Raw genomic sequence first — 72,089 nt, 5'->3', positions numbered from 1 at the left:
AAAAGTTCCGTGTCTAAGTTATGCTGGAGGTCAGAGTAAATGATGATATTCCCTCCATCTGGTTTTGTAGTCTTCAAATAGGAGCCTCAGAATAAGCTTCCAAAGGGAAGAAGCTGGCTCCTAACATATCTAGCTAGAATTCATTTTAAGTGTTTGGTTCTGATTGACAAAATGCATTCCTCAATGGTAGTCTACAGCAAAGTTATGATTCTCTAATCTTACTGCTAAATTTTGTCTTTATTAGTTTAGATTGTCTTTAGCAGAAATACTTGTTAGGAAGACGCTGTCCTCTGAACAGCTGGTAAATTAGACAAATTCCCTTATAAAAGAAACTCAGAACTGTGAGAAAGTGACTTTGAGCAAGATTAGATTAGCATAATTATTTATTCCAAAAAGGAAAGAGCTAAGGGACAATGCCATAACTTGTGTATCAAGTCGCTTGTCTCAGTTCCAGAACTAATTGCTATTACAAATATTGACTCTGCGCATCCTGCCAGCAATCCAACAAGATGTCTCTTACTACATTTTCTGTTGAATCAGTCCCAGCCCCAGAACTACATGAGACTTCTACTGGTGTTTATATAGACCCCAGGCCAGAGCAAGTGATTAACTCCGGCTGCTGTGGCCACTTCAGCAGCGCAGGATGGCTGAAATCAGACCTGCATTTACTGAGTTTATTGTTTGTCTCATCCCTGAATTTGCTGTAGGTGAAGACAGACAGAGGCCTTTATTTTTCCAGCTCTCAGAACTTTCATATTTATCTTTTCTTAGCACAAATGAAGGGGGGAAATGGAGCACCATGAAGTGATGTTTTTCATTCTAACAGGGTTTTTTTCAGCAACGTAAGTCCTTGCTAAAAGGTTTAGTAAATCAAAATTAAGTTATATTAGAAGATAGTTCTGTCAGGTAATGTAAGACTTCTTCATGCTTTCTGACCTAGGTACTTCTGAAGAAATCAGAAAATTTATTTCTTTGGGTCAAACACTGGGGAGTTCTCTCCTTTATTCTCATTTGGTACTAGGGCCAGTACACTTTTTTGCCTCTATTGATACATTGCATTTTTCCATCTCTTGATAACACCGGATAAAAACAAAATTATATGGCATAAATACACATAAAAACATAGACTAAACATGTAGGCTAAGAAATACAAAATCTCAATCACCTTTGGCAGTAGCTCAACAAAAAATACCCCCCCAAAAAAACCAAAACCAAAACAAAACAAAAAAAAAAACCAAAAAAATTTCCACAAAAGTTAAAACACTTAATCAGAACATTTCTATAATCACATGCTTTGGCTTTTCCTTTTCTTTTTTTTTTTTTTAACTGAGGTAAATCTTTTAAGTGGAGGAAAAAATGGGGTTAACTAACCTAGAGAGGGCTACTACATCTCAAAACTGTTGGATGCCTTAAAATTTTCTCCATTCCTTTTTCCTCTCATTCTTTTTTAATTTCATTCCTTTTTTTCATAATGCAGCTATGGAATGGAAAAATCCATTATTCACATGCAAGGCTAGAATTCTTCCACTAAACCAGTCATATTATTTTTTTTCTAGAATAATTTTAATACAGATTTGAATTCCACACAATTGGATGGGATTCATCCTATTCATGCCTTCAGTTAATTGCACATTCTTAAAGCTGTCAGTGATAATTTTGGTGAAATGTAGGGTGTGCTGCTTGGTGAAAAAGCATCAGGCACATACTTCAGACACAAGTGTTTACTATTGTTTAAGCCCAGTTTGTGGAAAGTAAATGCAAACTCTAATTTTAGCTTCATTTGCTTTATTTCAGACTTTGTAAGCAATTTTGGGAGAGGAGTATTCTCTTTTCTTTCTAGAGAATATAGGATCATCTTAAACAAAATTTTCAGTAAAAGAATATTTAATCCTCAATCCCCTAGAAAAACTACCAAATTCTTTAGTGATAGAAACTTATTACCTGGGCTCATATTGGCATTTCTATTTTTGGTTGACTTCATACTCTGTGGAAAAAATACTTTTACTTTTTTGAAAATCTAGTCCTAACCAGATTTTTAAGATGTCACTTAAACAAAAATAGCAACGTCTGGTGCAAGATGTTTCTGTAATAGTTTTCATGAAGGATCACACAGGAGAATAAGTTAAGTACTATTTCCCAGTTAGAAAATAAGATGAAAAGGGAATACAAAGTTTTTTCTTAGATACCAAACCTGGAGATAAACATGTTTGGTATCTTACTTTATGCATTAATTAGGCAGAGAAGAAACATCAGGGTCAGCAGCACAGTCAGAGGAAGGCACTGTAGGGAAGGTAGTGTGCGGCACCCCTTTGAGAGGGTTAGAAATTACTCTTTTCCAAGCAGTCATAGTGGGAGCAGACACCATTTTTCATTGTGTCTGAGAGGCAGCAATAAGACTGAATGATGTGCCAGTAAAAGGCAGTTAATTTTCTTTGTATTGGCAATATAGAATTTGAACTTGACTCATCTTTTCATCAAATTAGTAGTGGAACAGACAGTAGACCATTTATCTTGTAGACCATCTTACATCTGACACCTGAAATTCACACCATCCTAATTCAGCACTTTATTTTGGCAAGCAGTTATGTGTTCAGATTTTTTGTATTTGCTTCTTGGATGATTCAGAGTACAGTAATTCAGGAAGCAATATTTTACATCATCCAGTACAAGAAGTGAGGCCATTTTCTCATATGCTAATGCAACCATCCAAAGCTATTCCTTTCATGGTCTAAAAGAAAAAAGAAGGATAAAAAAAAGTTTGAATGGAACTGCCAATAAAAGCCACTTATTTTGTATTTCACTTTTCAGTCTTTTTTTAGTGTTCAACTGTCCCAAGTTCTGAAACAGTTCATTTAATAAGATCTTAATAATTTTGGAAACAACATCAGAACTAACCTTCTTGCCAAGTAGACAGGCCTGTTTTGATATCTTAGTAATGAATAGCACCTTCACCCCTGACTATTACTAACCCTTGCAATGCTAAGTTGGCATCATTATAAAGTTCATAGGTCTTTTTTTTTTCCAGACCAAAAGAATGAATGGTTTTATCAAGATGTGAAGTACATTCCAGCAATATGGACAATTTCTTTATTACCGAAAATGTAGTTTTAAAAATCTATAGATCCTACTTATGAACAAAAAAATTCCTTATACAGCTGTATTGTGTTGTTTCCACATTTGTTTAAACACAGGAGTCTGGCTAAGGAATATACAAACGATTCATAAAAACATGCCTATGTTACACATGTGTGAACCACATGGAAAGTAACATGTGGATTTCAAACTCGGGGCACGGGTTTCCCTTTTTATAACTATTCGAAGAAAAAATATTCTTAGTAGGGACGTTTTTCAATAACATTTTTTGAAACCTTAACTTCAGAGGGTATCAAAAATGCCTCTCATGAGATATGGGACCACACATATTGCAGACAGCTGCTTGGAAAAGTTAAGACCCACCTGAAAAAGCAAAAGGGATGAAGTTTCCACAGCTCATTCCTTTCAGCAAAGCGAGAACCGTACCTGGAAGACCAACCAGAGATACCCTCCATTTACCTCCATATCTATTAACTACACTTTAAATTCCTGATCCAAATGTAAAAGATGGCAACACATTGCATGAAGTCAAACAGGAGACAGAAGTCATAGTTCATACAGTCACAGGCAGCAATGAGAGTCCCCATTTTCGTAGAGTGCAGCTGAGCTTGAAAAGTGCAGCACAAGTTTGAAAACCAGGATGTCATCCAGAGGGACTGGGACAATCCTGACAAGTCACACCATGGGAAGCTCATGGCGCTCCACAAACCTGAGGTGAGGCAACCCCCAGTACCAATCCAGGCTGGGGGATGAACAGATCAGACATAGGGACGTCACATGCAGGCTCTGTCAGAGCTCCCCACTCAACTCTCAGCTTAACATCCTCGGTCCTGCCACAAGCTCCACACAGGGGGCTCCCTATGGAAACATGTATGGACATATTCCAGCACACTCCTGCCAAAGCAATTTCTTTCACAAGGGGTTTCAGGTCCCCTTCACACCACTGCATTTTGATATGGCTTTTGGAGAGGAAAACTTAAGATATTCCCAGAGTATTCCCAATTTTTTAACTTTCACAAGAGGCTACCCAATGAACGCTGGAAGGCTGTTCCTTGTGCTGCATTTTCTTTGGTGTTTTGTTATAAAGCATTACAGCTAAGGATAAAGAATCATTATTTTTTCAGTCCAGGCTCTCTTATAGAATGCTTCTTGGCTTTTCACTCTGCTGTCTTTGCACTTCTGAAACTGCTTTACCACAAGGTAGCATTCAGAAAGCTCCTTCTGGAGCTGGTGCAAACTTAAATTCAGTATATTTGATTCAATTCTTTTGAAGGCAGAAAAAGCAAGCCATCGCAGGTTCAAATATGGTGTTAGTGAGCATAGCAAAGAACTTGCTCTGACAAAAAGTAAAAGAGGTTGGAAAAGAAAGGCAGCAAAGGTAGAAGAAGAGCAAGAATAGGTTTTGATAAACAAGAAAAGATAAAAGCTTTTCTGTTTTAACTGAAGTAAAAATCATTCCCAGTGATCTCAATGTTTTTGTTGTAAACAAAGGAAATGAGGCAGGATTATTTAAGGTATCAGCAATATAGGCTCTAGTCCCGAGTCTGTCTTTACAAACTGGTGATGGAAGGGCAGGCAGAGGGATATTGATGCACATAATATGGGGGCTATGACATAAAAATGAAGATTAAAATAAAGTCTAGTATTTCCTTGCAGGAAATGCACAGCATGGTGTGATTGAAATAAAACAATAATCTAGCAAATGGAATTGTGACAAATGGTGATCCTGGGGGTTTCTGCTATGATTCCTATTTTGGGACTGGGAACTGTGGTGACTCTTAACAAAATATATATATATATATACGCATATATATTTATCTGGAGACAAATAGGTGCAGCTGTGGAAAACAACCATCCTAAGAGAGCACCTTAAATCACCTGTCACTCTGAGGCCAGGATAGCTGAAGTGGTGGCTGATCCCATGTGCCAGAGCTGCCCTGCCCTGCATCAGCAGACAGGAGACCGAGCGTGCTCCAGCAAAGACATCGAAAGTGCAAGCCACATATGTAACTGTTATCACAGAAAATATATATTCCCATTGGCTCCACTGTCAGATACTCTGAAGCCATGGAAAATGCCACAAAAGATAAGCCATGCACTTCTTTGTTCGTTCCACTTGTTTGAATTGTTCTCTGCTCTGCAAGTCCTTTATCAGCGCCATTTGTACAAAGGCATCAGTCTGCTTCTGATAAGTATTGCTGATATCATTACTGCTGAAGGATTGCTAGGGCCATTTATTTATGAACAATGAACAATGGGCCGTGAGTAACATGTAATCAGGGGTTTATCCCCTTATCTATGAAGATACTGAGTTAAATTTTGGGGTCCCGTTCCTGTTTGTATTTGAATCACAACTCCACTTGGACATAAAAGCACAAGGGTTTGGAGAGGTGGAGTACTTTTTCCACTGCCTCGAACACAGGAGGTCAGAGGACTCAGCTTAGCAAGCTGGGAAAACTCTAGTTTACCCTTTCAAGCTTGGCACCACTTGCAATGGAGGGCTAAACAGCAGAAGGAATCCTGGGATCACTATTCATTTTAGCAATATTTAATTTTCCTAGCACAAAATGCTGATTCTGGGAAATGTCAGTGCATACCCAATTGCAGAAATGCTTGGGTTCTTTCACTTGAAATATAGAATAGATTGAATAAAAAGAATTTCCTCGGCCTCAGAGCGGAAAAGAGGAAGTAGATCAGATCTTGTGTTTGTCAAGGCAGAATTAAGGAGAAAGCATCTCTGCCAGGCTTTTTGATATGGATGTGATGTTATCTCAAATACGCCAAATTGAAAGGCACACTGCAAGATTCATAAAAGTCAGATTATCTGCTATCTATCTAATCAAAACCGTAGCTGCAGCACTGTCAAAAAATCCTTATTTTTTTGTGTGTTCTTTAATAGCTGGTATAATTTTGGAGAAAATAAAATTGCAGTGGAAATTGCCACTGAGCCAAACCTAATTTTTAGATGATGTGACACTTGGTTTCCTTGAATTACATTAAAAACATCTGGTGGAAAATGTTACTTCTTGATCTGTACTTAAAAAAATTTCCTCTCCAATACTCTTAATTAATCTTCAGAGACATTAGCATTTGCAATAGTTCATTTAATATATTTCAAAAATAAAAGTTGGAGTATGATCGGTGGGCAATGACTTTGTTGATACTTACACAATAATAGCTCTGTAGCAAAGCTGTTGTAACAAACCTGAGGTTTAGCTCTTCTTAATTATCCAGGGTAACACAGTTCACTAAGCATGTCACTTGGCACCACTCCTTGCAAAGCAGAATTTTCCTGAAAAGCTTGTTTGTAGAGGAGGTGGGGGAAAGCGAGGGGCTGGAAGTGGAGGATGCAGAGCTGGCCGGCACAATTGGCCATTGACAAGGCCCTCCTATGCCAAGCAGGCGCGGAACCTCCGCGTGGAGCCAGCTCAGGGCCAGGAGGCTCTGCCTGGCTTCGTGCTGAGGCACAGCCCCTCTCTGAGCTGGGCAGCCAGAAGTGACAAGTGCAATGTGGCACTGCAGCGTTTGGCTGAGGTCTCAAGAGGATTTCCCTGCAGCCAGACTGAACTTTGGCACCAGCCTATACAAATGCCCAAGCCATCTTGTATGCATCATGGATATTTTTGTTGAGCTCATTGAGTTTTGAGTCCCATCCATTAAATATGATGAAAATTAATCTGCTGCTGCCTGTGACAGCCAAGTTTAAATAAACCTCACCTTTTTCCTTCATGATTTGTGCCCTTGCTGTACCTACTAGCTAAGGTGAAAAGATGAGTCAGCTTCAATGCATGAACAGGTGTAAGAGCCAAGAACACCTTTAAACATTACCTTTATTATCAAGAGACCATCTAGCACAGCCTGAGAGACGTTTAACTAAAAATAAATGTATATTTATTTTTATAAATAAAATAAGAGCTCTCCAATCTTTTTATCCCCACAGCTATCTGCATGGGATATAAGACTCATTTAAATGCACACACTCTCTCTCTGAAAGATTTTAATTTCTTTTTTTTTTTCTTGTTAAATTTTTCTTTGACTGGAACTGTACGGTACAACAGAGGTTTATATATGTCATCAGTTTGTCTAGATAGTAAAAGATATTCATGAACAACAAAAAAATTAATTATGTTGTAAGAACATTTCTGAATTTCACCCTCAAACAACTTCAACTTCTTCATCCAGATTAATTTTGTATGTGAAATGTTAGTGTTGTGAAATTATAAAACTGTAGTGAGTTTATTGAGCTTGCTATTTATTTGTTAGAAACATTAAATGAGTCCTAGTGACAGGGAAAGGAATTGAAATTTAAGCAGTTTCTACCCAGAACCAAAGATGTGAATCTCATTTTTGCTTTTTAAAAATCTAAGCAGTTTGAAGTATTATGGAGTTAGCAATGAAACTACAGCTATTTCTAATTATTACTGTGTCTGACAGGATGCATATGTTTATGGAATAATCTATGCATAGCATGAAAAAGCTCTTTTTACTGTTTTTGAAACAATGTTTACATCAAAGTGAAACATATGTGCGATAAAAGAACAAAGCAGAAATCCCTAGTTGCTAGTCCTAGTTGAGATCTATATATAGGATATTTACAACATTTTTTGGTGTGGCAGGAATCTGTGTCAGAATGATTAATTAACAGACATGAAAAATTAAAGGACCGTGAATGGCTGAGGCAGATACAGCGTCATCTGAACTACAAGGATAGGTAGAAATGATCACGTGGATTTGTCAAGGGCTTGCTGTAAAGTTTTATTATTACTCAAAAGGCACCTGGGCCCAAAGCATCAAGTGGAAACAATTTTACAAATCAAAGGAGATAAACTATGTGAAAAAATTATGAGTAACTAGTTTGCTCAAAGGACTTGTAACAGGATCTGGAGCTTTCATCCTCGCCCAATTAACAGTGACCAAGACTAAGTCTTATCAGGAATAAAAAGGACAGATGTTCCCATCACAAAATCACCACTACAGCTGACACCAATTGACTTTCTTATTGGTCATGTCAGCAAAGGGCTGATGATTACATGACTATGAAATATTGTCCTTCCAGGAAGGCCTTAGGATGGCTGAGGAATGATATCTAGACTGTGTCTAAACTGGGAACAGACATTGCTTAGGCTCCCATTTGAAGAACTGTAATTGCCCTGATTCCTTTATTGGACACAGATATTGTAAATCAGGATTGCTGATTTACAGCAGCTTCAGTGATATCCGCAGAAACAGCTCAACATAAAATCTGTGGGTGAAAGGGCTGGGTTGGGTCACTGGATTAGAAGGATCTCCTCAATTTTTCTCACCCAATAAGCTGCCTCCCTGTCACCTGAGAAAGAAGACACTTCCCTGCAGTGCATCTCTCTTATTAAGAGCTCAGCTGGTAGTGCTGTTGAGCAACAAAAGAGTCTGAACAAAACCATTTTATTGGCAAAGGGGAAGGTTTTGCTATTGTTCTTTCAAATTCCTCAGTGGGGTAAGACAGACAATGGTGAGTACGCCCCCTCTTGCTCTTTGATGACTGTTTTTTAGCCATTCAGTTATAATAAGATGCAATTTGAATTATCCTAATTTTCCATTAATTCTTACTTCATGTTTTCCGTACCTTCCATTAGTTCTATAAGTAGAATAATATTTAGTTAGCTGAAATTACATGGTTTAAGTGTGACTACTGTGTCTGGAGATAATGTGAGCAAGCGTCAGCATAAAATTTATAGGTACAGAAACATAAATAATTCTTTAATAAGTCCTCTCAATCTTAACATAATCAGTGGGAAACTAAAGCAGTTGCTGTCCCCCTGCCAATCATGAAAGAACAAACTCACAGCAGGATTGGTTGATCAATGGAAAACTTCATTTTGGATAAGAGCCATTTTTAAGCCAAAAGCTGTTTATTTAGGCCGGGAAGTTTGGCTGTAGCGAGTAGGCATCAGAATTGTTTATTATTGGAACCCAGAAGCACATTAATTATGTGATTTGAGTGACTGGGTAGTATCAGCCCCGCAGGTTTTGGAAGTCAAATGCCCTCATCTCGCATGGCGTAAACTGACCCCTGAAGTGTGGGTCTGTGCACTAGAGGTTAAAGGAGGGCCCTCCTCCATCCCCACCCAGGCTCTGCTAGGGTGGCTGCGCCGCAAATTTATGTTTTGGGGAGATCAGAGCGCTTTGATATACTGCACAGGGCAGCAGCATAGCTTCAATTTCACTTACGTGTTGTGATTTCCTATGAAAGATCATCTGTCATTGGGGGCTCTTGTAACACATTTGCAAATAAGGTCAAACAATTTGTTCAGAGGTGAACACGGTAAGTATAAACACATTGTAAATATTTGAGTATGAGTTTAATGGTGTTTGAGAGGCTTGCACAAAAAACCTCACAAATAAAATCGCTATATTTAAAAACAAATTAGAAACTTGCACATTATTTTAGCCTTTGGTGGGCATTCATCATCATTATGGATACTTGTGTTTATTTGGGTTAGTGTTGGGGAAAAAGGAACGTTTAGAAAGGCCCAGCAAGGGTGGGCAGGGCGGGACGGGGTGCCCCTGCAATCACCAGCTGCCATCGCAGGACCGCGCACCGCTGCCTGGGGAACCAGCTGTGCCCTCCCCCTCAAAAACCCATTAGGCCTGTCCCAAAAGCATTTCTGAAGAGCAATTATGGGGTACAGGAGCAGCAGCTTTGGTCTATTGGCACTCTTGGAGAGGACTGACCCAGTGTTGTGCAGTGAAAGGATGGGTGGCCTCTGTGGACAGCACGTGGCATGTCTCAGCTCTCTGGGTGGGGAGCAAAGGGGGCTTCCTGTGAAAAATGGCACATGGCTGTCGGTGTTGCATTTTGTAGAGCCACATCACAATCTGAGGAAGATAAATTAAAGATTATTGCCCCCAAATTACCTTAGGACCAGAGAAACACCCATTTTGCCCCAGACATAGCGATAAAAGCACTAATGGGAATTTCTTGTAAATCCATGCTCAGTCCTGCCACAACCTCTATAGAGAAGGCTCCCCACAGAAATATCTATGGCCATATTCCAGCACAGTCCTGCCAAAGTAATTTCTTTCACAAGGGGTTTCAGGTCCCCTTCATACTAGTGCATTTTGATATGGCTTTTGGAGAGGAAAACTTAAAATATTCCTAGAGTGCCCTGACCAGGTTTACATCCCTGACTAATCTCCAAGCAAAGTTAAATTTCAAGTGTATTAAATCTATTGATTTTTGATTCCAAAATGGTAACAAAAATGGTCTTGAAATAAGTCTGAGAGTCATGATTTTCAGGACTGCAATATCCATACTCCAGCTGTTTGCACAGGGCCCAACTCTGCAAACACTCCTGCACATAAAGTGAGGAGAGCCATAGCTGCCTGCAGACATTTCCGAACTTAAGTTTCCAGCTACTAAACTCTTTGAAACAGAGAACTATGTGTAAGTGGAACTGTACCTAAAGCATTTGGGGGAGCACTGTAATAAATTATATTAGTAATTGTGTATAAATATGCAAATTGCATTATACAAAATATGTTAAAATAGTGGAGTAAAATATAAATATATAGGTTGGACTCCTAGCATCAAAAGGGACCTCTCTGTCCAGAGGAATCCTATAAATAGTTTAGGTAAAGAATTCTAGTTCATTAATCTTACTTTTGATCTTTTTGAGTGAAATTCACCCCGGGGTTTCGTTTGGTCTCTCATGAAGCCATCCTATAAATCACACAACATATAGTGCACAAAAACAATTGTTTTGCTAAGGTTTAGGCTAAGTATTCCATTGCTTGCCATCACTTATAAGAGTTTTTTTCCACTTCTGTGGCATTATAAATTGCAATGCCCAGATACACTTCATACCTGCTACAGGTTACTGCTAAAAAAAATGGATTCTAGTTGCCAAAAGAGCAAGGAGCATTGGCAGCTGCTTTGGGAGCTCTGTCTTAGTGAGCCTGTGTGTGAACAGCCTGTTCTTCCATGGTTGTGGCTGGGGGAGTGATCCCTGCACAGCTTTTCACAGCTCCTCGGGGAAGGGTGAGCTATTGCGTAGGGACTGACCTTCTGTCAGCCCCTGAGACACCACAAACCAAACCTGGGGGAGGACTGGACTTAAACTGTTTCTTCTCAGCCAAGATCACACCCTTCTGGAGATTGCTTTGTCCCAGCACAGAAGTGTGAGCTGTTGCAGTAATTCTGCCATGAATGAAAGCCTTTCTTTTGAGTCATATACTTTTGTTTCCAGTCTACAGTGTCTTGGCTTACCACTGTGCTGGGGATTATCCCTCCAGAAAAACAGAGCCTGGAAAAATGAGCCATTTTCAGCAGCTATGAAACTAGGTTTTAAAAAGTGTTTCTTTCTTTATATACATTTATATTTGAATTTGTTGCACTGCAGTTAAACTATGTAAATTACTGTAATAATAAAAAATATAACAACATATTTTAGTACTATAACGTAATAGGAAAATGTACTACCAATAATATTCTCATTACTATTATCATTATTACTAATAGAATAGTACTCTCATAGTTAAAGTTTTCTAGATGCCAGTCAAACATAATGAATTGGACTTCCCAAGCAGCCTCAGTGTTACAGGAAACTCCATGCAGACAAATCCCAAGTGAGCACAGAGGAGTCCTTGGCAGCTCAGGAGAATGGCCCAGCCATGGCTGTATCAGGTCTGTGATCCAAGTAAGGGCCATCAGGGAGAACTGATGAGCAAGAAGAGGTGGGAATCCTTACACATGTACAAGGAGACATTTCTATCAACAGTCTGAATTCAGTTTACTCCTACCCTCAAAATCCTATCAAAATTGCTTCAGGTAGCAGCAGAGTCATATGAGCATAATTTATGGCAGAATTTGGCACGGACAGTATATTTCTCCATTCCATGGGGCTGGGGTCCCTCAAAAGTCTCATCAGCTAATTCATAAATGCCTTGTGTAGCTATATTAGCCTGTATTCATGTAAGTGACATAATACATTTTTATCATTTCATAAGATCAAATACAAAGTTTATGAAAAAAATCTTTGGCACTGCAGAAGCTGTGAAACTCTACATACTTAAAAGAGAATATTGTAGCACAAAGCAGCTCTGAACTTGTTAATATTTTTTTTTAAGTCCTGGAGGGCTTCTGGAATTTCTTCCATGCTAGAACATTCCATAACATTGCATGTCACGTGCCGGAGAATGGACTGAAATCTTGGTTTTTGCTCATCCTTTTACTGCCTTACTTTTGAGTCTCTTGTGGTTGTACTTTTTTCATCAGGTCCTGCAAAAGAGGCTTGTCAATGCCACAAACAGATCTATTCCTTTACTACATCAAATGTTGTATTTCACCATTTCTTCATCAGAACCAGCTGCTTCAGGTTCTACATTTAAACTTGAAGCACTGTGCCCTGGCTTACAATTATTATTCCCCCTCCTCCCTATCTATCTTCTATTAGCATCCTGAAGCACATGTCAGTCTTGGGGCTCTTTTAATACCCATTTCACTTACAATTAGCTACAGAAATACTTAAAAATACCCATTCTGCAGGTGTATAAAATTTATGAAGATGTATTAGACTGAGTGAGGCAATAGGGTTAAATTGAGACAGCAGAGTTCACGTCTGCCATGAATTTAGTTCTTTCCTTTCCCAGTTTTTTTTCAAGGATATGAATACCTGGAGGAGTGGCCCTGAAGAGATGAGTCAGTAGGATATGCAATTTTTAAAAAGGGGAGAAAATGGAAATCTTTATGGAAAAGCCAAATGGAAATAAGAATGAAAGAGGAACAAAGACCACAAGGGAGAGTGAGGCTGCAGGAAAGACATGAGGAAGATCTGAGGCTGAAAAGAGTTTGGAAGCAGAAAGAATGGCCACACTGTGCTAGGTACAGGACCATCAAATCAAACTTCTGAAGCTAGCCCTGCCCAAACTGTTTGCCTTGAAATGAGAGACAACTTAAACAATCTGTCCACAGAAACTGCAGCAGGTTAGCAGCTGAGTCACAAACTGGTCCTCCTTGCTTCAGGATAACCACAGAATCACAGAATAGTCTGTGTTGGAAGCAATCCATAAGAATCCTTGAGTCCGTCTCCTGGCCCTGCACAGGACACCCCAGGAGTGCCCTGAGAGCATTGTCCAAACACTTCCTAGGCTCTGTCAGGATTGGTGCCATGATCACATTCTTGGATAACCTGTGCCAGTGCCCAAACACCCTTTGGGTGAAGGACCTATTCCTAACAATTTATCACACAAAAGCAGAGTGAATGGTATACCCTCATCCATCCAAATCCAATCTGACGCTGCAAATCTGCCCAGAAATCTAAAGGCTGCACTAAGGGATGATATAAAACATTTTGTCTTTTTCAGGAGGAAAATAAAAATAGCAGAATTAGCTATCTCATGTGCAAAGAAGGCCTGCTTGCCAGAGTCACATTATTTAAAGATTTTGATTGACCTGAGAGACTTCCTACTATTTCTTGCCTCTCCACATCCTATTTCCTCCCACTCCACATACTATAAGAGGGGTGTTTTTTTTATTTTTAACTGTATCATGACAATAAATTTAAAACTCTTGGATCTCTCAGCTCACTCTTCCTAGTTGGCGCCTCATTTGAGTAATGGGTCATGAAGTTGACATTCCACCAGTGATGTATTGCTTGCTAGAGTGGCACTGACCACAAAAGGCAGGTCAAATAGTTTTTTAATTTAATCTTTTACAGCTAGAGATTCAAATGCTATAAAAAATGCAAAAGAGGATATCTATGTGATACTCTTGCTGGGGAGAGTATCCATGGGGGAGAGAGAGAGAGAGACAGCATCAGGAGCCATGGTGAGCTATATCTCAGGAAACATGGCTTATTTTGGGGACAAGCCAAAGGCAGAATAACAAGTGAGAGGGAAATGACAGAGAGTCTCTGGGGAATTTTTCACTAGCTGATTACCTTCTGTTTAACAGTTTGGCTCCAAAGGCTTTTTAGGTGGCTTAATCCAGAATACCCTTCACAGCAGCAGAAAACTGTTACTCCTGGAAAGTTAAAGCTGAGTACATTAAACTTGGTTTTCTGTCTGTGATTTTGATTGCATTTCTTAAAATACACATTGTCTCTCTTAGGCCATTACTTCTGATGGCACAGTCCTGAAGGTTCTTAGATTGCTGCAATTTATTACACTGTTTCTTAAAGTGTACTGTGTCCTCTTAATTTCATGAGGAACAGGAGTACACACAAACAAGAGCAGAGAAATAAACCAGTGAAATATTTAGCAAGCCACTACCACTTCACATAGGATTATGAGGGTATGTTAACAATTTAAATAATAATGTTGGCATTATTAATTGTTACTCAGTTTCCTCTGCACTTGATAAAGTTTGTCTGATGCAACTCTATTTGTTGTGCAATTTGATTAGACCTTCTCTGAACCCAAAGAAAAGGAAGAGCTCCTTTCAAAGTTATGAATCTCTTTTCCCATCAGTACTTTGCATTTTATTATTCTTCAGGCTGCCCTCAAGGTATGTCCTTGTTTTATAGATCCTTCTAGCTTTTCAATCTTTTTCTTTCACTGAAATACAAAGTTTTGTAAAACCACCATCAGGAAAACCATACACCGAAGCTTGTCTTGAATGAACAGAGACATGTGCTTGTACTTGCTGAGGATACTGATAGAGTCTCAGAAATCTGATTCCAGGCAGGAGATTAATAGTTCTGTCCTTCATGTCATACATGAAGGGCCATATTTCTGCTCAGTCCATCAAAGTACTTTTTGTTGTTGTTTCAGCCCCACATATTGTTTATGCTGATCCATCTCTTCATGAAGAAAACCAAATGTCTATATTTCATCTTTGCTGAAGCCACTCCATAGCATTTTAAAGCTGGGGAAGAAATTCTGACATTCCTATTCATTCATCACTGACATTGGAAAATTATGAGACATCGTGAGAATGACTCAAGAAAGAAAAATGTTTATATTTGATTTCTCATATCTTGACCCTCTGAGGTTATTTGCTTCATATTTTCAACTTAGATCCACAGCCTGGAAGGCTATCAAGTTTAAGTTGCTATTAAGAATCCCTAGTGTTAATGGGAACTTAGATTCTCACAAACTTCCACTATCCCAGCAGCTAGGGCACAGAAAAAAACAAGTATCTCAAGACTTTGTGATAAAATTGAAAAACTTGGCAGCACTTTTGCCTCCTGCCGATTAGCTCTTTCATCTGTTAGCAATCTGATATAAACCCAATGGAGTAAGTCACCAATAGATAGCATTCACTGTGAGTAAAACTGGCAGAAATATGTGCTGTTTAAAACAAAACATGCTGGAGAAAGTTTCCAACCTGAGAGTCCTGGTTACAGGATATACACCATATAAAATGTGTGCACATACACACACACACACACACATATATCAATAGGCACACAGATACCCACACTGTTAAAAACCCTGCAGCAGGTTCCAAGCTAAACACAACTACTTGGGTGATGGTTCCAGTATGACCTCACCTTGTTAAATAAAACACCAAGTTATCATTTCACTGTTAATTTTAAATCAAGTGAACTGAAACTCTATGAAAAGAGAGAAATTTGTTTATGGTTTGCCTCTTTAGTGCCAAGCTGCCACAGAAGTAGCACAACTCTGTGATCACACGATGATCCATGACAGGAGTTGACACACATATGCCGGGCTGGCTACAGAAAGCATTTCTTGCATCTGACAATTACAAAATCCTGGTGGTTTTGAGCATTTAGATTTCTTGGTTGCATACATCCCTTGATGTATAGTAAATATATGTGACAACCTCTCCTTTAGACAGGACACTTGAAAAACCTCTTTCTCTTTTACTTGATCACTGATTTTGACGCTATTTGTAAGAACTTAATTGCCTTTTAAATATCAGCTGCCTCTGTCAAATTTACTTAAAATCAGCTAGTGTTTTTAGAAAATTATTGTGGGGACACACAGTGCGACTGCAAAATAAGAAAAAAGGCATGTATTCAGCTAATGGAAGTAATTCCGGCCTATTTCTGTATTCTATCACAAATCCCCATGAGGAGCACTGGCTGGCATTTGTAAATGGCAGCTGCTGCCTCTGCGCCAGGGCAATCAATCTTCATGCTACTGCAGTTATCCATGTAAGAATAGTCAGTGGCTGTGAGTCAACAGGCTGAAGCATGTACCATTTATTCCTATCCACTTGGAAGTATCAAAATAACAGCTCACCAAGGCAGAAAAGAAGGCAGTAGCTTCTTATTTTCATACTATATTTAATATGAGTACAGTATTTTAATACAGGGCATTCACAAAGATTTATCTTAGATATTCATCTCATTTTATTGGTTTGATACATTCAGAGAAAAATGAAACCACCCCAACAGACTATTGCATTAATGTCTTAGTTATTCTGGACTTTGATATCAGTGGCATTCTAGAAAAATAGTGATTTATAAATAGATATATTATTCCAAACCTATCGTGTTATTTATCAGTAAAGACAGGAGTATAAATTCTTCAGAGCATTTATATTGCTGACCAAAGGACAAAGTTCTGCCAAATAATATTATGGAATTTCTATCCCTGAAAAAATATTTAAGGACATGATTTTTACATGTATATAGATTTAGAGATTTTATAGATTTTTTACAGATTTAGAGATTTTTATTTGTCACTTTAAAAAAAAAAAAAAAGTTGAATCCTTACCAAACTGAGAAATTGCCCTAAAATTGAAAAGTTCCCATGTCGATTTGAAAACCTGAATTCATGGAGGACATGCGTCAGTGATTTAAAAATTGGCTACTATTAAAACTAAATAAACTAGTATTTCCTTTAACTGAGATGTCCTGAATGTATTGCATCTGAGTTTAATCAGATGCCTTGAAATGTTTATACAGTGGGGCAAATAAGAAAGAAATGGATGGCTACTCTTCTCATTGACATTCATTATTTTGTGTTTGAAATCATATTTTAGCCCCATTAAGCTAGCAGTTTTCAGCTCATGAGCTGTGGATAAAGGGATATGTGGACTACTTTGTTAAAAAGTCTGCAGAAGGTGGCTGCAAAAGACAACGTCAATGGCTCTCAAGAAAATGGGCTCCCATCTCTCATGCTGAAAAAGACTGACCCTGCATCTGGTAACCCACAATTCTGAATGTGGGCACTCCAAAGCCTAATTTACGAAAGTGTATTTTGCCTGCTATTTTGTTAACCTTGTCTTTACAAGTCAAATGCCCATAGCTGGAGTAATGAGTCAAGCAAATCTTCACATAACTTTAACTGAGTTTGTCATTCTTCTCCAGAGGTTTTCTCTGCATAGCATCTTCATTTAAATTGAGGCATCCAAAACTGAACTGTGGTGCAACAAGGAATCTATCATTTGAAGTTTTCAATTAAATCATTATTACAGTGAGGTATTACTTTTGTAAAGTATTTCTCTAATCCGTCTCTTTGTTAGTTTATTTTGGAAAGGCATATTCATTAAGCTGGAATACTCTCGGTGATTCATATCTGGTTCCTCAGGGAACCATGTTAGATCAAAGTCCATTAGGATAATGAGAATTTTACTATATTTTCTAACACATAATAATTTTCAGCTGCCAGATTGTTAATAGATGGATGGAAGAATGAAAGTTTTGGGCAAATATAAGTACTTTTAAGAGTGTCTAATGGTCCCTTTTGCTTGTTACTGATCCAGAATAATTTCTTAACAAATTGCATTGAAACTCCTTTTCCAAAGTAATTAAAATAATAAACAGAAATCCTGTATGTTCTCTCAGTACTCTTTTGGTTTAAGATTGGCTATTTGCTATGAATTTCAAGCATCCTACAGGCTGGCAACATGGCTTGCTATTTATTTTATTTCAAAACCTCTCACAAAGGGTTCTGTCAGAAGTCTCTTGAAATTCCACGTAAATTGTGTTCGAAAGATACATGTCATCTCTTACTTCATGCACTTTTAGCACAGAATTCTTGAAAGATAGAGCAGCACAACTTGCCCTTACAGAAGCTGTGTCAGTTGGTCCTTATCATATTATGCTTATCTTAATGTGTAATCTAGTCTTGAAGTAGATTCCATTTGAGGTCTTATCTTTCCCAACTAGAGCAGATTAAAGAGGAAAGTCTTTGTTCATTGAAGTGCTGTGACTTACTTGCTCTCAAATCCTTGGAATTCAGAGACAGACCTTGCTGTCTAGCAAAAGGTTTTATGCACTTGCTTAACCCCAGCACAAACAATGTCCCTGCAGCCAGCAGCCCTCTCTCTCACTTAAAACTACACATGTGACCAAATACCTTCCAAGCTGTGCTGAGCAAGTAAAATACCTTGTATAAGGCAAAACTGCAGAATGTAACTATCTCAGGCTATTAGCACTTTTTTGCCCCTTTCAATGCAGTTTTCATATATCATATGCAAAGCTTGGATCATTCAGAAGCTTTTTCTGTTAAATACCCAGTTTCATTTGTTCTAACTTCCTCAGACACATTTTCTGTCATACCTAAGGAGCTGCCAAATGTTTCCAAAAGAAGCACATGATGGGAACACTTTTTGATGAGAAAAATGAAAAGAAAATACGTGCCTGACTTTCCCAAAGCCTGTTAGGAGTTCTGTCTAAATTTCTGTTTTCCTGTCATGTATGGCTTTCAAATGAACTTTACACCTAACACCAAATGGACAGAATTAGCCTTTTCCACATTTTTCCAGTGGCTAGGGGAAATATACCCCCTCCACCCCACCTTCTGCTCTGTCTCTTACTGTGAGGTTGTTTAGTTTCGCTGTGTTAGCATCCAATGCAAGTCATTTTTGCTGCATGTAACTGGGTCTTTTAACTCTTGTAAAGCCTTTGAAGTTTCCTCTTTCTGTAAAGAGGTCAACGCGGTCTTTCTTTTGCCCTTTCAAAAGGACCTTTCATTCATTCCTGTGTTTGGTCAAGTTGTTGTGGGTTCTGCTCTGGCCTGGCACCATGAGTCCCCTCTACACAAGCAATTGCTGCTTTCGTGGCTACTGCTGTTTGTACTCCTTATTGCTTCTTTCATTTATCTTCGCTGACACACCAAAGGAAAGAGGGGGCCGAAAGGGGAGAATTTGGCTGTAAGCTAAATTGATTGCATGTTATATTTCATGGAAGTCTGGCAGGAAGAGTTGAGTGATCTCAAGAGTTTCGGGAATATTTTCGTTCCTATTGTGCAAATCAATCAAAGCGCACTCGGCCCCGGCTGCCCGCCCCCCTGGCAGCCCCGAGCAGAGCTTGCTGCATTGTCAACAAAGGTTTGAATAGAACAAAAGTCTCCCAAGTGGACACTGCATTCACTTGATGGGGTCACATATTACCCAACATTTAATAAAACTCACATGAATTTGAAAAGGATTCCCAGATAGATCAATGACCAGAAAAGCAGTAAATTTAGCAGGTTGGAGGGATGTCCTAGGTGATGGTATTGCATGTGACAGTTACTCTTCTGCTTGGATTTTAAGTATCATGGGTGTCTTGGGACTATTAGAATGAATTCTTGCCAAATAAACATATCCACCACTTTCCTGGGATGATTCCACCCACCCTGCATCTGTCATGGAGGAATTTGTTTAAAGTGGATTGCTTTTTCCCAAGCTTTCATCCACAAGCCCAGCTGACCAGGCTGGTTTGGTTGCAGCTTTGCACACTTCCCTGTGGCACCAGCATAAACACGATAGAGCCAGCAGAAATGGGGAGGCTCAGACACCACCTAAGGAATTGCCCCCTTAAGAGCTCAGGCAGAGATGTCTCCAGGAGATCATACTCCCTCCCTTTGTGCCAGAGCAATATCTTAACCTTCTCTAAAAAACAGAACCATAATCCTGATGCTCTTATCCTGCCTTTTCCTTTAAAACCCAGAAGATGTCCAGGCTATATCCACTCTGCTCAGTATTCCACCAGGTCCTGAAAAAAGGTGATCTTGGTAATTGTGATTCCTGCTGCAGTAACAAACTCTTAAATGCTGGCACAACATGGGAGTTTTTAATTTCATGCTTGAAAGCAGAGTGAGAAATAATGACTCTGCATTCTCCCTCAGCAGAGGCGCAGCCTTAGGCTATCTAAGGAATACAAGGCCATATGATGTGTCACTGTTCAAATATTCAAAAGGAATTCAAAGGAGTACTTGGTGCTTGTTCCTCCACCCTTATCTGGTTCCCCACTAGCTTTGGCAATCCCTGTCACAAGTGAGAGCTGAGGGAATGCTGAGTCTGGAGTCATCACTCAGCCAACAAGTTAGTGCTTCTGCAAGATACACAGAACTTGCTGACTGCTGGCACCTTATTTTGGACACAAGTCAGACTAGAAGGAGGGAATGGGTGCAAGAGCTTGCAAAAACCTGTGGTTCTGGGCAGGCCTTCATTCTGCAAAAAGCTTCAATGCACCCAGTTTGGACTATGTAATCCTATTTGCCAGAACCTCTTGCATTTGGGGGCCATATTAATCCCCTCTCTGCAGAAAGACACAAACCAGACCATTCATTTGGAGTGTTTGTTCTTTGGTAACGCAACACAAATTTATGTCCAATTAACATATTTATGAGAGGAGGAATATGCAAGTACAATTTAAAATCATATAAATATGGAATATAAAGAATGTAAAAATCAGAAGAAAATCCCTGAGAAGGGGCATAGAGGGACATACTTTTAATATAAGAATGACTTTCATGCTGTTTCATTCTATGTCTCTAAAGAACAAACATTAGAGTTTTAGGAAAAAAAAAAAACAAGATTAAATTTTCCAGCTGGCTGCCCAAGTTCTTTGCACCAATGTCATGCTTCTGCAGCCAGAAGACCAATAGTGCACAAAATGTACATAGACTTCCCTTTTATACATTGTCATGCACAGTTACTCTGTAAAATAATTTCAGTTGGATGGTTCAGAAACCCAAATTTCAACTTCATTGGAAAGGCTGAGATTTTTAGAAGAGTTTAGGGATTGACTTTTGCTAAATATAGGTGACAGTTATTGTCTGGCTGCAATAAACTCTTCAAAAAATTACAGCCCGAAAATCCCATGTGATAACTATCAGTTCAAGAATCCAGAAGAAAAATTGTATTCTGCTGGGACTTTGCAGAGGCAGTCAGAATACCACATTTAAGGAACATTTAAAAACAGAACAAAACATTGCTGTTGATGAAAGTGAGTACTCTGATGTCCAGCCAGTTTATTTCATAAACTTTTCAAACATAAAGCTCGCACATCACCACAGAGCAACCCAGTTTGAAGCCACCTGATCCACCCCAGCCATGAGCACTAACACTATACAAGAAAAGATTATTATCTGGCACAATTCTGCATTCCAGCAAGGATGCTATCTGTTGAATCCATGGATGTTAAGCTAAACGTTGTTTCTAATCAAAAGTAAATAATCTGCTTAAAGCCCACAGCTGTTTTCAAGCTCTCAGACTTATAGATAGAATAGGTATGTGGGATATACTTCTATTATTAACCTCAGAGTTAATTGTTCTGTATTCTACCTGCACCATTAGTTATCAAACCAACCAACTTTGTTGACTTACTAGTACTGGATGAGCTGTTATGTATCAGAGCTCAAAAGAGAGGTATGCTGATAAGAGAAAATGTGTGTTTAAGATTCATCTGCTGTTGAAAAACCCTCAGAGAATGAGGTGAATCCCCTCCCTCCCTCTTGCTGCTGCCCACACTGCATTTGGTGCAGCCCCAAACACAGCTGACTTTCTAGGCTGCAAGTGCTCATTGTTGGGTCATGTTGAGCTTCTTATCAACCAACACAATCTACAACCTTCTCCTCAGGGCTTGTTCTTAATCCATTCTCTGCCCAGCCTCTGTCTGTGCTTGGAATTGCTGCCCACCCAGGGGCAGGACCTTGCACTGAGCCTTGCTGAACTTCAGGGAGTTCTCATGGGCTCACCTCTCAAGCCTGTCCACATCTTTCTCGATGACATCCCTTTCCTCCAGCATGCTGATGACACCAGTCAGCTTGGTGGTATTGGGAAACTTGCTGAGGGTACACTCAACCCCACTCTCCATGTTCCCAACAAAGATGTTAAATAATATAAGCTAAAATTAAATAATTCCTATTTCCACCAAATGCTATTTTGATTTGCATTGGTTTCTTCCTTGGTTGGCTTGGTAAAGGAGGTTTGTGGACAGTTCTAATCTGTTTGCACCACATGCTGGCACATCCCATCAGGGACAGTAGCAATATGAGGGAGCACAGGAAGTGGGAGACAAAGACAGAAGAAGGCATGGGACACACATGATATTTTGGAGTGCAAAAATTACAGGAAATTTGCAGGAAAAATTACCTGCAGCCTCAGTCAGGATTGCAGCAAGCCTGTAAGACTTGGATGAAATTTGCCTCTTTTCTCAATGCGTGCATTTCAATCACAACTCATTCCACTCTCCAAGATACACTTAATTTTTGACTGGAGTCGCTGACAAGTGTATTTGGGTTGTGCTGTGTAGAGATTGGTGAAAAAGCCTAGAGTTGATTTGGCTCTGCTTCAGCACTGAATCTGTGAACCAATACATCCAGAAGGTATCATTTAAAGTGTAAGTCAAAATGTGTTTCCTCAAGTTTTTCAGTAATCCACTTTCTGTAGATATTTCAGATGGTCAAGTCTGATCATACAAACATTATGGAAAGCAAACACCAAACAGCTGTGAGCCAAATAAATCAATTTCAAATCCAGGGAGGACATCAGCAGAATTCAATAGGAACCATTATCCTTAGTTCCCAAGGAAAAGAGATCTCAGTTCCTCTTGCTGAATGTGTATTTTTTGGTGCAATTAACGAAGAAGTTGATGTATCAAGGATTTGAGGCCCAAATCTGGGATATACTGTAAGGGGTGAATAGTGAGGAATACTTCTATCTACTTAAGCTTGGGCTTAGCCTGCAGTCACATGGAACATTTGCTGCATGGGTGCTGTGCTGGATTCAGAACTGTTACACAATTATAAAACACCATACAATCATTTAAATGTGGGGGACTTAAACTAGACCTCCTGCGTTGGGTACTTCCAATATTTTTCCCTTTCTTTTTTTGTCTTTTTAACTTTATCAATTTATTTATTTTCTCTTTGGCTTCTGGAATGTAATCAGCTGTAAAACCAGGCACAGAGAAAACAGTGTTGTGGGGCCTCCAGCCAGGCCCAGCAGTGCCCCAGGAACCACCAGGGCACCGTGACTTTGCCTGGTATCAGGAGGCACTCAGCACCTGCACGGCTGGCCAGTGTAAATGAATTCTGGCAGCAGACCTGTACTCTGGGAGTAAAGGTGATATATAATTAGTCCATATGACTTCTGATAATAATTGCAGGTAACTGGCTGCATTCTACTAGTCCAAATGACTGTCACCATGCACCGAGGGCACATGTTATCTGCAGAGGTTTCATATTTCATTTCAAGCAAGGAGTTATCCATTAATAAAAACAGAAAGCAATTACACAAATGTGCTCTCTGCCAAGACTGCCTAGCAAGCACATGCAGAGCTTTTTTGGCAGTGCCTCCCCGCTGAGCAGCACTGCCCCTGCGCCTCCCTCTGCAGCACAGCCAGGCACGGGAGGGGCTCCCAGGGAATGGTAGAAACGCCTGAGTAATTCACTGTGGGGAAATGCAACAAGTAAATACTTGAACTGTGTTGTCCAGTGAAAAGGAAACAAGACCATCTTGCAGTGGGAGAAGGGGCATGAAAAGATGTTAATCGCATGAGCAGTAATCTCTTTGGCTGCTCAGTGTGCCACACTTGGGCTTTGTTTGCCTTTACTTATCTGGCTTACTTACCCCAATCCGTGTGATCATGGAGGTGCTGGAGGGCCTCTTTAAGATCAGCTACTGGGGTAGGGCAATGAAACATTAAAGAAGAAAGGTGGTACCATTAAAAAAGCAACCTTCAAGGCCACCTATCTTGACAAAAGGGCTCAGACAGGCAATAAATGCAGAAAATCCTTGAGACAGCAATGAATTATGAAGGCTATTAAAACCCACAACTGAATTTACAGAATCAGCTTCCCCTGATGTATTATAAAAATGCTTTTCCCCAGGAACTGGAGATATCCAATTTGTATCGCAGATTAATTACAGCTTTATTTAGCAGAACTGCAGAGGGGGAGTTCGGCTCAGTCAAAACAGCATGGGTGTAAATACTGTTAAATTTTCTGAATCTCATATACTGCCAGGAAATCATTAACATTACATTTAACAATTTCAGGTACTTCTGGTTTTGAACTCCAATTTTATTATTTATGGAATTTTGATTGCAGAAAAAACATACCCAGCACTTGTATTTAGATTCTGTTTACAAAGGAGCTCTGTCTTCTCCCTGGAACTTACATAAGAACAGAAAAGTAGATTATGTGGTTTCTTAATAGTTCTTCACAAAGAGTCTTCTGTTTCTGACAAATGGTTTATGCAAATGTATTCTCTGAACTGCTTTGAGCTGTACTCATGGAAAAATGACATTTTGCAAGGGGGAACAATGAATATTCAATGCATCATTTCTTAGGTGAACTAATGGACAGCTTGCATTTTGCAGCTCCTGCCATTCTCTAATTTCAAAATTTTGACAGAGGGCAGAGAAGTATCAACAGGCAGTGGGAACTGAAAAGCACTGGCTCTCAGACCTTCCATCAGAATTCCAATAAAAGCAATTCAAGACTTTAAATTACAACTAAATTTTCAGTTTCCCCAAGCTCAAGTAAAGGGCTGTTTTACAAAGGGCAGAGCAGAGAAAAAAAATCTATCTGCATCCTTGAAGTCATAGCTACTGCTGGGCTGTGGAAGGGCAAGAGGGTGAAGGCTTCACAAAAGCCTCCCATAGATATTAATCCCTGGTGTGAATGGCACAAAAAAAGAGGCAATTTGGAATGTACAGGCTGTATCTTACAGGCCTTATTCATAGGAGCAGGCACGCTGAAGTCAAAAGCTTTGTTTGTATTGGGCTGGGACTCGCCTGAGAGCAAAGGCTGCATGAGGAGCCCGCATTTTGCAGTCTTGTTCAGAAAGGGTGGGCTGCAGGAGGAATTTGACCTTCCTATGACAAAATCAATTTAAGTCATCAATTCACATGCAACTCCAATTTAAGTCATCAAATCACATACAACTGCTGTGTAAAAATGATAGTGTTAATCTGATAGAGAGTTAGAAACCAAAAGGAGGAAGAAAGGCAAGTTCAAGAAGCTGGAATGTAAATGTCTTAAGCCTCCTTTGCCTCTCATGCACCTCACATGACAGAGGTAAGATTTTTGAGTAGAATTCCGCTAGGGAACATAACAGTTTAGGGAAAGTAGGCAGGCTTTGCTCTCTCCTCCTCATCTCTTTTCTGCACCCCTGCAGTTTTTCACAAGTATTTTTCTGGTTTGGAGATAGGATGCAGGTTGTTCTCAAGGGTTGCTTTCAAGAGTAAGGGTATCTCATCCAATTCCTTTGTATTTAGCTCATAGTAGTCCTCTACATTTACCAGAAAGCTGGATAACTATATCTGTGAAACTTAGACATTTAGAGATAAAGAACTGTTTAGAAAATCTTCACCCAGAATGAAAAGAGGATCTGATTTCTTATGCTCATTTACAGCAAAGGTATTCAGCATGTGAAGCAGGGTAACTAATACCTTTGATTGCTGAGCTTCTCAAGTTAATCACGGTTAAGTGCAGCAAGAGATTGGAAAACAATTTCAGGTATATAAATGTGTTCTAGTAAGTACATTTAAATAACAGGTGACCTCAAAAGAGAAATTTTTGCACATGCTTTTAAACTCGGCCTTCCAAACAGGGAATTTACCAGCATTACTATAAAAAACATATACACAGTAGACATCTCATTTCCACACAGTCATCTGAAGTTAATAGTCCAAATTCAGAGTTCAGTTACCTCACCATAATTCCTGAATTAGTTCAACCTATAAGCCTATGCATTCAACAAGGTAATTGTGGACAAGAACTCAAAAACTGAGATTGGAAATCCTGCACTACAGTATTGGATCACATTGAATTTGCCTCAGTTGTTTTTACAAACTATGCCCAGAAAAATCAGATACTCACTGCTTAGTCCAGGTCTATATAATAGTAATATATGCCAAAAATATTGCAGTATTGCACCTTTGTTTAGTTCCATTAGCAGAGGTGCTTTCAGAAACTATCTGAAATAACTGTTGGGGGGAGCAATGAGCAATTCCAATCTGCCTGTAGAAACAGCCACTGCTAGACATTAAAATCAATCTTCCAGGATGGTGAAAAACCCTACCTTCTTTGTGGGGGGGATGAGGTTTCTCTAAACAAATGTTTTGAATGGCCTTCTGTGGACTGTACCTGCTAGTTTCAAGATTCTATGCTAAGCATGGTTTCCAACTTCCTTTGGACAGCATTTCTGGCTGACAGATAAACAAATTCTGAAAGCAATTCACAGAGGAAAAAAATTGCTGAAAACACCAAAGATATGCTCCATTTGTAGATTTAATTAAGATATCATGCCAATAGAAAAGCACTTAGTCTTGGTGCATACACAGCAGCAGAAAGTTGTTGTTCTGCGACTAAGCTGAAGAGCTTATTTTCAAAGCAGGAGATACTGGTCCTGCCACAGCTGCCAAGAGAAGTGATATAACACTCTTACACACAATGTCTGGAGATGGTTTAATAATTTAAGCTCGTGGAAATCCTGATCGGCTGCTTGACAGAGAGGAGGAGACTGTGAGAGGAAAGGTCAGGTCTGTACTTACTCTTCCCCTCGAGGTCAATTGCTGGACACTGTCAGACGCTGCAGCCGGGGTTTCTGGCTGATTAGCCAGCCCCAGCAAGGCCATTTTGGAGCAGATGAAAGTTGCCCGCATGACAGACTGTCAGTGTCACCACAGCTTTGCATCTCAAACTTCACGTGACCTTTCAAAATCCAGCTGCTGCTTAGTGCAGGATAAGGAACTGGAGTTTGTGTCATCTGCCCAGATTGCTTCCCTGGCACCATTCAGGACAAGTCCAATGCACGCCTACACGGAATCCATGAGGCAAAGCTGGGCTCTTCTCACAGGGTGAAGCCATGGCCAAGGATCTGCACTGCTCACTGTGGGTCACAGCTGGGAAAGGGACAGAAATTAGAGACAACAGAGTAAGTGAAGCACTGTGACAGCTCCCCAGGGGTCCTCTGAGACCTGTGCAAAGCCTAAACAAGTAAGAAAGGCCTTTTGCAACACGGGTAGGGCCAGAGGGAAAGAGAGATTTGGGATGCCATATCTAGTGCTGATCACTCCCTCATGAATGCTGATGCATTCAGTTCAGGCTTTACACAGCAGAAGCTTTAGGCCAACTTACATATTTTTAGTAAGTAATAGGATAGCTAGGATATTTTCAGCAAATAAAAATGAATCATTAGTTTGACTGGAAATTTTCAGGGACTATTCCGTCTGACAAATAAATAAACAGGTACAAATGCATCTAAAACAGTAAATTAATGGCCTCAGTTTGCCCAAACAATTGCATGTCAAATTGCAGCTAAAATATCTCTCATCTATCCATCAGGCTGCTTTGTTTGTTATAAATAAATGCACACAAAGCCAGAAAGCACCATGTCCCAGTAATTCTCCCCAGACTGGCACAGATAGGTCTTACTATGTTTGCAAATCACATTTCTGACACAGAGCCTATTCTGAAGAGAAAATAGCTTAAAACTTGACCCGAATCAATACAGAGACTGCAGTAGAAATTGGAGTGTAAACTCAGGCTCCTAATATTGTAACCTCAAAGTTTCTCTCTAATTCCTTCTTGGAAGTCATGCTTGCACTACTTAGAAAGATACTAAAATGCTTCTTATATAACTGCTCAGGAAAAGATGTACGTGGGGAATAAACTACTGAGCTGACATTAATTTAATTTTACTCTAGTGTTCTGCAATATGACATATTTCACATCAGCTCCACTGCATAAGGTTCTTCTATCTATCAACTTGAAGAGACAAGTTTGACATTAAATTTATTTCTTTGATAAAATGAAACGGGATGCTTCTGAAGTCTACAATGAAGCATGAAGTGATAGTGTCTGCTGAAGCCATCAGTTCTTATTGACAAGTCTGGTTAAATTATCAGGTTGTATGTAATTTTATTTGAGTGTAGGAAAATGAAGGTTATAGCCAAGAACTTGGTGGGGTTTTCTTTCCTGAGATGATGATTTATTCATTTTGGCTTCAATAGCTACGGTGTCAGGCGTATTTTATATTTTTCCAACTTTGACACTTCAAACATTTGATTTCCCTTTGCAACTTCCAGCCTAAAACATGTTTCCCATTATATATATTCAAGTGACTGCCTTGCACACACTGACTCATGAGGCTGGTTTTTATTTTCACAAAATATATAACCCTATTTGAATAAAATACAGATGGTGTCCAATACATTAAACACAGCAAATTTGCCATTCCCTTCTCCATCCCCTCTGTGTTCCCCTCCCCAGATTTTCTGTAGCTGCATGAAATCTTATCAGCCTCAGCTTGGAAAGGACATGGCAACAGAAATTTGATACCATTCATAAATGGTTTGCTGCAATAAACAATATGCATTTTTTTAATTATTAGCATTTTTCTGTAGGATTCTGCCTTTGGAGCTCTGCTTTAAAGCGAGCTTTGTGCCCCTTGGAAGGTACTGAACAGACAGCTTCACATTGCCCTGTGGTAGAGTTTGAATAAAGGGCAATCAACATGGCATATGGCACCAAGGTCCCAGGTGACAGCTGGAGCAGATTCAGTTGCCTCTTACATCACCAAACAATTTAGAAGGAAAAAAAAAAAAAAAAAAGGGCATATACAAGTGTATAGGAAATTACCTAAGTAAATTAGTAAAAACTGATGAAATTAATTGAAGAAAAACCTGTTCTAGGTTTGCTCTGAAAGCCTAATTATACTTCATAATATAGACACATGTAACATTTACTTGGAATGCACAAGGTTTGGGGTTCTAAATAAGATTCTGTCAGCATCACTAGATGGCATTGGAGGGTGCTTTATCTCATCATAAGAAAACAGTCTGTAGTCATTTTTATTAGGAACATTAAGTTTACACACTGAATTTATCCCAGGCAAGCTGAAGTCATGTCCTATGGTAAGGGAATTGCAACATGAGGCGAGAACCAAGGCTGGCTGAGCAGTGACAGCATTGCTGCAGTTTTCTTCTGTCACACACGAGGAGCCCACTACCTCTGAGCAAGAATGGGACAACTGAAACCTGGAGAGAAATAAATTGCAAAGGGAAGAAACTGTGAACTGGTATTACATGGGCTGGTGACTTGAGAGAGGTAAGAGTTAATCTCCCCTGATATGTAGGGTGGACTTTTTGGACTGCATATTTGTTTTTCCCCCACAGCAAATTATACAATTATTATAAAAATAGTATTTCTGGTTTTCTTACACCTTTTTTACTATATTGTTCTCATGTCGCTTTCCTATTACTTTTAGAATGAGACATGTTTGCCATCCAGTGATATTTTTTGGTTAGCTCCAACATCCACTTTGGAATTACTGCTAACTTTAGCCACCAATTCTCGCCCATTGATTGTTATTGCACAGAAGCCATGCAGAGGCCACTGCACCACAGCTACCCTGGTTTCTGAATTGCAAGAGTATTTTTATACTCATAGAGCTCTCTTTTACTCCTCCTCTTTAGTAGTTGGTAAGAAGAGGAAAAGAGGAGTTTGTTCACCTATGAATACACAATTCCAGGAGCTCAGTCTCTAAGAAATGGACTGTATATCATAATAATTATAGGCCATGGAACATGTGTTGCAATGTAAGGCAACAAAATGGTGATTTCTTTTCACATCTGCCACTTTGACCCACAATCCAAGTCATTAAACTTTTCAGTTCTCCATGTACACAGTGCAGTCTCTTCACAAATTCACTGCATGAATGTGCATTATTTTTTGCTTCTGTAATATTCTTCCTATTTAAGAGCTGTCATTGACCAAAGTTCTATAATGAATCACAAATCAGAGCCATGTACAAATCAAAACCTGACATTTAATTGAAGCGTTTCCATTCTTTAAACAGGCTTTAGGTTTGTATCTCATGTGGGTTAAAGAACAGGATGGTAAAAATGTAGAAATAGTAGCACGCATGATGACCAACAGCTTGTGCCCAAGAATGAGACAGTACCTGCCAGTAAGTCATATGAGGTTTTTCATAGGTCATGAACTTGTACAAACCCCAAACAAGGTCTTGTATAAAACATTATATACAACCACTTCTAAAAGTGCCACTGTGCCCTTGGTCATCTATTTGTCTGACTGGCTGCTCTACATTCCTTCTACTCTATTTATGGACAGCTGTAATTCATAAATAACAATTTGTACCATTGTCTTCATACATGCCAGGTACTTGTAGTATTGAAAACTGGAACTTGTTCTTAGGGCATACTTGAAGCTGGCAGAAGGATGATAAATAGAAATTACATTATACCTATTAAACACGGAGTGTAAATGTGTAGAATTCATACTCCCTTCCTGGCATTATTTATTAAATAATATGTCTTTAATTTTCTGTATCTTGTTAAAGCTTCCATCTAAAAGAAAGATAAGCCTCATGTTGTCACTGTTTAAATTTCACAGGAACCTACATGTGCTCACATGGTCATGTACATATGGGAAAATCAGTGTATTTTTTCTCACTTCTATGGCTCAAACATTTAGATCCAAGAGGTTGGTTTTATTGAGTTCGTTCTTTGCAGATACTTGAAAATCTAACAGTTTGATACTGTTTTATGTAAATCACAGATTAACTGATCTATACTGGTAAAATCAAGCTAAGTAAGATCAGATTCTGACTTTATCATTTCAAGTAGCCTCTGGATAGTTTAGTCTTCCTTCTCAGCCTCCCAGTCATTTGCTGAAAAACTGTGGTTAGCAGGGATTTTTTGTTTAAAAGACACAATTTCCAATAAATGTGTTGTTTGCCCTCTGGCTTGACATCAAAGACAGTTTCATAATGAGGGTGGCTCCTACTGAATTATATTTCCCATCAGTTTGCAGAGAAGTGGGGCACCTATTACACAAAGGCAGCTCTTGACTGTACACAAGCACAAAGGGAAGCAACATAGCTTGTTTCCTTCACATTTTTTAAATGCACCTCTTAAAAGCATCCATTCCAATTAGAAAAAACATCACTTGTACTTACTTGCAAGAAGCCTACTTATTAGAGTTCAAATGCCAAGGCCCATGTCTGTGCTGAAGGAAGGACAGGGACTCTGCATGCCCTGGGAGCTCTAATGGAGGGCAGCCCAACATGTTTTTCTCCTGCTTAAAACATACAGAGAGGAAAAAAATACATTTTCATGACAAAAAAAAAAAAAAAAAAAAGATTCAATGATCACATCTCAAAAAACATTAAGCAGAGTATGACTGTGAAGTCTTTTATACTGCATTCTTTCCACCAATGTTCCTCTTCTTCTTTGAGTCCCATTTTTTGTTTCTGCAGTTGATTGATGAAAAGTTCAGATGAGTCTTTTCAACCCAAATCTGTTTGACTTCTTTCAACACCATTTCACATTTGACCAAAAGGTTAGGGATATGTTTTCCTCAAAAAAACTTGTGAACAGTCTTGCCACTCCATTTTTTCTTTTTTTTTTCCCCTCCCAATAGTAGGTTATAGTTAAGCCTTCAAAAATTTCTTGCTAAAGAATACAACATAAGCTCTCCCTACTAAATCTGAACATCAGTGTTCACATCATCACTGTTCATATTATTATTATTTCCTGACAGGTAACATAATATGATCTCTGCATATTCACTGCCACCTTCCATATGTTTTGAATTACAAATCCTCTTAGTACAAGTTGATAAGGTGAATTTCAGAGGCAGGGACAAGGTCTTCACTGTGTAGCTACCATGGTCAGGTTCTACCCCACAGGCGAGTGTCCCCTGTGGTCGCCACACCACAGACAGTAACTGCAACAGGAAGAGCTGCCTTCATGCCAGGTTGCTGTCCTCCCTGCACCCCACTCCACCATTCCCACCAATCTCACAAATCTTATGGGAAACTTGATCATGACTGGCAGAAGGACTAAGCAAAATGCCTCATTGAAGCAGTGAGAGGCAGTGAAAATCACAAATAATTGTACTACACTGAACTCCTTTATCTCATGTTGAAAGTACCTCTCTGACATTCTTCACCAGCATCTCACTGCCCATCCAACCCCCTTCACTCCTTATACAAACTTACCTGAACCTCTCAGCTGGAAACAGGGCCCACTTGTTTTCAAGCTTTGTCTTCATGGCTATGAATGCTCATGGCAGTATTACCAATTCCACCATAGATTTCTCCCAGATGTTATGTGAGTTGTGACCACCTGTTTGAAGCTGATTACAGGAGACTTCAGCTTTGTACTTAAAAAGACACACTGAAGTTGGGGACAAAGCTCAGAAAAATGAGCTGAGATCAAGCAGTAGGCTCAGAGAAGACAGAGAAAAATAGAAGAACACATTTTTATTTTGGTCTAAGCAAAGATGAAAGCTCTTGGCATGTCTCCCCTGCAACCCTCAGGCTGAAGGTGATGCTGGTCAGTGCTTGTTTCATTGCCTGGAGCCTATTCCCAGTGGTGGGGCTAGAACCACCTCCTCACCAAACAGTGGAGGAGGCACTGGGCAGCTCTTGGAGGTGCTCTGAGCCTCAGACCAGGCAGGACAACATGGTGCTGGACTGGGCCAAACACTCAGCACAGCCCCTTGCAGAGCTGCAGCACCCATAGCCTCACACAGCTCTCACTTCTCCAGATGAACTCAACATCCTGTTTAGCACTTCATTTTGTGCACAGGCAATTGGTTTTTCACTGAGGAAATAAGCTCTCCCTGTTCAGCATGACACGTACATAAATACGTATACACATACACACACGTGCATGTGCACACACAGACAGCAGTCGTTAAAGCCCTGTGGGTGTCTTCTTTCATATTTCTACCTTGTGGCTTGAGGAAGCCAGGAAATGTAAAAAGCAGTCCAAAAGTTAGGGGAAAAAACAGATAGAAATGCCTTTTCCACAGAAAACATGAAGCAGGTCCCAGGCTGACTGGCCCAGACCTGCCAACTCGCTTTGTGCCTTGCTTCCTCCTCTTCCTCCTCCTCTGTGGCTTCTCAAGGGTGTCCATGCCACGTGTGCCAGTCAGGCGCTGCTGAATCAGACCCACTGCTGCAAAAATCACTTTCTCCACATAAATTCAGAATTTTGCCAGTGCTTACTACAGCTGTTAAATTCTCTTATTGTAGTATCGCATCTAAGATTTTAATCAGCATTTCCACTGGAAAGCCTTACTTTCAGAGTTATAAAACCGGCCTGTAAAAAGTTGATTACCGCTGAAATTTAAAATCCAGCTTCTTGGCTCACAGCTATGTTTCTTTCTTGCTTACATGATCTCTGTTTGCAAAAGCTGATATAAATTGGTTTGGCAACTTTGTTTAATTCTAGGGATAAACAATTCCTGAATAAGAGGCATTTTTTTTCCAGTGTGCAGAAAGTGATGGAATGAAATTATTGAGGTTACCTACTACAGCTTTAAAGTATTACGCTGAATGCCTTTTTTTTTTTTCTTTTAAATGTTAGCATTTTTTACATAGGAATGCAACTAAAGGATTTAAATTTAAAGAACGTTTTTAAATGCTGGGTATTTTTGGAACTGTGCAGTGCTTAATGGGAAGGAAATCACAGGAGGTTAAAGACTTTCAAAATACATACCAGCACCTCAGTGCCAACAACCCATCTCACTTCAATGAACTGTGCAGTATGTGTTGGCATGATTTATGCAGCAATTTTAAAAGAATCCATAGTGTTTGTTTATTACCACAGTATGATTGATGGGTTCCTAAGTGCACGGCGACACAATCAGCTGAACTATTAGGGCTGGGAGTTTGATAATTTGTGAGTTACAGCCATTACAGGACTCACTTCAGCCAATTGCCAGAGCCATTAGGGCATCGGTGACCTCAGAGAAACCGCGCCCAGGCGAGACCCCCTGCCCACGGTGTCACTGTCAGACCTTCCCTCCTGCACCCCACACTGCTGCCCGATTTCCCTGGCTCTCCTGCTCTCCTTCCCTGCCCTCCCTGGCAGGAGCTGCTGCCCAGCTTCCCTTTTGGCCCAACAAGCAACTCTATCAAGTCCTGCTCTCACCATTGCCCCTTCCAAGTGCTAAAAGGCTGATACCAACCTAAGGCAGAGCAGAGCAGCAAAGGCTGCTCAACCACTGCCTGCTAACCATGACTCACTTTGTGACAGGCACCACACAGGCAAAGCCACCAAGTACTCCAGCCACTAACAGACCCTTCTCTGGGAGACACTGGAACAACCTCAGTCCTTTATGGAAAAAATATCCCAGGTTTACATTTACATACAATACATTGAATTGAGACATTTATTTGAAACACAAACACACAAAAACAAAGAATAAAAGAAATTTTATTTATCTTTTTTTTTTTTTACAAAAATAAACAATTTGAGAAACAAAAGCACATTTTTTCCTGACTGTACAAACTACAAAACAGTATGACATTGGTCACTTTAGCATTTACTTCATTGCTTTCACTGAAAGCAAATTCTCTAGACACACCCTGCCTTTAAGATGCATTTTATATAGAATTAAGGCTAGCATTCATTTGACATCATTAAGGTAATTTACTTCATTGACTCTATGAATCAGCAAGCAATGCCTTAGAAAACCAAGGACCTGATGATAAAAGGTATGAATAACTGCAAGATAGTAATTAAATGAATACTGTTCAACCAGCTGGACTGTTTTGCCAGTCTGTCAAAGATGTGGCTTCCTGAACAATTCAAACTGATTCAACAAAAGTCTTAAGCACAGGCTTAATTGTAAGCATATGCTCAGGCCTATCCAGCAAAGCACTCAGCACTTGGGTAAGCCCCTGCCCTTTCAGTGGGACTATTCATATGCTTATGTGATTTGCTAGATCCACAAAATGGCTCTTTCAAATTAAAAATGAAACTTTATGATAACATTGGAAGCAAAAATGAAAATTAGTTGCAGTCTTGCAATTCTAAACATAAGCAATTCCTTCCGTTAGACAAATATGCCGGCATTGCGTGTTCCATAGCTTGAACACAAATGCTGATTGTCCTCAGCAACGTTTGCTATTCAGCAGACAAACTGATACGCTTCAGTTCCTCTGTTGTGATTGTACGTGCCCAAATAAATACCAGTGTGGAGGATACAGGCTTCCCAGAGAAATTATCAGCTTTCACCCCTGGACACACATGTATAGGTCAGAAATGTTATGCTAACCTTGCTTAGAAGAGCCAGAGCTGCCAGCTGATTTATAACCAAAATTATATTCTAACAGTGTATCATCTCTTGTACTTTGCTTTGGGTTGTTTTGCTTTTTTTTTAAATCACATTTTCAAAATCTTGTTTTATTGCACATTCATCCTGGTCATGCAGGTTATTTCTTTAAAGTTTCCTTTAGCACTCTATAGATTAGAATGAGTAATAGTGCAATTATTTTCCGGCCACAGCCGCCTTCTACCTAACAGCTGCCTATATTTATACACAAACAGCTCTTATCACTCACGTGTCAGACTGAGCCACTTTAGGTGTCAGTCTGTCACCTTCACATATGTTATCTTGTCAGGATCAGGCACAATATGATTTGAGGCCATCTTGAAGAAGACAAGCTGTCGACCTGCATTAAATAGGAAAGAGGAGGAAGGGGAAAATATTTAGAAGTGATGAGCAAAAGGTTGCCTACCTTAAAATGCTGACACTTCAAATTCTACTTCAACCTATGCATTCTTCAGGCCATGCAAGACTGAACTCTCTCTTAACTTCAGCTGTTATAAACCTGAATTGTTTTTGTCTAAAATGACACCGAAGTTCCCCTGGTTTCAGTATCTTTACTCTTACCTAATTATGGTCAAGATACAGCTGTGCTCAGCTAGCACAGTAAATGAAAGAAAGGTCTGGAGACTTTCATACAAATTCCATGGGGTCTTTAAAAAAGTATTTTGAGACTCCCACTGATAAAAACAGGCTTGGGTTGAGGGCTTAAATGAAGGACATTGGTTTGACTGTGCAGAAGCAGAATCATATTTGCATGCTTGATCTTTACAAAACTGATCAGTGCAATGTGTATGAAACATGACTTTCTCTGAAACAGCTCTTGCTGATCACTTTGTAACTCTGGGCTGGAACAAGGTTTCTAGTCCTCAGATAAAAAGCAGCAGCAAGTGACAACAGCCTGGGTAGCATAAGGCACCTGCTGCATGTATATCCAAGGCCAGTGGGGGCTGAATCTGGCAAGGTTTCTTTGTTTGGTGTTTGTGGGAGCCACAGCACAGCTCTTCTATCTCCCCACACTCACTGACCTGGCACCTTATTCACACTCCTGCCTCCCAACAAGCTCCTGCTGCCCCACAGACCTGCAAAATCCCTTCCTTTCCTTGCAGCACATAGATGCACTCCATATCTGCTGTACTTCTGCCTTCCCTCTCTAAACTTGAGAAAATCAAATGCTATTTGCTCCCAGCCTGCCTCTCTAGGGGGCTCCCATAACACTATTTTCTTTAAAAGTATTACATGGCAAATGGGATGCCTTAACTACTGAGCAAATTTCCAAGCTGCAGGTTTCAGGGACTCAAGTGGTCGTGCCTCAGGAATGGTATGGCAAAGAGAATGACAAATAAGACTACAAATATTGCTGTCAAGTCCCATTTGCTTTTAATATTGTAACCTGAGATAGAAGCTGCTCTAAACTTCCTATGAATTTCCCTGTGCCAGAATAAATATTTTTTTAGTATATCAATTAACTTCAATATTCCAACTACAGATGGTCTGACATGATGACCTAGTAGTCACTGGTTAGCCATAGACAAGGTTAATAGGAATTAGATTTTACTTGGTTCCATGGAAGTGCTTGTTCACAGCTCCCAGAAGCACAAAAATGCAAAAAAAATAACATTTCATATCCTGTGGTTTGGTAACCTGGGATCCTCCTGCTTAGTCCTCTAGTACCAGCTCCTGTGAGCCTGTCTGTAGTTTCTGCTCTCCTGACAGCTGGCAAAGACAAACCTCACCAAAAAAGAAGCTGCCTCAGCTGAACCTTCAGAAACTACCTCACTTCTAGATGCTGCTCCTGGCTCCCACAGCCCAGCACAATACACTCCACTAGCTCTATTAAAACACTTAGAGCAGCCAGAATAGGTGACCCAGTTCTGCTCTCCACAGCATCCAGGACCTACCTGTCCAAGTCGTCTGGTTAGTCAGAACAAAAGCTTTGCACTGGGAGTAGCTGTCACAGATCTCAATGGCTTCGTTGACATCAAACACGGAGAGGAGGCAGCCCTTGTGATGGTAGGATGGCCAGCATCTGTAGTTCTCATCAGGAATAAAGGCTTCAGGCACCCGTCTGTACTCTGCAAATAGGAGCAAAGCAGTGGTTGGAAAGCTCCAGTAAACTGGCTGGTTTTAACAGGCAAGGTTTATTAGAACAGCTTAGGAGCTGGATATATGATGGAAAAGCTGACGGTTTAGACTGTACCAGCTCTGGTTTACTCCCAAACGTGTTTATAGCTCTGCACTTTCCTTTCCTTTTCCTTTCCTCCTTTCTTCTCACCTTTTTCTCCAGAAAGCATCTGTAAATAAACAGTCTGTGCAAAAAACCCCTTCCCCTTCCCCACTGCGGAGGCAAGGCTTTGGTTTTATTAGGAGTTTTACAGGAAGAATGCCCCATTGAATAAACAGCATCCACTTGAATGAACTGACTCACTGTCCTACTTCTCAACAGTGAGCAGGATTGTCGGGGTGAGACCTGACCAGGCGTTCCCAGCCCTCCCTCTCCCTCAGAAGAGCATGCTATTTTTCTCTGGCTCCTTTAGAGAAGGAAGAAAAGACAGGCTTTTAATTAAGCAAACTTTTTTTGCTTGCTCGGATTAGGACAAAAGAGGAGTCGCTTGATGGGCCTCTGAAGAGAAGGCAGGGGGGGAAAGTAGCAGGAGCATGTCAGCGTGGTCCTCGCCCAGCGCCTCCGCTCTGCCCCACCGACTGCTCCTCTCCCTTGGCTGCCGTTCAGTCTCACTTGCCTTTATGAGCTGCCTCTTGTTCTCTGTTCACAGCTCCTCTCACTTTCCCAGCCACTAACAGGGCTTTCTCTAATGAATGCATCAGCAAATTCAACTGATCATTTATAAACATTTCTATTTAGCCTCCAGACGCACAAATTAATGGTTCCCTCCTGTCTCTCCTCCCCACGTCCTATTCAAAAAACTAAATACATTCTATATTTCTTCTAATTGTATCTATTATGGAAACCAGAGCTGCCTGCCCTGACTCACAGTCTATTCTTAAGTCACTTTGGTTCAGGCATTTTCTGACTGCTCTGCTGATTCAGCCTGCTAATATTTCATACAGCACACTGTATGAACACCACTGAGTCAAAGGCAAATGTGTCTGCTACTCCAAACTGTCAATATTTCAACTGGGAAAAGAAGTGCACATTCACGAGTGCTCATTCTCACCACACAGTCTGGAATAGTTGGAAACAAATATAGTAAATACATTCTATTTTAAGCCCTAGCTCATTTAAAATATCATAAGAAACATTCCCAAACAAGAAGTAAAATCAGAGCTGATCATGTCCCAGTTAAATCAAAAGCAAAATGTTTTCTTAATTCAGGAAATGCAGATTCATGCACAAGAAAAAAAAATCAAAATGTAGTTCCACATTATGACTGGTCATTTCTCCATAAAAAATATTTATGCATTTCTTCTGAAGAGAAGTCAGAGCATAAATCAAACTGTTGTCTAGGTAAAAGTCCCTTTTTTCCCAGTTTCTGTATCAACTGTAGCGTAACAATAATTGAATGTAACAGAATATTCTCTTGTCTTCACATGGAACTGCTGAGTATTGATTTGTACCTCACAGCCTAGGACAGTAAAATGATGTGCAGAAATTAAAAGCAAAAAAAATCCCTGTCATTAGCACTGTATGTAACCATTTGTATCAGCACACATGCTATGTTGACTGGATATAAAATGTGATTATCCACAGCTCCTCTTTGCATACCACAGAACGGCCACCTCACACTGCACTGTGCCAAGCCCCATGCCACAGGGGGGCATTCACAGGATGGTCCTTGCTGTAGCAGCAGGAGATGAAGCATCTGCCTGATTCTCCATGTCAGCAGGGAGCATGTCCCAGCCCTTCTCCAGGGCACTTTGGGAGTCTGACAGGCTCCACGCTGGGGCTGGGAGGAAGCTGTGGCATCCCTCAGCACACCATCACAGCACTAAGACCAGCCCTACATCACATCATGTGTTTTTCTTCAGGCAAGGGAGAAAGGCCACCTTGAGGACCCTTATTTAATATTTAAAATATTTAAACTCCTCTGAGCACAGATATGCTTCTTAATAGGCCTAAGGCACTTCCCTTCTCCTTAGCACTGCTCCCAATTCAGCTCTCAGGGGTTTAGGCTCTCAGCTCACATACACAGACTTCAAAAGAGTAGCAGTGATTTGGCAGTAGGAGATAAAGTTCTCCCTTTCCATTGCCTTTTCCAAGGTGGCCAAGCCTGGCAAATCATCTGGGCAGCTCAGACACATTAATCAACGGAGTTGAACCAGCAGTAACTGTGATGGCAAAGTCCTGGTTTGAGTCTGCAAGAGAGGATGGAAAAAGCCATGCAAGGGGAGTGTCACCACACAGCAGAGCCCTGTGGCTGTCCCTTCTCTCCTCACTGTTCCCTGACATGAGGGAAAGCTGTTCTGACATGAGGGAAAGCCACAAGCATCTCCAGTGACTCATGGGAACAGCTAACAGGCACATGGCAGTGTGACACAGATGCAAAGAGCATTTTCCTTTGGCTGTGAGATCACCAAGCACCACGCAGGTGGAAACACTGCCACTGGAATCTGAGGGAAGGCACACCATCACACGGGCTCCACAAGGGCAGCTTCTGGCCGGGCCTCCAACTGGCAGGAGCCACTGGATACCTGCAATCTGGGGACTGCTGCCCACAGGGAGGGGAGGAAGCAGTGAGTGGAAAGGCAGGAAGGCAGCCCCTGTGGCTGGCATGGCAAACAGCAACAATGGCTGCCTGGGAGTGCCTTCCCTTAGGAGCATCCCAATGGGATGGCAGCCACAAGGAGTGGAGAGCAGGATATGTGATGGCCCTGCACCCAGGTTCCTGCTCCCACACCAGCCATGCACTTCTGCTTGCCCTGGGAAGCCAACATGGGACCTCCTGTTAAATTATTTCAGTCAGAACTGATCAGAAACTCATTGCAACACCAATCAAGTGATGGTCTAAACTGCACTTCTCTTCAAAACTCACTCCATCTCCAGCAGAGCAAGGCAGCTGCCTTGCCCATTTGCATGGTAAAGGCAAGTATCCCTGGAATCTCTTACTTGCATATTGTTGATTTAGGGAGCTTACCCTTTAGCCCTTATTTGTATGAGTTGTGAAGAAATGCACTCCTTTCACGTGAACTAGAAGGACCCTCCTGAAGGATGCTCCTCCACTGACATGTGTCCCAGCAATGACATTAGGTCCAGCCTTCAGCAGAGCTGGGCTTCCCCTACACCTTTAAATTGGACACCACAGTGCAGCTACTCAATTAAGCAGTACTCCAATGGTTTAAAGACAGCTCCAGCTCACGTTTTTGTCCTGCCCAGACCTGGAACTTGCTTAAATGGAGTCCTTGGAATTTGAAGGCTCACAGCAGTAAATCACATCATAAAAAGGTCAAAGTTCTGGTCAATTTCCAGACTAATGGTGTTTAAAACCAATAAATGCTTGCCTAATACTATAAATGCAGTCATAAATTTACACTTTTGTGTACATACACATAGCTTGACAGAGAGTACATAAAGTCTATCAAGGTAATGGCAAGGAATAGATCAGAGAAATGCAAGGTATTCCTACTGGTATCAGCAGAAAAAGAATCCTTTCCTCCATCTACTAATTTTGTGAGGATTAAAGCAAATAAATGCAGTGCAGTAAGCCTGATCTTGATGTCACTTACAATGGGTTTAATCCAGAGTTTAACACAGGGGAGGTAATACAAGAGCTCACAGTTACAAAGACAGATTCTACTCCAAAGCATGTTTTCTTGTAAACATTTTGGAGCTTCAAGATACTTTGCTATGCTGAAGCCAGGCAATCCTAAAAAGTTTTGTTTTGTGATAGCTTTTATAGTTTTAAATATTTTTACGTGGTTGTGCTGATCAATCAAAACATGCTGCTTTGATCCGGCCAAAATCTCAGAAGTTTCTTGCCACGTTAGTCACATCCCCATGATGGCCACACTGATCCTCAATTGTTGTGACAACTAAGAGAGGCATCTTTAAAAGCAATCTGCAGCATCACTGACCAGTGCAAGAGCTATAAAAAAAAGCCAATGCTTTAAATTCTCATTCTATTTTTTTTTCCATCAAAAACCACCTGCATTGTCCCAAAGCCGACTACAATCTATAAACATACTCATTTTCACTGTACTAGACTGAATCATATAAAGAGCTCCACAAGTATATAATAAACTATGTGAAACCACCTGTGGTTTCCCCCTTTTAGCCTGTCTGAATCACACTAAATCTGACTTTAATCAGTCCTAATGACCGTTTATTTCAGCCACAGCAGCCAGACTGCATTTTTACTACCAACTACAGCTACTTGTTGGAGATTTGCCCAGTTCTCTTATCACCTGCCAATATACTGTGGGTCAATGACAGAGACACAGCCACGTTCATCCTTGAGGGAAAACTTGTGTTTCTCCTTTTTCTCCCTCCTTTTTTCCTCCAGTCTCAAGAGGAACACTGGCAGTCGACTCTGGAATTGCTTTTAATTGCTTTGCTCACAAGTAAGCAGAAAGAGTCTGATCCTGCCAATATCAGCAAAAAATGGTATTGAGCAGTGTTTTGCTCTACAAACAGTCCCTTCTGATTCCCAGAGAGCTTTTGGAGAACAGCACTGGATCCAAAAGATACAATAATACACTGATGTTTTTAGTATGCTTCATTTTATGCTGAACTTTTCCTCATGTTCCAATACCTCACATTTACGCACGCTTCTGACAACAGGCTCCTCGAAGCACCCTGCACGGTTTGCTACAGAGAGCGACTTTTTGGTATGTCTGAGGCAGCGAGAGGGCAGGCCTGTCCCGCGGGCCTCTGCTTTCAATCAGGCCTGACTCATCCCAACTGTTTGGAAAGACAGGCTGGCCTGGCAGGACACGGCTTTGCCATCAGAGCAGGAGATAGCTCCGCTCCTTTGGGGAGCGTTTCAGCTTCCTGCGCGCGGGCCGGGAGCCTCGTCGCTTGGTGTGCGCTTCCATTGTGCTGGCAGTAGAGCCATATTTAAATCAGAATGCAGGCTGTCACCAAAACACAAGTAAATAACGAGAGGAACGACATGTTCCCTTATATTTTATTCCTGTTAACATGACACAGCTGGAGCATTTTTCCTGCCTCATGCCCCACATCCTGGGGAGCTGTTCCATACCCACAGCCACCTCTGTGGTACACACCAATTTACCAAAGGCAACAGGCCCAAAATGTCCTACAGATGCTTAAACATTGCACATGGTCCACTCAATCATAAAAACAAGGATGCTGATGATGGACAAGCCAGAAGTTGCCTAGGGTCATGTGTTGGGGTATTTAAGCTTGAAGACAATGTCCACAGGATTTATAAAAGACACTTGGCGACTTCTTTAGTGTTTTGGAAGGGAACTGAGGACCTCAGCAGAAAGTATTATGCTGTGCAGTGCCAAGTTGGACAGGGAGAAGTTTAGCAACAGCAGAACACATTGCTCAGGGAACAGGGTAAATGCACAGCAGTGGAGATACAAGTGAGCAACAAGCAACTGGTTGTGGTCACTGCAGAGACTCACTGAACTGCCAGCATCACATGGGTGCAAAGGAACCTGCTCCTGTGTTCCTGTGTGCTGGGATTGCCTGGCTCCTAATGTGAGAGCCCTCCCAGCAAGGCAGGGTGCAAAGGGAGACTTTCTGCCCTGTGCACCTTTCCCCCTCAGTCCTTAGGGCTCTGGGAAAGGGACACCAAAGGCACATGTATAAAGTTAATTTTAAAAAATATAAAGCTGATAAGATTTATTATCATATATTTTCAATAGAGCAGGAATCTGGGCTGCAGTTTGTTCCTGATTTCAATAATTCTTGGGTAGATTTACAAATTCCTAAGCAGGTTGCTATAGTGACCCTGCAGAATATTTTTTTCAGAACACTGTTGTACTGTAAATATTTACATACAGCATAATCCTGCCAAATTGTCTTGAGACAAAGGAAAACACAACGTGTCTTTGCTTTATGTCCAGCCTTCCAGCTTTTTTAGCTTTGAGAATGTGCTTTCAGCTAACAACAGCAGCTAATTACAGCTTTCTATGGGCTTGCACACCCCCAGACCTAATAATGGGTCATTTATTAGCTTTAATGAATAACAAAGCTATCCGATTTACAAGTGTTAGCTGATTTCACGCATTTCTGAGTAAATTCTGAGTTAACTGAAGGGCTGGGGCTTAGCTCAAGGGCCAGATACTTGGTACAAATCACTGTCACTTGAATAAAGTAATAAAATCTTTGATACTGGGGCATGACTTTACTGATGAACATCAGTAGTTTTTTTATAGTCTCCGTAATCTGGATAATTAATGGAATGATTTAATCATTTTTAGATAACATATGTCAGAAGAAATACATGGTTCCTGTTTTAATTCACATTCTTCTGGATTCCAGCAGGAGAGGCCAACAGCCAATGGAAAACAAAAGCATTTGTTCCTGGTGTTGTTTTAAATGCTGCAATGCTCCCATATCAACATGAACAGCAGTGTGATTTATGATTGCAGAACACATACACAGCTATCAAATGTCTCCCACGCCTCTACTCTAGGATACTAAACCAAAGTCCACAGCATAATATAATTTACAGCACTATAAAAGCTTTACAACTGAAGCACAGTGAAAGCTTAATATCCAAGACTTTCTGTAATATGACTATGTCATCTTGTTAAACTTTATTGATGGGAACACTAGGGCTGACAAGAACTTTCTTCATGCCACTTCCCTACTGCTTATCAATATCACCTTTCTCACTTTGTAGTGTTCATAGGAGGAGGTCTTCCTTTCAAAAACATAAGTTCACATAGATAACACACTGTTTCCTCAAGGTTAATGTTTTAGTTATGGCCTTACATGACATGCCCAAGATCATGATCTTGTCTTTCCTACTATGAATTTACAATGGTCTATCCAAGATAATGCCTAATTCCAAGCATTTAAGACCTAAGACAAATTCTGAAGCTTCTGTAGTTTCTTTTCAAAACCTGAACCTTCTGTAGTTTCTTTTCAAAACCAAACCAAACCAAACTTTAAAATTCTTGGATCTGAATTCTCCTCCTGTTCTTTTAGGATTTCAAAATAGGTCGTGCGCCAGAAAGGCCTTATTTCCTCACTAAACCTTTAGATGCCAGGAGATTGGCATCAGAAATTCCCATCATTTCTACTATTTGTGAGAGCAAAAGTCCCGGGAGTGAGTCACCTTGTGAGAGTTTTATCATCTGGAGCAATATGGATGCAAACTTGTGCCTCCCCAATCTTGGCACCCATTGGGGTATGAAGGCAAAGCTGATTAACTCCAATCTGGCCTGAGAACCAAATGATCACCTTTAATTTTATCTTAACTTGGCACTGAGCTGAAAAACACCCTTCTTGAACTTTGTCTATGCCACAGAGCAACACAGAAAACATTTTATAAAATCATGCAATCTTAAAAATATTTTTTGTCCAAACAAAAAAACAAAGCAGGATCTCAACCTACAGCTTGGGAAAATATCCCAATTGTTCCTTTTCATCCCTGTCTACCCCTCTACCAAGATCTATAGAAAATATTCCATCTGGTCAGCTGTTCAGCCTTGGTTTCAGGGTGAGGATGCAATCTCAGCTGGGAGCATCCTACCAGTAAAAGAGGCTGATTACCTGGACACCACTCCCTTCCGGGACACCTGTCATCCTCTCCTGCAACTCCACTGTACCACAGGAGAATTCCATTATCTTAGAATAAATTCTAATTAATAATTTCTAATTCCATAATCTCTGGATTGAAAATTTTAAAAATGAATTCCAACGCAGTATTAGTATCAGATATCAGTCAAATATCAGTTGAGGAAAGATTATGGTTGGAAATTAAAATTATAAAAGTGGGTATATAGGCACATTTTAGCCCTCATGATACGACTACTTTATATTTGTCTGGCATGGAAAGGGAGTCTTAAAATAGAAATGAGATTACAACACCTTTTCTGCTTGGTTAAAGTGGCCTTAGAACAAACTAGAAACAGGTCTGCACATCTTAAAGGCACAGCAGCTAAGACTTAGAACACATCTTATCTAATTTCTATTAAGATACCCAATTCCTCAGGCTTGTCCCTGGTTGAGAGCATTTTCCTATCAAGGAATTCAATATTACACTCACAGTATTTAATGCACATTATCCAATACGTTACACAAAGCATCTACAGATTTTCAACATCTTTGGTCACACTGTGAAGTGCCTAAGTCCATTAGCAGTGTCCTGCAAATAAAACAGGCTCCTCGCAGAGCAGGGGATTACCAACCATGAACATGGGGGTAGTGGATTCTGTGCTACGTTATCCAGGATTCTACAGAATTAAAGGAACACAAAAATGTGTAATTATTACAGCAGCTAAATATACATGGAGCTCTGCTTCGTATCCGTGGAAACCTGCACCGATACATTGACTACTGCTGTCCAAAGCTTCTCTCCTTATGAGTCTCTATAAACATGACAGATCTCTAAAACCAAAAACTTCACCTCTTCCTAATATATCAGTTAGACCTGGGATCAACCAGCATCACAGAACAACTTCAGCTCTCCTGGCACTTCTTCAACAAAGGACATGTTTGTACTATTGATTGTACTGCTGAAAATAATTTTGCTGTGTTGACAGGTATCACTCAGCACAGATGTGATGAAAAGCTGAAAATTTGAAAGTTAAATGAACACCTGCAACAATTTTCCTGCCAATTTTACAACAAAATAAATATTGAATTATTCTGATAAGTGGGTCAAATTCATCCCTAGTATCATGGCCCTTTGAGGTTAACAGAGCCACAACCAGAATGAATTTGGCTCCTGTGTCTCTTTCACTGAGCAAATGCTTCACTGAACTTTTCAAACTCCCTGTGCCAACATTCATCTTCGTTTAGAACCCATCTTTCCCTCTTTACTGAGCTTTTGCAGCAAAGCCATAATTTTCCTATCAACTTGCAGTCAATTATGTTGACAGTTTGACATGAACATTGTACGTACACAAAAATAATTTGCAAAACAGCTTTTACAATTGTTGGGCTTAATAGTCATTTCCAACACACATAATATTCTTTGACATGTACAATTCCACAGCTATCCTTCTAGGAAGAACATGCACCACTTTGTACCACAGCTTGCATAGCATACAGACATATTATGAAAAAGATACTGTTATTCAGCCTTGTTTTCATCCTATTCTTTTTTTCTGTCTTTTCATTCTATTGCTAGCAGAAGATGAGGGACACACTATTTTTCCCTCGCAAAGGAAGTAAAAATTTTAGTCTTCCAATCTATAAACATTTATGTTACAAGAAATTTGTTTTAAGTCCCAGGAAAACCATGGGGCGTTACAGCCTCATGATTGGATTCTCTCCAATATATGTTCAAGCAGGTTCTGATACTACAACAGCAGTGTGTGGGTGTGATGAAATAGGTTTTCCATAAACCTGTCATGGAGAACTCCCTTTGGATTTCCTTATTCCCATTACAGCCTGCTCACACTTATGGATGTCCAGCTACATCACACAGTGAGAAGAGTTACAGGAGGCTCCCAGGAAACAAAAAGCAGATAAAATATTGCATTATTTCAAGGACCACTGAGCTTTGATTTCTGTACATTAGCCCTTGCAAACCCCACAACAATGACAAAATTTCAAATTTTAAGTTTCAAGAAAGATGACTTTACCAGCTTTCGGCACCCGGGTTGTGTTCTGCAGGTACTCCCCACTCTTATACAGATTCAAAACTCTCTCCAGCTGAGCAGCTGTCTCATCTATTCCCCAGTGAAGTTCTCCTTTAAAAGTAGATGAAAAGAATTACTTAGATAAGGAGCAACCTGCACAGGACAAAACAAGGTTTTATTTGAATGAAGCCCTAAGCACAGGAGCTCCATGGTGCCCTGCTCCATGGCAGGGTGGTGACGTGGGCAGGAAATCCCTGAGCTCCTACAAGTCAGGTCTCACACCTGACACGGCCCAGGCATTCCAGAGGCTGACTCATCCAGATGGTAGCCCCAGGCCTGCAGGCGCAAAACACCGAGGAGAACTCCTCAGAAGAGATCAACATCAGCCAATACAGGGAACTCCAAAGCTTTGCTTGCTCATTAGCTTTAGCTTAGCATCATTTATTTTCCCTTCGGATGCACACTGGAGCAAGGCACTGAAAAATTCAGTGTCACAGGCAACTACTCTTGTCTCAAAGCCACTCCCTTGGTCATCAGTGAAGATCTATGGAAATGTCATTTGTGGCTCTGGCTCCTGAGGTATAAAACACCACTAGTATCATTGACAATGAGAAAGTATCCTGGGTTTTACCATTAAAATTTCCCTTTCCAGGAACAGAAGTTCTGCCAGACCCCACAAGGAATTGCATTCAGATGCAGTGCTGAGGTGTCAGGATGAAACAAATATCTCTGTGAAGCCTAGATAAAATCTAAAAATAGGATTTATCTGGTATATGGGCCCATTCTTGCCTTCTTGGTATGGAAGCAACTTTAACCTGGATAGAACGACCATCTAGTTCTATTGCAGTGAGCACAAAAGCAGCACCCTCCCCTCCCAACCATAATAGTTACACTAATAAAGCAACTACTTGGCATTATCATGTTTATTGTGATTACCTGTTGCATTGACTATCTTATCCAGCAATGGTCTCAGTGAGGACGGAGCACTGTGTGGAAGAAGATAGGTAAAAAAAAACCTGCAATAGAAAAGTAACCAATATTGACTTTTTTTTTTTTTTACAAGCGTTTACAAACATCTGGTAACTCCTGAACATCATAAGGAATGAAATTCCTATTGCTTACATGCCACTGACCTATTCAGGAAATATAATGGCATTCTATACTTTCTATACTCAAATAAATACATAGCTGAGACTATTCACACACAGCTGTCTAGCATACCTAGACCATGCTGCTACATACAAGGCTGCCTTGTACCTACGTGTAAATGTTCCATTAATACAGCAATTTGCTGTGAAGCCCCATGGATTGTGACTACTGGCAAAGCTGTCTGTACTTCAACAAACTAAAAGGATGCCATCAACCCCATAAATCTTGGGCTTGCTTTTTTTTCAAACCTTGAAAGTGCGTAAATTAGATTACTGTTCATTTCTAATAAGTGCAATTTCTATTTTCTTTACTACAGTTTTTTAGACTTTCAAATTAAGTGCCAGGAGAAAGCCATCTTCTATTGTTTTTACGCTGCTGGAATACAGAACGTCCTCTCTGTTCCTATAATTTATCTATAACCACGATGCATTCATGTAGATATTCACTGATGGAGGTAGAATCACAGACTGGGAGAGGTTGGAAAGCACCACTGGAGGTCAGCTAGTCCAGCCTCCCTGCTCAAGCAGGGCTCCCTAGAACAAGTTACTTAGGATTGTGTCCTCGTGGCTTTTAGATACCTACAGAGAAGGAGATTCCAAACTCGATTTTAATGATTTTTATTACAAAAGAAAAAACAATGTGCCATTACCATCCCTTGACATACATTTAATTTTCATATTCCTCCTTCAGAGTTCTACTACTCTCCCAATACTACTATCTATTGCAACTAACTCAGTGTCACAGAAACCTAAGATGGAGATGGACAGGTCAGGATCTGACAATACAAACAGAACTACTGGACATAAATATTAGCTAATGAAAAAAACAGGAACACAATTGGGAAATTGCCCTGCTTCACATCTAACTTGCAAAGCAAAGTAAACAATTTTTCATATATGGAGACCACATTGTCAAATGGAAACCCCCAGGGACTCATGCTCAGGAGGGAGACTATCAGATGCTTTACATAAGCACAAATTAGAAAATCCTGTTACTGATACCAAAAATTGATCATAGAGGCAGGTATTATTGAGCTGACACTCTATTTACACAATGAATATTTCTTTGAGAATGTAACTCCATCTTTCATCCCAAACAAAAATAATGTTTATGGTTTTCCCAAGTGAGATAATCCACTGGTAGGTTGTCCTGATGATGAGTATGAAACAGCCAATGTAAATACATACAGAAATCTAAAGAGCAGCACAACATTTGTGACAAATAATTTGTCTGGTAAACTTTAGCTCATTGTTTTTGCTTAGAGATTATCCCTAAAGCAGAGTCCAACTGATTGTGAATAGTTCTTTGCAAAAATTCAGTAGCTGTCACTAAGTTTGCTCAGTGCTGCCTGGAAGCAAGTCACGGAGGTTATTGTTTTTCCGTAGCTACAGGGCTACAGAGACATGCGACTGTTCTACTGCAAACACCCACATGTCAAATCCTGACGTGTACAGACACTGAAGTCTGCACAACTTAATTGCAAGAACATTTGTTATTCATTGATTCCAGGGCCAGTGGTATCCCCTGTGATCTGCATAACACAGACTGTCAGATCATTTTATATTTGTTCCTACAAATTGTTTCAAGAACTATCTGATCTTCATTAAAGAATTCTCAATGATGGAGAATTCATCTCAGCCATTGGTTTATAGTTCAAAATATGAATTATGTTTACTTTCAAAACTGTCAGTGCTTTGAAAACTGTTGCCCCAAACACTTGGAGGAAAACACAGTGAGACACACTTGTGACAGGAGGTAACCATCTGAAAGTCAAGATGGGCCAGTTCTTGTAGAGGTTTCTCCCAAATGTTTCCTCTCCTTTAATTATTTACCTCATAAAGAAACCAGCAAGATAGGCTTAAGTATGCTTTCAAGGTTAGGGTGTGCTATGTTTTAAAATTACAAGGGGTTTATGCATTGTTTGACATATTGCTGCTTTTGACTTCTGTCTAACAGCTTCAGAGGGCAACCTCTAAGCCTACAGCAACAGAGTGCACCTATGAAAATAACAAATTTAGCAGCCTATCCCTAATGAAGTGGGGATTTCACCTTCTGAGACAAGTGCATAGAGCTTGATGTAATGCCTTAGCATGGATGGTCACAGCCTCCCACACTGTGAATCCACCATTCAACAAAACCCCATGTCTCTATGGAATTTAGGCAAAGCAGGGGCTGAGAACACTGGGGCACTGTGCATGAAATACACACTTGAGAGCAGTTCAAAGGCAATACTAAAAACTGTATTAGAAAAGACCACTTCCTTCAGTGTGACCAGCAACCTGCCACAAGCCCACCACACCACAGACATGTCCCCACTTACAACCGAGATGGATGGGCACCTATTAAAGGCTTCTTACCCAGAAGCAGTAAAACAGTCTTAACCAAAAGCGAGCAAGCTAAGCAAGATCTTTAAGCCAAGCAAATGGAAATGGAAAATCTTGGAGGACACACTAAATACTGTGCTGCACAACTGCAGATGGCTGTCATGTGGTGCAGCCCATTTCAGTGTGGTCAGCTAATGCGATACACATGCTGGTGAGCGCCCTGTGCCCAAAGCAGAAGGCTCTCTTTGGAGCAGCCTCTCCTCGCTGTGGTCTGGAAGGCAGTGAATGGCACGGCACTTGAAAGAGAAGCCTAAGAAATAAGCACACCATTATGGCACAACTCTGAGATCTCCTCCTCCTATCTGGATCAGCCAGGGCGGCCACCCATCCCAGCAGTGCCCATCAGACGGAGCAGCAATGGCACAGGATGAGCATGGCACTGAGCATCCACTACTGGCTCCCGGAAAGCAGCGACATGGCTCCCCCAGCATCCCACACAACCCTCCGGGGGTGGAATGGTTGATGGGGGAGAGCCAAGACCACAAACACAAAGCCATCGCCCAGAAGGACCCAGCTGTAAATCTGGACACAGCTTTAGAATCAAATTTGGAAGATTTACAATAGCTGAACACTTCCTTCAGCAAGGCCAATGGTCCAGCATGGCCCACTGCCCACGTGTCCCCCACTGTGGGCACAGCGCTGGGAGTCAGTCCCACAGTACCTGCTCACACAGACCTGGGGCTGGGAGGGAAGGGTGAAAAGACCACCCTTGCTTTAAGAGGTTTGGGCTTAGACCCCAGAATGTCAGCAGCTGAGGATGATCCCAGCAGCTCCAGGGACACACCGAGGCTGTTACCACCCTACCACAGCAGGATCCAGCAAGGCAGGGAGCACTGACTGAGCCAGAGGGCAGGAGGTGACCTGAGCTCTAAGTCTCCCGCTGAATCCAGCCCTTTGTTCAGCTGGTGGTGCAAAACATGTGATGACCCCTCTTAACTCATACCAAAGAGCTGCTGGAATTGTCTCACCACAGAGCTTGTGGGCCCCAAGCTCCAAAAGTGCTTATGCTTCACTCCTATGAAAATCTCTGCTTGAGTGAAGAATTCAGTGGGCTTCAACCAACACAGAATTAGACTGAGTGCTGAATCACACTCAGAGTATGCAAAATATTTCAGATGTTATAAATGCCATGTATTTTCACAAATGAAACAATTATTCATGGCTTCACTTACTCCTGGGCATTGGTTCTGAGTCAGTATGTGCTCATTGATGTGAATAACCATAAAAGATGCTGGAACTCTAGGCCCACTCTTAATCCTACATGGCTTTATTTGATCACAGACCTGTAGGCATTGTAGAGATTCCTCTTTTCATTCATGCTCTGACACCGTCCCTCAACTGAGCAGGGCAGGGTGAAGTTTCTCGCAGGGAATTCCATGAAGCAGTCGCTGTTACTGGTGCAAGAGCTCTCCTCAACACTGGCATCATCCAGATCTGTCACCTTCAGCTCCCCATCCACGATCACAAACTGCCGAGGGCGAAAATCCAGTAATGTCACTGAGCCAAGAGGAGAGTGAGCCAAGTAATGCAGAAGTCGAACTAAGCTGAGACAGATCTGAAACACAAAAACATGAGTACCTCGCATTGTTTTCTCAGTGCAAAGCATACAACAAAACCACTTTAGCTGAAGATATGCTCATAAATTTATGACTTAATATAAGCATTATAACCTACCCTCAAAACTAAATGTTGCAACCAAGGTATTTTTCACAGGATTAGCATAGCTGACTGTAAAACCCTGAGAGACTTGAAACAAAAATAAGCTTCTTTACAAGTGCTTTCCCACACTATTCTTGAAGCAGGGTTCATTGTTGCTATTCTTACTTTTAACAGAAATAAAAGCATTAACTTTTAATAACGCTTTTTGCACAGGCATTGACTACACAGTCTGATCCTGCTCTTTTACAAACTCCAGGTCTGGAAATTTTGGCTGGACTGCCCTGCACCCATGCCTGGAGCTCCAACTGCAGACAGTGTCTGTATTGCTTCTGTACTGATCCTGCCTCTTGACTGTTTTTGTAATTTTTTTTTCCACTGTTTCCTTTGATTTTTTTTTCCTTTTTCCAGGGGAGAAGGAAGCAAATTCCCAGGAACAGGAGCTCCACAGGTCCACTGTAACCCTGCACCATGCCTCAGGGTAAGGGTATATGCCATCTGCTTCGATGGGTCTGCCGTGGTGGACCCTCATGCACCACTTTGAGGCTGAGGTGGGTGCTGATGTTTCACTTTTCTACTGCAGATTAGAAACTTAAGTAACTCTTACTAGGCAGCAGCCCTGATGAACACTGAATTCAGCCCCCTTACCAAAGTCCTGTTTTCAATTCATGCATTCCTTTACAGTCTACTATGTAACCTATTAATCCAAAGGTAGCAGTAACATGAACACAGTTGAATACCAGAATTTTAATTTTATGTATTAAATAAATAATAGGTCATATTCAGTTTAGCAGACTTTTTACTGTTTATATATAATCTTTGTTTTCTATTAAAATATAATGTCAAGGGCATGTGCATTGAAGTAGTCAAACCCAAATTCAGTCTAGGGGCTTAAACAATACACTCAAGGGTGCACCTCAACACATCCTTGATAAGAAAGCTGAGCATAGCTGAAGTTATCCCTCAGACCCTTCACTTGTGGGATATTAGAACCATCTCATGCTTCTACCTAATCCTTCTCCTGGCTGACCAGACAAGAACATTTTTGTCCTACTTACAGGATACTATAGTTCATATGGAGGTGTATGTAGGTGCATACAAGTGTGGTTATGGGATGTTAAATTTGACCCTTACCTCTCCTTGGAAGGACACAGAAGTCATGTCTGTGTTATCCTGCAACACACTGTAGAGAAAAAGCCCATCCAGCCCAAGCTAACCTATAATACAGGTATCTTCAAATGCCAACAAACCCAGAATTTAGCTTGAGCAAACCCACAGGTTGTCATCCGAAATTATTGCCTTTTCTCAAATGCCAAAAAGCTCCCTGATCCTGCACCAGCAACCTCTGTGCCCAACCCCAACAGGCTCTGCTGTGCAGACCTGCTGCAGGCTGGGACTGTAAATGCTCCCTTACAACAAGCTTTAAGCACACAGGTGAAGGCTTTGCTCTGTGTCACACACCTCTGGCTTACTCAGCTTACTGCTGAGTCCATCCACACAAGGAAATTACAATTGTAGGAATAACCTCATGGATTTATGCAGTCATTTTCAGGACTGGACCACAAATAAGTCTCACATATTAAGAAGACAATTCTATTTCCTTCCTTTCTCTGTTAGTTGCATCCTAGACAAACGAATGAGCATGACATTATTTAGGACTTCATTACAGTTGTCACAGGTATGTTTCACCTGTAATTCTACCTCTATGAAGGTCTTCATCTAATTCTCCTTTATCTCCCTTTGCAATTGGTCACTCAGAAATAGCCACACTGGAAAGAAACTTCTCTGTTTATTACCCATAATCTCACATATCTCTGGGTCATTTATTTTGTACATAATTGCTATCACAGTCCATTATTTGCATTCCCTGGATGAGATGAGCTAAAGGCAGGTGGTCCTGTGTTTTGGGAACCCTGCTGAGTACCTCTGCTGCCTTATCAAGACCACGCTTCTTTCAGGGAAAGGGAGCTGAAGCTTAGTGCAGGGAACACACTTGCTCCAGCTGTATGAGTAAAATAAACTCTGCCAGGGAACATTCCTGGGCACAGAAACTTAATCCCACATGCACACTGGCTAGCATGGTCTCTGGCCAGGTCTGACCAGCACCGAGGCTGTTCTCCCGCACTGTCCCCAGGCAGGATCCAGAAGGCAGCGTGGCCCAGAGACCATTTCCAACAGGTTCCAATCCTGCACACAGCCTTCAGAGAGGGCAGGAATGCAACAGCACAGCCGTGGGCTGCACCTTGCTCTTTCCATTGGGAGTTCACTCAGGCGCACTTTTAATTTTCTGGCACAGATGTAGCCAAGCAATCCAAAGTGTTTCAGATGGAGACTGCTGCTGCCTCTTAATGTCCTAGGGAGTTAACCTCAGACAACGACACATCCCCATATACACCAAGCGAGACAGCTGTCTTGATCAAAGCATTGCTGCAGTCTGGCTTCATTTTGGACAAATTAAGTGTGACCTTCGTGCTCCTGGTAAATTGCCAGTGCGGTGGACAAACTGGGTTTGAGATTTGTGTACATTTATTTCACTCTTCCCCAGGAAAAAATGAACAGAGCAGGAAGCAGTAAAAAACAATTATCAAACAAACCTATGATAAGGATCAGGAGAGAAATGTAACATCCTTCTATTGTTTAAATCCCAGTTGCAGAGCACAATGCCAAAACTCCTGTGTCTCAAGCTTTAACAAGTAAGAAATGTTTTGAGATATCATATAACTGGTTACAATTAGATAATATTGACAGACAAAATAACAGTGTCTTAAACACTACAGAAGAGGAGTACTAAATATTGCTTCTAAACCAAGATGCAATCATATGCAAAACAAACATTTAATAAATGTGAATTGCACTGAAGAGTACACAACCCCTGCTTCATAATATTATTTCTCGGTCTCCTAAAGATCCTTATGAAACAGCTGTTACTCACCCGAAATCTGTCTTCCCAGGAAGTCTGTAAAAGCTGAATCATCTCCAAAGGCGAGCCCAGCTCAGTGATGGTCGTCAGTGTGTCTGGGATGTCATTGCTGTCTTGGTAGCAATAGCCATAGAGCTGAAAACAACACAACCAGGCAGCATCAGTACAGTGCACCTTGGCAGGTGGATTCCCAGAAGAGGCTGTGAGCAGTGCTTCTGGCAGGATTTGTCACCCTGCAGGGAACACAGGCTGAAGGACTACATCCAGTGGGCTACATCCAACCCACTCTGGACCAGTTTATGAAGAACTGCAATCCATGGGAAGGACTCAACATCAGAGGTGTTCATGGAGGACTGTCTCCCATTGGAGGGACCCCATGCTGGAGCAGGGAAGACTCTCTGGAGTCCTCTCTTGAGGAGCGAAGAGCCACAGAAACAGCATATGTTAACTGACCACAACCCTCACTCCCACTCCCCTGCACTACTCAGGAAAGGAGGCAGGGAAATCAGGAGGGAAGTAGAGCCCAGAAGGGAGGAGTGGGCACAAGGTGTTTTTAAGATTTGGGTTTATCTTTTATTACCCTACTGTGATTTGATAAACTAAATTAATTTTTCTTCAAGTTGAGTATTTTGCCCATGACATTAATTGCTGAATGCTGAATTACTGAATTTCTCCCTCCCCTTAACCCAATCCATGGGCCTTTTAGAGTATTTTCTCTCCTCTCTCCAGATGAAGAGGGAAGAGAGAGAGAGTGGCTTTTGGTGGTACCTTGCATCCAGATAGGGCCAACCCATGATAAATATATGACAAAAAATAACAGTAACAATAATTTAACATATCTATGAATGCAGAAACAGAAAACTATCTGAGGAAAGGTAATTTAACCTATGCAATACCTGACTAAATAATACTGATTTTATGCTTTAAAAATATTGTAAAATAGTTTAAATTACATTTTCCATAGGATTACAGTTTGTGCCTTGAGTGGCAATGTGTTTTCAATAACACAGCACCTTGAAAAGCAATTGAAAAGCCAACATTTATCTTTTCCCAGCCAGAAATTGCCTCTCACTATACCTGATGAATTTCTGTGTACAGTACCATTAAAGCAGGGCAAATACTCCAAAATACTATCTGCCAGTAGCTTCTACAATTTAAAAGCATTTAAATGGCAATTTCAGCTATACTCCAGCTTCTCCTTTTATTTGCTTTCCAAGGATTTTTGAATGATTTCCACTTGCACAAATAATTGCGCTAGAAGAATATTTAAAGTCTGTGGAGGAGAGACTGCCTTGCTTTATATGGACTGGGACAATGTCTGACAGGCTGAGGGACAGGCTTTTATGAACTCCCTGCCAAGTCCTGGCAGAGAGGATATTAAATGAACCAGATAAGGATCTGATCACAACTTTCCAGCCAGAACAGCATGCACATGAAATAAAATTAAATGTAATCTCTGCCCCCAGTCAAATAAAACATACAGTAAAAGGATTGATGTGAAAATGCAGCATTTAAAAAAATGCCCTGCTGCTACTCCTCTGCTGCCTTGCCTTGAGAAATTTGATTTTTCAAACCTCTTTTAGTTTTAAAAAGCCCAGGGAAGATGACAGGGTTGTTCCTCGGTACTGAGGGTACTCAGATATGGTTCTGCAGAGGAAGCCAGGCTCAGGCAGGCAGAACAGGGACTGATCCCAAATCATGAGGAAAGCAAAGTGCCATGGCCGGAGGGAGTGGCTGAGGCTGCACATAGCCCCTGCGAGCAGATTCCAGCATCCAGCACGCTCTTCGAGCTTGTGACCTCCCCAGGCAGAAAAGCAAAGACCAGGCTAAAGTCAGCAAATATGGGATTTGTTATGAGCCATGCTGATAGTTTTTACTGTAGCTGTCTACATTTAAAGGAAAAAAGGGTGCCAAAAAATGCAAAAGAAGTAAACAGTTTTTCTTTTTGATGTAAAAATGGCACTGTATTTCAAAACAGCTGCTTAAACACGGACATTAACCTAAACAAAAAAAAAAAAAAAAAAAAAGCTAAAATATTTTATTTTATTTTAAAACAAGCAAAAAAGAGGATATGTGATAGATGCCAACATGAACATTTAAAGTAGGAAAATGGACGTTTGTCTTTACTGCCACAACCATGACAAAGATACTAACAGCAATAATTTCTCCATCTAGAGCTATTCAGACCAGACTTGGGTTTGTTGCTTATCACCCGTGACACCGCTTTTGTGCAGTTTATTGCCAGGAGTTAATCTTAGAGGATCACATCAGCACAACTGTTTAACACTAACCAAAAGTTGAATTAAATGAAAATATTTACTACAGTATATATTATTTTCTCGGGGAAGGTTGGATTCTCCAGTCCTTACCAGCTACTTCCCACCTCTCATGTGTGTGGGCACACTAAGGAGACAGGATAAAGCTCAGCAGATTCAAAAACCCTCACTTCTGAGTGAGCGTTTCTGTATCATCTGCAGAATTCACCTCTTGTCTTTAGCTCAGTAATACTATCCACGGGGAAAAAAAGCCATAAGGGAAATTAGCAAGCAATCCAGACTGGGAAATGACAGTACCGCAGTAACTGTTGGTTCACAGTAACACTGAATACAAAAGAGGTATCAGTCTCCATCAGACATTGTCAACATTTGTGAAAACAACTCTGGCAATAGAAACACAGAAGACAAACAACCATTATCCATTCCTTTTGATTATACAAACATAATACATATATATATATATCTACACCAAAAAATACTGAAAAATGAGTCTCGCTATCTATTTATGTGCATATGAGCACAGGAGTAGAAATTTATTACAGTACCTATTTGTGTCTATTGTATCTCGATCCATGAATGTCAATAGCAGTAACAACAAGTTAGGTTTGCTCTCAGCTGGAATTTCATCCACAATTCTTTCATTTTAGTGTCCAGTTTGTACCTTGGCAAAAGTCTTCACTGCCCAAGTATCTGACTATATCTATAAACTAACCTGAGCTGTTACTGATTTAAGTAAAACCTCACGCACAGAAATCTGAGATATAAAGGATTTATTGGGCTGCATTTATACTTTTCTAAATGAACTCCTGAAACTAAATGCAAAAATGTACATGTAATTACATGGCCATATTTGTATGTGCAATTACCATGATTACAAACTGGGCAAGTCCCAACAGCCAGTTAAGCATCTGAAATGGTTACATTCATCCCCTCCTGATGAACCACCACCCAGCACACAGATGGTACAAAGTACAGAATATATATAGATGCCAAATATTCCCAGGCAGGAATACTGAGGCTTTCCATTTAAAAAGCTGACTTACACAACACAAGGAACAAGTACAAGGGTACTACCCAAAACATTTTTTTTAACTTCCTTTTGTTTTTGTCCAATCCATTTTAAGGTCAGAAATGAGACAGAATGGTTTGTATTCCCAGACAGTGAAGTAAGAAACAGATAGCTGGTGCATACAATAACAAGAAAAATAACCACACGGGGAAATTGAGTATAGCTGGAAGCAAAAGATGAGCCAAAATATCTCCTCTATCTGAAATTCTATTAGGTTGGACATCATTCTCAGCGTCACAAAGCTACACTTCAGACATATTGAAGAGTGATGGTTTTCATACGCTTTTTCAGTATGGTTCCAATTAAATGAATGGAAAGAAATACAATCCCACATCTTTTTGCTATCTCGAGTCGCTGCATTTAAATGCCACCCCAATATATTTTTGTGTAGAATCTAATAGCAAACAGTCACGATACTGGGATGCTTTTCTGTCTGTTTAGAAAAATGTATGCCAGATATGAAATGTTGACCTGTTCTCACATCATGTGTCATAATTCATTTCTTTCGAGTAGCCCCGTTTACCAAATTATTCCCTCGCCGTCCAGATTTTCTCGTTCATAAAGGCTCAGTCCTGCATTAGTCTTTCTGCACCCAAAATTCCCCCTGATTCCCAACAGTTTTTAGGTACACTGGGCATACAGGGCCAGTCCCTGTGAAAGTTATATTGCATTGTAGGAGCCCGTGTCCCTACAGCTGGCCAGTTCACCTCCCTTTACAATTCCCTTTTACTACAAATTATGGGGACAGAGGTGCCCCTTTCAGAGGAGCTGGGGCAGCATGGGAGGGCAAAAGCAGAGGTCACCCTCTACACAAAAGCCAACAAGCTTACTGAATAAAAACACAAAAAAAAAGCTTATTAAGCTGTCATCAGCAGGGTTAAGTCTGTGCGAATGATGAGCCCTCCTGCATTGGTGTAGACACACCAGCCGGACTTTCCAAAAAATAAATATCAAACCAGAACTATTTCCAAAGTGTTACATTTCCTTTGTGGAGGTTGCTCAGTCACAAACAGTAGGATCCACCTTTTCCAAACAGGTCTCCAGCCACTTTCCCCAGCTGGGGCTCTGCTGGCTCAGCTCGGCTCTGCTGACAGGCTGTGGCAGGACTGCTGGAGGGCAAAATGCCCCTGCACAGATCATACCATTTCCCTAAAAATTACAACACATTGTGAATATTCTTTTCTCTCTACAACCACAAAAACTGGCAATTTCCCCCTTTTTTTCCTTTAATGAACATGAGATTTCTGTGAGTCGTGGAATGTGAACTTCAAGCATACTGTTACCGGCTGTCATGTAAGTGACAGACTCAACTGCATTACACCAGAAGTAAATTTCAGAAACCTAACTCTCTTCTCTTTCAATTTGGACTGCTATTCTCTTGTAATTTTGACTACATTAGGACCCAACTTCTGCCCACAATAGAAAAGTGCAATGAAATACAATCTCACTATGTATGAAGAGTGACAGTAGTCAACACTTGACACAGCCTTTCTTTTCAGAAATACATGGAGACACAGTTGCTTAATCAAAACTGGTTGTGTCGAGATTGTATTTTGTAGTGTTTTGGTGGCCAGGGGAAATAAAAAGCTCCTACTGGTCTTTTGATGAGCCATTTGCTTAGGCTGCTATGTTTCAAAACCAGAACAGCGTATTTTAGAAGCTCTTGCTATTTTATTGCTAAGTTAATGTAATATTTTTAGGCAACTAGTCCTTGGATTCACCTTTCATCCTTGAAGCACTCAGACAGTACATCCCTGCAAGAACAGAAATTCCCAGCACAGCCTGATACAGCTACGACTTACCAATACATGATTTGAGACATTTCTGTCACTTTAAGATTTATTAATCACTTGTGTTTTAAAAATTTCCCCTCATTGCTGATGGTACATACATCTATATATATACATACATATACACATGAGACCTATATACACATATATTTTTGTATATATGACATATATGCATATGCCTGTTCTGATACCTAATGTACACACACAATATTTGCACATGTATTTCAAAATGTTTTATATATTTTTAAAATACATACTAAATATTTGTATATATTGCAAATCAGCCCAAAAGCACATGCAAACCTGTAACATGCAGGGAACCTGGAAAATGCAGGGAACTCAATGCCTAAATTTACTAAAGATAGACCCAGTGCCAACTTTCCTGCTATAGAATATATCAAGATGGCACATAAGAAGTAAATTGATTTTCTCCCAATGAAATCTAGTAATCAAGCCCTGCGAAGTGCTGAGTTGCACTGGAAAAAGACTCTCACAGAACATCCCCAGCACCATGCAGAGCCTTTTGAGAGTGCGACCCAAACTGTGTGCTGACAGCTGTGAGGTGGGATTTTGTATGCTGGATTTTGGAACCAAGAGAAAGTAGTGGGTAATTCAAATATTAAACTCTAAATTCACAGTTCTGCCGAGGCTTTATTTATAACATGTATCATTATGATTAGCACTAAACTCCAGAAGTACTAAAAGGTACACGAATCTCATTCCTGGCACTGTTACTAAACATGTTACTAAACATTTTTATTAATAGAAAAATTGGAATGTAGTATTCAGAAACAGAACACTATGTGTATTTACCCATATCTGTTGCTATATCCATAAAGGTCCACAGATATCTCCATATATTTTAGAAGTATATGTGTATTCATATCCATACATACCTGCTGCTCCAACACATATTATGTTGGCTATAATCTTATGATTTAGTAACCTTATCTCCCTTTTACCCTCCCTGCTTTCCTTATACTCTGAAGTGGAAAATTCTTCTACTAAAAACATTTACAGCACTTTGAATTTGCATTGCACTGCACAAGCTCAAGGGCTAACCCTGCAAATATTTAGTCACTCAAGCAGCCTACTTTTGTAAAACCTTCCATCGAAGACAAATGGATCACTCATACAACCATGATTTCAATGGAAACAGGCTGATATCACTGGAGGCATAGTTCATTATCTTGTAAATAGCTAGATCAGAAGCTCCCCGACCTCCATTCACAGCCCTGGCACTCAGTTCCACTGCACCACAACTTTAACCCTTTGTCATGACATGATTTTGCATTACAAAACTGTCAAATAACCTCTGTGCATCACATGTTCAGAAATGGAAATGCTTGTCTTGAATTCATTATAATAAATCCATCTGCATAATTCTTCTTTCTTAGGTATGAATCATATAATTTTGAACTTTTCACGGCAAGCTTTAAAATAACCTTGGAGTCTATCTGCAGCTACATAGTCCAAGAAAAAGGCAAGTCTATCCAAACTAAGCTGTTCCAAATCTGGCCTAAAACAATATAAAATATCCATGTCTGGTGTCTGTTATCTAAACTGAGCAGTTCAGCTGAGTGTGATGAAAAATAACAAGTCCTTTAAAATTAGTCAAGAGTCAATATTAGTATTAGCAGAGTGCCTGTGAGAACCAGTTCTTGTCAAGTTTTTCACAGCCATCACTCAAATGAAAAATGGCAATAGAAGTTAGATGTCATGGGGCATCTACCTGAACCATCAGATGACTGTATTGACACAAAAAAACATAAAAACAATCTTTTGAAAAGCCCAGCTTATATATTTGCCTCAGATACTTCACAAACCAGGCCTGCAACACTTCCAAGCACAGCCTGAGCTGATGCCTGAATCCACCAACACTGCATCCATGCAGAGAGCAAAAAGACAGAGGAGCAGAGCTATGCCAGACTTGGTATCCTCTTCCAGGGTTCCTCTCCTGCCCCCTGGCCAACCACCACATCCCCACCTGCCCTTCCCGAACACTACTGCAACTAGAAGACAGAGTGTGTGCAAAAGGGCCACAATGATCCAATTCAGGGATAGGATAGGATAGGATAGGATAGGATAGGATAGGATAGGATAGGATAGGATAGGATAGGATAGGATATTTCAGTTGGTCAGTTGGAAGGGACAGGAAATGATCATGTAGTCCAACTTCCTGACCATTTCAGGGCTGACTAAAAGTTAAAGGATGTTATTGAGGGCATTGTTCGAATGCTTCCTTAACACTCATAGGCTTGGGGCATTGACCACCTCTCAAGGAAGCCTGTTCCAGTGTTTGACCACCCTTCTTACTGTCAGGTCTCAACCTTGCCCAGTGCAGCTTTGAACAATTCCCATGTGCCTTACCACTGGATACCAGGGAGAAGAGATTTACCTAACTATCTCCCACACTGGGGGGCAGGGGGAATGAAAGGATAAGTTATAAAAACCATGTGCTTCCCTCTGCAATTCTGTCCTGGTCATAACTAATTCCAGGCCAGGATATTGACCTCGGCCCGGAATGACCTCGTTCATTCATTGTTGCTCCCATGAAAAACGGGAAGCAGCAAGAGAGAACTTGATCATACCCACAGCATCCTGTGGTGACCACTGATCTCTCCAAGCCACTGAGCAGAAGAAGCAGTGCTGGGCTCTCCTCAAAGAAACTGGATGAGGTTGCAAGTCATCAGCTCCCATAAAGGAGGCAGAAATTCAAACCAGTCTTCTGGAGTGATTTACGCGTTTCTCACATAAAACTGAGAAACAACCATAGAAATCATTCAACAAATGATTGGGATTAGTTTTATGAATGCTACTCTTAAAAGGAGGGACAATGTAGCCCTTCTAACTTATGTGATGACATGTGCCTTATGGAAAGTCATTCCTGCCAGCAGCTTTGCAAGTTCAACACCCTCTGCCAACCTAAGGAATTCAATGGGGAAAAAAAATACTATTTGGTGACTTGAGCATCAAGATGTGCAGCTTGCCTTCCAGGGACAGGAACAGTTAAGAGTCGGTTTGCAATTGTATCAGCTCTATGCTTCCAGCAGCTCTGGAGTTCTTGTTAACAGATCCTTTCTTCACTCTTAAAAGTGCAGGATAACATCTGGGCCTTTTGGGAAGCAGTCTCACAGTAAAGAAGCACTTTGTGTAATTCTTTTTTCCTCGCCAAACCGCATCTGTCTGCTCTCCCTGCCCTTCTCCACTCCAACCCAAACTCCTTGGGGCTGTGGGGACATCTGTTAGCAGCAGTGGGCTGTCTCTGTCGAGCCATCAGTAGGTGGCACTGCCTGCTTTTTTCTCTCACCACATGAATGTCCACCCCCAACACCTTCTATCGACCACCACTAACCATCTGGGTGCCCAAGAAAGCTAAATACCTCATCTCCTTCAAGGTGCACCTACAATAATATCAAGCAATGGATTGACTGGGGCAAAGGAGCCACTCCATTCACAGCTCCCCAGGCAGTGGTGGTGGTGGCAGCATTTTCCAGGGGAAGGAGGTGGCCAGCAAGAGGTGGCAACCTTCCCTGCCACTGACAACATATGACAGGCTCATCTGTCTGGGAGCTGAGGTTCCTCTGATCCCAACACCAGTTAGACAGCCACTATCAGCCTGGTCTTGCACCACGTGTTGGCCTCACTCATTTTTAACAAACCTATCCCAAGAGCAACTCAACTGAGGTAATTTAGAAAAACACTCCTAGTGTTTTTCATGACCTTCCTAAATTACATGACCTTCCTAAATGCAGCAATCCCGTATCTGGGGTGCATAGTCAGAGTCCATCCAGCTCCAGCCTCAAAGGTTAATTTTCATTAGGCACTTGGTTTTGAAAGATTTGATCCCCAAAAACTGAGAACCTCTGCTGCCCCATCCAAAAATTAAGAATGACAAATTCTCCATATAGAATCCCACCAGCTGCTATCAGCAAGTGCAGCACTTTCCTCAGGTCAGTAGTTCCCAGAGTCCTGATGGCCAAACTCCAGCCAGACACGGATAAGACTTGCTGCTGGGAATCCTGCACCACTGCCACCACAAAAGCGATTCAATGCCCACCCGCTGGCAACAGGGAAGAGGTCCCTGAGTAGCTGTTTCCACTATAGCACAATCTCCCCTTCCCCTCTGCTTTCTGTGAAAACAACAGTAGATTCCTGCAAAAGGTACAAGGACGAGGCCTTTAAGACTCCATACAATCCCTATGCAAATAAGTTTGCACTGGAAATTAATTGTATATTGAACCTCTTCAGACTTGGAAAGATTGTCTACTTCCACCTGGAATAAGCAAACCATATAAAAAGCTTTATTATTTTAATTCTCACATTAAAATTAAAACTGCCCTATCCTGTTGGCTATGCATATGTATAGAGAAATCATCAGGGTAAAAAAATCTCTTAATTATCACATGTAAAGAAAAGAAAATCCTATTTAAAAATGGGTATTTAAAAATATTGTGATTGGCTAGCACATCTTAAGCGTACTTGTCAGCAGTGAGTGATGTATTATTTGCAGTCTATTACAATCAATTAATTTTGCAAGAGACAAATAGTCTCCCTCATGACCATCTTTAAAAAATCAGTTTCAAATACAATAAAGCTAACTGACCCAATTCATACAGAAACTGCTTTGATATTTGGATGGTGACTTTTCTAGCGCAGATGCCATCTCAGTATTTCAACTACACATTTTAACTTCACACTAAATAAGCCAAATGAACTGGCCTCGTCTGGGCAGCCAGCAAACATTCGTGCTGTTAGTAGCTAAGTGTCTTCCACCAGCATCAGACAAACCCAACCCTTATCGCTGAGCTTTTGTGTGTATTTTTAAGAGTGGTAGCTTCTTCTTAAATGAATCATTGTGAACTCACACTGAAAGTGCTGATAAATAGTTGTCACAGAAATAAGCTTGCACTTTTCCAAACGTCTGCAGTTTCAGACCTTCCCTCCCTTCTCTTCAGCAATGCAAACGAAGAAATAATGGCACCACCCTTAATTCTGATACTCTAGGGCTATAATTACATAATTAGAGTAAATCAAACATTGCCTTTGTGTCACTACCATTGTGCTCGTTGCTTGAAATTAACTGCAAATGGTTTGATTTTCTTTTCTTCCTCAAATATGGGCAGGGAGGAATTAAAGCAGTCTAAATCATCTTCCCCACTAAAATGCTCAGAAAGCCAGGATTCAGACAGCAGCATTTGAACTCTGCAAGAAAAGAAATCGCAGCACGGAGTGAAAGGAAGAGATCGGGCACTGCATTCGACACAGCGACTGCAAAGCAATTAGCGGGCCGCTAAATCCTCTGTTACAACAAATCAGTGACCCAGTTCCCCCTCTTCCCCAGTGCCCTTCATTATAAAATCAACTTTAATGAACTACCCCTCTCTTCGCCACTCCAAAGCAAATATATTTCCACTGGAGCCTGCACCTGCCCTTCCCAGCGGCTGCCGCCCCAGGGAGCCTCGGGCAGCCCCAGACGGCGGGGGCAAGGGGGGAGGGTGACGGCCTAGCGCCGGCCCTTCGTGCAAGTGACGGGCCAGAGCATGGAAATAAAAACAGGAAGGCAAGCTGCCTTCGCCTCAGCATTGCCTAATGTGAAACCATTCTCCCTCTTGCAAGTTTTCCGTGTTTCTTTTGCTAGACTTGATTCACCACATCTGCCAGATCTGACACATCTGGCTCCTTCCCCGGGCAGAGGGCACGGTGAATATGTCAGCATGTTGTCTAAAGGCACTGGTACTTTCTGGAAAGAGCTCTTTTCCCCTCTATCATATATCGTACAACAATCAAGTCTTTTTAAAAGGATGGCTTAAAAAAAAAAAAAAAAAAAAAAAAAAAAGAGCAAAGCTGATTTTGACAAGAGACAGGCCAGAATGAGAACTGCTGAGACAGTAAAGAACAAGCCTGTTATCTTACAAACTACACTTCAGGCTGTCAGCTGCCAGAGATTTACAGGAAAACCCCCTTTCCTAGGACTGAACCGACACGAAACTTTATTTTCAGCAAAAGAAACTCATGAACGCACTCACCGCCGCCAGTCCCTGACCGGGGCCAGGGACACCCGGGAGCGGCCGGGAGGGTTCCAGCTGAGGCAGGGCGGCTGCCGGCCGCCTCCGTGGACGCCTCCCCGGGGTCGCTCCCTCCCACGCCCGCGGCGTGGGGAGGCGGAGGAAGAGCTCCCGCTCTCCTCAAGCGGCCCCGCTTGGCCTCCAGCCCCGGGCCGTGGCCGAGGAGCGCCCCGGTGAGTGCCGCCGCCCTGCCCCGTCCCTCCCGGCTCCCCCCCCCGCCTCAGCCGGGGCTGCCCGCCGGCCCTGCCCTCCCCTGGCACGGCAGGGTGACACGAGGGTGGCGTGTCCTTCCTCTATTTATAGCAGCCGGCTCGTATTTGGGTATGCCGGGAACCACCGGGGAGGGGGGGAAAGGAGCAAAACAGAGATAAGAAGCAAAGGCAGGGAAGCTCCCGGCCCTCGCTGACCTAGAAGATGTGGCATCGTGCCTTTGGCGTCTGTAGCCAGTGCGGTCCTCCTGCTCCAACGGGAGCTGAAGCGCCTGTCGAAAGCCAGAGGAAGGAGCAGACGCTGGCTTTTGAACTGATTCCTCTGCCTCGGCAGCAAACCCTGGACAGTGAAGTCTAAGCCCGGGGCCGGCTTTTATCGAAAACAAGTTAAAAATCATTAAGTCAGCCGATCCTGTCCTGTGTGAAATTTTAGCAGAGGCATAACCAATATATTTCATGTTGTTCCCTGGTGCCCCGTTTTCCACATCGGTTCCACGACTCCTGCATGACACCGGAGACTTGCTCCTGGCTCACAGCGCTGTCCCAACAGTGTCCAGATAGCGCCTGTCAGGTCGATATTTACCGTCTCCTTTCAAGGTAATGCCTTATCACACATTTGGCCCTGACTCAGGCCGCAGCACCCTGGCCCCGTGCGCCCCCACAACGCGGTGCATTAAACAACAAAGGAGGGGACGTCCCGGGGCGCGGGGTTCTCCTCCCGGCCTGGCAGCACCGCTGGGCTGATGCAGCAGGAGGACAGGCAAAAAGAAACACAATGACAAAATCGGAACGAATCTGAAAACATGTTTCTGCTTTAAGTCTAATATATTTTTAAATGGGGTGGCATGTAAATATGAAGCCCTAACTAACAGATGGGATTTTTGCCCATGAGAGCATTTTCCCAGCACGGAGGCTGGGCGTTTTTCTCCTGGCGCTGGTGAATTGCCTGCTCATCCTCCAGCTCCTCCTGCCCCGGCCCCCCCGTCATGGGACACTGTGCATCTCGCCTGCGCTTCCCTCCTTCTGAGTCCACCTGACATCCCAGCCCGGAGAAGTGAATTACTGGGGCTTCTCCACATCATCCCGAAACGGAAAAGTGAATTCCTGCGGCTTCTCCAAGGTTTGCTGTGGGGGGAAGTGGGGCGCCGGGCAACTTCGGCAGCGCTGCCAGGAAGACCCCCCGCCCACACCTGCGGGGACAGACAGCACACCGCACTTCCTTTCCATGAGAAGGACGGCTCCAAATTAATGTCAAAATAATTCTTCCAGAGAAGAAAACTACGCATGAGTAAAACGGGAAAGAAATGCTAGTGCCTACCAAAATGACTCAACTTTTAAAAACACGCGCTGGCCAATTCGCTTACACTGAGAAAAAAAAAAAACAACAAAACAAAACCAATCTTGGGGGGGAAACAAAATCCTCTCAGAGCAACCAGTAACGATGGCTGCACCCAAGGATGGCTTTTCCAAACAAAATTCATCACAGCTTAAGAGGAGCAACTAATATCCTCCCTAGGAGCACAGGCTTTTGTAGTTTGCAAGATGCTGTTCTCCCTATACACTATAGGAGGGAAGGAGGGAGGGAGGAGGGAGGGAGGGAGGGAGGGAAGGAAGGAAGGAAGGAAGGAAGGAAGGAAGGAAGGAAGGAAGGAAGGAAGGAAGGAAGGAAGGAAGGAAGGAAGGAAGGAAGGAAGGAAGGAAGGAAGGAAGGAAGGAAGGAAGGAAGGAAGGAAGGAAGGAAGGAAGGAAGGAAGGAAGGAAGGAAGGAAGGAATTTTCTTGTCATGGATAAATCATGACTAGCCTTTCTTTGAACGGTATATGAAACTCGAGAGCTTTGATCGCTGGGATCTAAAGTTTTCGTGGGGGAGCTGGTACTCCTACTGCAGCTGCTGAAGAAGAAACACAAAACTCCTTTACCCGATTCAGTTCAAAAAGCACCTACTGTGAGACCGTCTGGTCTAACGTTCATTTTTTATTCTACTGCAACGCTCATGCTATGCGAAACGCAATAGGAATTTCCATACCAGCATTTACATCCAAATGGACCCGCTGAGATTCATGCTGATGTGTAACAGCCCTACAATGCAGCCCCTTCTGGCAAGTGCCGCGGTGCCGGCGCACCGTCCAGCAGGACTCCCACCCGGCCTGTCCTGGGTGAGCCCCCTGGGCTGACCCGTGTGCCAGGTCTGCGCGGATCCAGCTGAGCCCGCCGGGAGTCCCAACAGAGTCTGCCAGAGGTGATCGCACCGCTGCCTTCTATCCGAGGGGACCGGAGCCAGCGGCGCTTGCATTCTAGCCGGCCTTTATTTCCCGCATTCGGGGGGTGTTTGTGGATTTCCAAGTCCTTCCTCAGCCTCCCCCTGGCCCCTTTCCTCACGTCAGTATTCGATCCCGAGGAAGCGGGATCAGAGCGCAGGGCCGGCCGCCGCGGGGGCATGCCGGGCGGGAGGGGGAACGCGCCGCATCCCGCACCGCATCCTGGCGTTGCCTGGGGCCCGGCGCGCCCCTCCGGGGCGATTCACTTGTCGCCGCAGGGTGAGCACCGCCGCTGCCAGCGGAAAGCGCCCATCGACGCGCCTTCCCGCGGACACGCGATGGGGACGGGAGGTATGGAACAGCCGTGCCGGGGACACGGACATCTGCCTCGGTGACCGCGAGCGCCGAAAGGGTGCGGCTGCCCACGGAACAGAGGACGGAGATGTGTGTGCGAACTCTCGGGAGCTCCCCGGCACAGTCCCGGCCCGCTCCCCGCGCACGCCGGGACTGGCGGCGGTACCTCCGACAGGTTGCCCGCGGTGGAACTGAGAGCGCCGGGGAAAAGCAGCGCGACCCACCCGCTCCGGCGGAACCCCGCGGCCGGACCCGCGTACCTGCAGGACGTTGGCGTGGCGCAGCCGCTGCAGCAGGATCATCTCTTTGACGATCTTGTAGGCGGCTAGGCGGTAGCAGTCCCCCAGGGCGGAGAACTGCCGCACGCAGTGGGCGATGTCGTGCCCGCCGAAGTCCACCGCCTTCAGGGCCACGGCCAGCGTGCGGTTGAGGACCGCCTTGTAGACCGCCTTGGTATAGCCCGAGCCCAGGTACTGCACGCCGCTGACATCGCGGATGTCGCGGCAGCCCAGCAGCGGCGGCTCCAGCGAGAGTTCGGCCGAGGCGCCGGCCCACGGCCCCGCCGCCGCTCGGCCCCGCGGCCCCGGCTGCTCCGCCGAGGTGCGCGGCGGTGCCAGGTCCATCAGGCGCCGCTCCCGCGGCCGCAGCGGCCGCCGCCCCGCCGCCGCCGCCGCTGCCCGGTGCTGCCGGTAGCGCAGCACCTCCTCGTAGCGCTCGCGGATCTGCCGCGCCAGGGCGGCCTGGCCGCCGCCGATCTCCTCCTCCGGCGGGTAGAGGGGGGCGCCGGGCGGGGAGGGGGGCAGCTCCTCGCGGGGCGGCGGCGGGTGCTCGGAGCCGGGGATGAAGAGGAGGTTGAGCAGGGTGCCCAGGAGGAAGGCGAGGCAGCAGCCGACCGCCACCGCCGTCTTCCTGCGCCTCATCGCCACTTCGCTGACGGCTTGTCCAGCCTTTCGGGCTTCTCTGCTCTCGCCCCTTCCCCGGGAACCAGCTCCGAGGCTTTTTTTTTTTTTCTCCTTTTTTTCTCCCCCTTTTTTCCCTCCCGGCTATACCGCCGGCAAAACGGCCCCGGGCGCTCAGCCGGAGTTCAGCCCCTTACGACGCGCCCGCATGACACTTGCCTCCCTGCTTTTAAGGCTCTGAAGCACTTATTATTAGCGGGACACGGGGCGGGCGGGGGGATCCCCGTCCCGCTGCCCCCGCCGACGCGCGCTGATTGACAGCCCGGCCCTTCCCGCGGCCCGGCCGAGCAGCAGGGGGGCCTGGGAAACGTAGTCCCCCGCAGAAGCCCCGCCGGCCGCCGGCGAGCCCGGGAGCCGGGACTACATCTCCCAAGCTCGGCCGAGCCCCCCGGCGGAGAAGCCGCGGAGAGGGGCGGGACGGGCGGGCGGGCCCCCCCGACGAGCGCTACCGGGCAGGGCGGGCTCTGGGCGCTGCCGCCGGGCGGGGAGGGAGCTGCGTGGCTGTGGCTCTTCCCATGCGTGGCCGCGCAGCCCGGGGAACGTCGCGCCGGCCGCTGTTTGGGCGGCATGCCCTCATCCCCCCACACGGCAGCCAAGGGGTTTGGGGGGTGTGTTGTACGAGCACCCACATAGCACCACAGAGCCACACAAAGGAGAGGGGTTCCATGTCTTTTCCACACCAAAATAAAGCGAAAGGAGGCGGCTGCAGCCCGGAGCTGTGGGTTCGTCATTCGGAGTGAAAATTGCAGCGGTCGCGCCCCCTCCAGCCGCGGCACAGCGCGGAGGAGAGCAAAGAGGGGATGGGGCTGTGTGTCACCCACGGGAAAGAACAGCCACAAATCACGGGCTCGGCAGGGGGTAGCCCCGGCCCCGTTGGAAATGTGAATTGCAGGGGTGAGCGCTAATGACATGGTTATCCATCAAGCCCACATTACGACGCTGTTAGCAACTAATTAACAAATACAATCAGCCCGCGAAACTTCCACAAAGGAGAGACCATCAACGAGAGAAAAGCCGTAAAGAGTCAGGCGAGGCAAAGTTCACCACAATAGAAGTGGGAAATATTTCCAATAAGGGAAAGGGACGAGACATTTCGGTAATACACATCGGAGAAACCGTAGGGGAAAAAAACAACACAAAAAAAAAAAAAAAAAAAAACAAAAAAAAAAAAAAAAAAAAAACCAAAAAAAAAAAAACCAGCAATCAGTGATCGTCAGCCTTTCCTCCAGCACTGACAAAAAACGGAGCTCGGGGAAACTCAGCCGTCAGACCCCGCCCGTCCCCTCCCGGCGCCCAGACCCGCGAGGAAACGCCCGGGGACCGGAGGCAGTGGCGAGACCGGGAGGAGGCAGCCTCGGCAGGGGATGTGGAGACCGACCGTCTCCCCCAGCAGCCTCGGAGTCTTTCTGTCGCCGCTTCCCGAGAGCCCTCCGCAGGCACCGGGAGCACGGCCCACCCGCGGCCCCACACACGGGACGGGCAGAGGCTCGGACTGCTGCTGGACCAGGCGCCCCATCCCCGCAGGACTCCCGAGCCTGGTACCAACCACCGCAGAAAAGTGACGGAGAGAGCGTAATCACCAATTATAATAAAAATAACAACTGTAGGAAGGGGGGGCTATCTGCCCCCGGAGTGACAGCAGGCTCCCGGGCGCCCAGCCCAGCCTCCGCGGGCGCGCTGCTCCGCATCCCGCTGCGCGGTGTCCCGCGGTACTCGCTCCGCCCGCCGGGGCGGTGCCACCTGCCCTCCCCGCGGTGAGGGGACCACGGCTCGGGGGGAAGCTTTTATGGATGGGGTGGGTTTTTTGGCTGGTTGGGGGTTCGGGTCTTCTTTTGTTTCTTTTTGGCGTTTGGGGATTTTTTTCCTTTCCTTCATCGTTTCTTGGGGAGCAGCGTTTTACCCTCCAGAGGCAGCCCATTCCTGCTGCGATAAGTGGGATGTTCACGGGTGTAGAGGA

The 72,089-nt window shown here is 42.5% G+C and overlaps 1 protein-coding gene across 2 annotated transcripts; it reads right to left on the bottom strand.

The window, feature by feature from the left end:
* Positions 1-34,443: 34,443 nt before the first annotated feature.
* PKDCC (protein kinase domain containing, cytoplasmic) lies at positions 34,444-70,800 on the bottom strand. 2 transcript variants are annotated; one of them, XM_053939538.1, is made up of 7 exons: positions 69,434-70,800; positions 55,162-55,284; positions 51,857-52,128; positions 47,977-48,026; positions 47,044-47,151; positions 37,257-37,430; positions 34,444-35,701 (listed from the first exon to the last, which is right to left on the bottom strand). In XM_053939538.1, the coding sequence occupies exons 1-7, from the start codon at positions 70,091-70,093 to the stop codon at positions 35,616-35,618; spliced, it is 1,473 nt and encodes a 490-aa protein (XP_053795513.1). In that variant the 5' UTR covers positions 70,094-70,800; the 3' UTR covers positions 34,444-35,615. The 2 variants fall into 2 exon arrangements, with proteins under 2 accessions (XP_053795513.1, XP_053795511.1); XM_053939536.1 differs by having other exon boundaries at positions 47,977-48,056; positions 69,434-70,798.
* Positions 70,801-72,089: the final 1,289 nt, after the last annotated feature.

Source organism: Vidua chalybeata, chromosome 3 (assembly GCF_026979565.1).
Source record: "Vidua chalybeata isolate OUT-0048 chromosome 3, bVidCha1 merged haplotype, whole genome shotgun sequence".
Classification (NCBI taxonomy): Eukaryota; Metazoa; Chordata; class Aves; order Passeriformes; family Viduidae; genus Vidua; species Vidua chalybeata.
Note: the sequence above shows the minus strand (reverse complement) of the source record. Positions and strands in the feature narration are given on the sequence as shown.

Excerpts from the sequence above, each read along its gene's own strand:
- PKDCC (XM_053939536.1), bottom strand. The coding sequence starts at position 70,093 with ATGAGGCGCAGGAAGACGGCGGTGGCGGTCGGCTGCTGCCTCGCCTTC. Across the intron at positions 55,285-69,433 it reads GCCACGCCAACGTCCTGCAG|CTCTATGGCTATTGCTACCA; the intron begins GTACGCGGGTCC and ends TGTTGTTTTCAG. Across the intron at positions 37,431-47,043 it reads AACCCGGGTGCCGAAAGCTG|AGTACAGACGGGTGCCTGAA; the intron begins GTAAAGTCATCT and ends TCCTATTTGCAG.